This window comes from Littorina saxatilis, linkage group LG1 (genome assembly GCF_037325665.1).
Source record: "Littorina saxatilis isolate snail1 linkage group LG1, US_GU_Lsax_2.0, whole genome shotgun sequence".
Taxonomy (NCBI): domain Eukaryota; kingdom Metazoa; phylum Mollusca; class Gastropoda; order Littorinimorpha; family Littorinidae; genus Littorina; species Littorina saxatilis.
This window is the reverse complement of record NC_090245.1, coordinates 39,455,382-39,514,998: the sequence shown is the minus strand read 5'-3', so window position 1 is coordinate 39,514,998 and position 59,617 is coordinate 39,455,382. Positions and strand designations below refer to the sequence as shown.

General features: G+C 41.3%; 2 protein-coding genes across 3 annotated transcripts in view; both read left to right on the top strand.

The window, feature by feature from the left end:
* The first annotated feature begins 1,541 nt into the window (after positions 1-1,541).
* On the top strand, positions 1,542-27,162 carry LOC138969197 (sodium-coupled monocarboxylate transporter 1-like). Of its 2 annotated transcripts, none has more exons than XM_070341942.1 (15): positions 1,542-2,356; positions 7,726-8,084; positions 8,415-8,480; positions 8,809-8,860; positions 9,361-9,428; positions 10,064-10,221; positions 11,837-11,977; positions 13,672-13,801; positions 14,410-14,498; positions 16,000-16,127; positions 17,322-17,479; positions 18,495-18,721; positions 19,405-19,508; positions 21,105-21,190; positions 22,896-27,162. In XM_070341942.1, the coding sequence occupies exons 2-15, from the start codon at positions 7,731-7,733 to the stop codon at positions 22,956-22,958; spliced, it is 1,824 nt and encodes a 607-aa protein (XP_070198043.1). In that variant the 5' UTR covers positions 1,542-2,356; positions 7,726-7,730; the 3' UTR covers positions 22,959-27,162. The 2 variants fall into 2 exon arrangements, with proteins under 2 accessions (XP_070198043.1, XP_070198035.1); XM_070341934.1 differs by having other exon boundaries at positions 1,543-1,879.
* A 16,235-nt stretch (positions 27,163-43,397) lies between these two features.
* The window catches only part of LOC138969152 (hemocyte protein-glutamine gamma-glutamyltransferase-like), a 55,539-nt gene continuing 39,319 nt past the window's right edge, over positions 43,398-59,617 (top strand). The window contains exon 1 of the mRNA XM_070341877.1: positions 43,398-43,757. Coding sequence (XP_070197978.1) covers positions 43,702-43,757 — 56 coding nt within the window. The 5' untranslated portion in view covers positions 43,398-43,701. The remainder of the gene's footprint in view (positions 43,758-59,617) is intronic.

The window sequence follows — 59,617 nt, the reverse complement described above, 5'->3', positions numbered from 1 at the left end:
ATTCAGGTAGACCCCGGACACAACCTGGTCGATGAGAATTTACAACACGTGCTCTCAGCGCGCAGCGTTGAACCGATTTTGGTTTTTCTGTTCATCTTCCCAGATTCATTCCCACTAACTCTTCCTTATCTTCTCCAGTGTTTTGCGTTTATCTCCCTTCCTTCGTGTGGCGTCAATCCATATTCCCGTTACTACGTTACTATTTTTAGAATGTCACTGCACTGTCCAGAACGCTTTCCTTGCACCCGTAAGTTGTCCTCACTGTAAAAGTGCAAAGGTCGAATCAATTTATAGCCACGCGAAAAATACACTGTCATCTATCTCTATCCGTCGCGCTATAACCTTCGTGGTTGAAAACGACGTTAAACACCAAATAAAGAAAGAAAGATCTATCTCTATATATTTATAGATATACATATATATATATATATATACGGCTTCTGTGTGTGTGTGTGTGTGTGTGTGTGTGTGTGTGTGTGTGTGTGTGTGTGTGTGGGCAACACCTGTGGATTGTAGAGTTCTGTTTGTGATGTGGTCTGGCGGCTTTGGCGGTGTGTCTGTATGTTCGGGCCTTCCTTTGAGAAGCCATAACAGTTATTATAGGGCTTAGAAATAAGCTCTAAAATTCTCAATCCCGTTTGAGTGGACTTCGCCTTCAAAGGCCGGTGATTGTGGTGTTTCGGCACTCGGTTACATTTGGCGTCCGATCGTCGACAGGGATGGGACTCGACATGAAATGTTCAGGCCACTGAATCATTTTCGTGCTGTTCCCATTCCACCAACCTGGGAGGGACCTAAGCTTGGCGAGTCCATGGTTCGGAACTTTGGGGACAAAGTTCATTCAAAGGGGGTCGAGTGTGACAGGGAGACTACCGTCGCCCCGCCTTCACAGCAGACTCTGCAGAGTTGTTCGCCGTTAGAAGTTGTGAGCTATTTATAGCTAGCTCGCCAGGCAACACCTGTGGATTGTAGAGTTCTGTTTGTGATGGGGTCTGGCGGCTTTTGTCTCTCTGTATGTTCTTGCCTTCCTTTGAGTGGGCACAAACTGGTGGATGAAAATCACACGTGCTCTAAGACGGCGAACCGCCGCGGCACTGACGCTCAGTCAGACGGTCTGTCCGAGTCTGTCTCGCGATTCACCCAGCAAAGCCGGGTATTCCTCAGTATAAATGAAGACAATTGAACTGATTTCAGTATTTTCTCTTCCTCCCTGTGTCTCTTTGCAGATCATGGATTTCGCGGCTTGCGCGCATAAGGGTGTGTGCGTGCGTGTCACGTGCGCGGTGTGTGTGTCACAGCCGGTCAGTGTGTGCCGTGCCGGTACGCGTGTGTCAGAGTCAGTCACGGTGTGTGTGTGTGCCACTCGGCACACACACGCACACACACACATACGCACACACACACACACACACGTACACACACACGGCTGTGACGCACGGCACTCGACGCACACTCTCTCTCTCTCTCTCTCTCTCTCTCTCTCTCTCTCTCTCTCTCTCTCTCTCTCTCTTTCAAAAAAAGCTTCAGATTCTGTAACAGAGCGTCTTTTTCAACTTCTCTCAATTTTAGCTAACAAGAGTCCTAAGTCTCCATTTTCTGTTCATTTTGTCGTTATTTGTATGTCCGTCCACGTCAAATACCCGGATCGGAAATACTGAATCGATCTGAATCGTTCAATCAATGAGCAAAAGCAATGCAAGGGAGGTGACTTTCTATGAACACGACAAGAGTAAGAAATCGGAGTTGACTCCCTTTACCACCCGTCCTTCACTAACAAACATGGCGCTCGAGTGCAGACGACCTTTGTATGTATACAGTTCTTGACGACTGTATAGACAACGAACACGTTTACAGTGTTAAAAACAAGCTCCAAATACAGGTGAGGACTTTTAAAACGTGTTTACTTCCAAGAAACAGGCACACTCATTCAACGATTACAACTAGTGATCCAAACACGATCTTTGGACTCGGAACACTCGTCGCCATTACTGTTTGAGCTAGAACACCACGTGAGCCGCTTGTGCCAATCCCACCTCGTTGCTTTTCCTGGCGATCAGCAATTCGCACTAAACAAAACGATGACATGTTCTTTCGTCGCACTTTGAACTCTTTCCGTCGTCTATAAAGCCTCGAACGCCAGTCAGTCGGGGTGCTAGTGAACAGTGCGACGGTCGCAGACAGTTTACCACAGGGCATTCGTCTACTGGTTGTTTTTGCCAAGTATTCGACGCACGCCTCGCCGCCGTCGAGTTCTGTCGCACGTGTATGGAAAGCGATTCCTAACAACTCTGGTGGGCACAGAGCCCAGAGCACGACGGCAAGGAGCGTTTATTTTTAATCTATGTGTTCAAATCAGGTAAAACATGGTTATTTGACTATATATTATAGTCTGTCAGTGTCATTGAGACAGTGTCACATTCGGTGAAACCACTGTTTTGCATGCTTTGCAAAAACACAATACAGGCTCCAGACCTTTATTAAATTCATCAACAGTTTTGCAGCGGCCAGGTTAGAGTTGGCTGCAGCCTGCTTGTTGACAAGGACTAATTGTGTGAATGGTGTTTTTGTGTGCCTGTGCAGCATGTTGTTTTGATGATGATGCAACTGGTTCATCATGTGGTAAACTAAGGTGCCTGAATTAACAATCAAAACTGAATTTTTTTCTGAGGCTTCAAGGTTTGCATGGAGTGTTAAGTGGCAGCAGGTATGTTTATGTGTATAAGGGGGCATTTTTTTGTGCAAAAATATTTTTGGTCAGAATCTGACCAAAGGTACTTTTGCAGTATCATACTACATTCTATATAACTGCAGCATCACGTTTTCACACAGCCATTCAGACCGGTATGTGTAGTAGTACGCGGCAAGTAGGATTTTGAACAGGCTTTACCTGCCAAGTAAGTTATATTTTTTCTGTTTTTTGGGTATTCTTTCCATTGCTCAAAAAAGAGGAAGAAAAGATAAAGCTGTATAATTAAGCTGCTTAGCTGTGTGTAAAAAGTTTCGGTAGCGGAGACATAGACAAAAAAGAGAGGACCATTAATACTATTAGCGGTTTAATTGGCAAGATCCTAATCCTATTTTTGCCACTTATCCTGAGCTGAGCTTATAAAGTTATATATATTATCAAATTACATATCTTTTTACAAGCAAAAGAGAAGCCACGTCCGCGGCCGCCAGACCAGAAACAACAGGAGCGGAAGCCGCTTTAGCCGGCTTAGCATCATGAGCGGCCTTATCCAAAGGCTTCGCCGGCAAAATGGAGGCAGAAGGCATGTCCACCAAAACATCAACAGTTAGAGGTCGGTTCTACCACCGACACGACAGTTTGTTTAGATTTTCTAGGCGTCTTTCTCGGAGGGGAGGACTCAGAAGCCACCTGCTTAGAACCCTGCCTCTTCTTAACATTATTAGCCATAGCAAGCAAGACTTCAACGAAAAATTTCAGAAAATATTTTTCGGAAAATTTCACAAGTCAACAATGGCCAAACAACGCCTTTACATCAAGTAAAAAACAAGGAACAATCTCACCTCAATACAGCAGCAAGGTAAGACGACGAAAGAATACCAAGGAGAAGAAACCAAGTCAATCAGACAAAGTAACATCGGCTGAACAACAGCCAGAGCGTACATAAATGCGACCAGCCAGGCTGAGCGCTGAGTTTGGAATGATAAGATGGCGGCGTATGCGCACGCATACGAAAGTCAGACTGGTTGTTAGTCTGGCCTTATGGGATAGGTCACTCTTTTTTAGAGTGGTCTCCCTTGTTACCAAGGGGACGCGTACAGCGTTACCAGCACTGAACTAGGGTTAATTGCTATATATGTGAGTTGGGTAAGTATATTAATCAAATGAAAATTTATTACTAAAATTTTTGATTATAGTTTGATTTTGTGTGCAGATTATTTTGTTGATTGGAGTGGGTTTTTGTGTGTGTATAGTTCTGACACCAGTAATCGAGCTGCAAGGCTTGGTAATTATTTAAGGATTACGGTTTGATGGTTTTGAGGAGTCTTAAAATGGGATTTAATTAACAGAGGTTATATGAAGAGACGTACAATCTGAGAGAACTGCATGGGTCTTAAAAGGAGGGAGTCTTTAAATCAGAGGTCTTAAGCTTGTTTGGGGGGTTACACTGTGCAATACTGTGGAACTGAAGTCTGATGAAACTACAGTCGAACCCCGTATTGAGGCCTCTAGAATCTGAAAAAAAACCCAGGTCTAAATAACAAAGATTAAGGAACAGAAAATCTTCTTCTTCTGCATTCAATGTTTCAGACAGAAAATCTGAAAGTAAAAGGGGAAGTCTTAAATAGTTGGATCTTACACTTTTACAGATGGGTTGCTCTGTATTCTGAGCTTTTGCTGCTGTGAAGCACCCTAGGGTACCTATATTGACATGTGGCACCTAGGTGATGTGGACAAATTGCGTTTTGCCTGCAGCTTTGTTCCTGTGTATAGTCTATGCACATGCTGTTTTTGTACAGCTGTCAGCTTTCTCTGTTTGTTTTAATTCACGGCCCTTATTTATGCCTTGCTTGTCAGTTTTATGGTACAGCAATCTATTCTGGGTGCATTCATGTCTGCATGGGTGTATAATGTTGATGAAATTACAAGTTCATTTGCAAAATTGTATTAGAAACTAATTAAGTGCCCATTTGCAGTGTAAAACTTGTTTAATATTGAAGACTGCTCATGAAAAAAGCAGGTACATGTGTGCCTTTGTGTCTCCGTCAAATCCCTGGATAAAAATGAGTTGAACAGGCTCTAAGTCTAGCCCTTTTGACTACTGATTTAATGCAGACCGAACCCTCCAGGGCCGCTAATAGAGTGTCTGTATCCTGGTTCACTTTTTCTGAAACGTTTGAAAGGCAGATGGAAGGGGAGCTTTGATTTAAAGACTGTTCTAATTACATTGCATATTCTGATGTACTGATAAACTGCCAAACATCATTTCACCTTCAAGTACTCCCTTCTTCTTCTTCTTCTTCGTCGTTCACAAGATGGCAAGTACTCCCTGATCCTGGAGAGAAAAAAAAAAAAAAAAAAAAAAAAAATGTGATATGAAAAACTGGTTGCAAAATGTGCTAGTATTAGTAATAATCTGAATTGGGATCAAATACGTAAGCAGATGCTAATTACATATAATGGATGTCATTGCAACAGGTATAGAGATGGAAGTGCAGTGTTTTTAAGTAAAATTTAAAGTTTTAAAAAGTCCATCTCTACAATCCCTTGCATGTTGATGATGCCAACTTTGTGCTCTTTAAAAATGAGTTTCAAAACAACAGCATTGTTCAGCATTGTTCATAACTGTTGTACATTGTTAAAATTTCTGTTTTTGTTTAGGTGTTGTGTTGAAGCACATTATGCTCATTTCAGTCAGGAACATTTTTTGTATTCAGGATTGTGTTTATGATCATTTATGACCTTTTTTTTTTTAGTGTTATTATTAAATATTAACTTGCTTAAACACAAACATACAGTCATACTGTATGTTTGTGTTCGAGCAAGTTAATATAAACATACAGTATGACGGTATGTTTGTGTTCGAGCAAGTTAATATTTAATAATAACACTACAGTCATACTTTCCCCCGCGGGTTAGGGGGAGTCCCATATTGGTTGGGACGAGAAAGAATTTACCCGATGCTCCCCAGCATGTCGTAAGAGGCGACTAACGGATTCTGTTTCTCCTTTTACCCTTGTTAAGTGTTTCTTGTATAGAATATAGTCAATTTTTGTAAAGATTTTAGTCGAGCAGTATGTAAGAAATGTTAAGTTTTTTGTACTGGAAACTTGCATTCTCCCAGTAAGGTCATACACTCTTCAAAAAAAGTTAAGGATCACTTTTTTACAAGCACGCCACACAAAACAGACAAGACCGAATTCTTTCATTTTTTTAAAATTATGTAATTGAACAACCAAGGAGTAATGACAAACAAAGCAAAGATCGAACGCGGCAGCGACAATTTAGCTAGAGTGTGTCAAACGTGACAACCCTCGAAAATGGAATTCACAACAATGTGAATCAGTGTCAATAACGCGTGTGCCCTCCGTTGTGTGCCAGGCATTCAACACGTCGTTGGCGCATGGAGTGGATCAGGTTGCATATGAATGCTCTGGGAACTCCATTCCACTCCTGCTGGAGCCGTTGCAGCAGTTGACCAAGATTGGCAGGAGGAGGGTGCACCCCGTGATGTTGCTGTACCCGACGACAAAGCTCGTCCCACATGTGCTCTATGGGGTTCAGGTCCGGGCTGTTGGCTGGCCACAGCATCCTATTGACCCTGGCCTGCTGGATGAAGGTGTTTACAGCTGCAGAGCGATGGGGAGGTGTGTTGTCATCCTGAAGAATCGCACGAGGGCCGATCGCTTGGAGGGCTGGAACGACTAGGGGTTGCAGGATCTCATTCTGGTAGCGGACACAGGTCAAGTTGCCCACTACATGGTACAGAGGTGTCCTTAGACGTGTGCTAATCCCTCCCCAGACCATCACAGAGCCTCTGCCAAAACGCTGTCGTTCCAGAACAGCGCCTTCTGCGAAGCGCTCTCCGCGACGCCTCCACACTCGGATGCGACCATCAGCAGGTTCCAAGCAAAAGCGGGACTCATCTGTAAACAACACCTGAGCCCACTGCTGACGTTGCCACCTCACATGTTGAGTGCACCAGGCTCGGCGAGCTGCTCGGTGATTAGCAGTCAGGGTTGTTCCTCGGACTGGACGCCTTGCACGCAAGCCAAAGTTGTGTAAGCGGTTTCGGATCGTCTGACCACTAACAACAGTGTTGGTGGTAGCTTGTAGGCGTTGCCTAATGTTGTTTGCCGTAGCCATTCTTTGTTGCATGGCCTTCTCTTTGTGTGGTGACTCTGGGCCGACCAGAACGTTGTCGCTCCTGCACTCTTCCAGTTGCTTGGAATCTCTGTTTTAGTCTGATGATGACAGAGGGAGCCACTGCAAGCCTCTGGGCCACTTGCCTGGCAGCAACACCGTCTTGTAGCCATCCTATTGCCCTTCCTCTATCCAAATCGCTCAGTTTTCTTCGTGGGGGAATGTTGCTACTGTGCATAATTGTGTCAGCGTGTCAACCTTTAAACACAAGCTGGTGAGCAATGTTCATAGCCAGGACCCTGTTGTAGCACGTGCATCACAACCTTTTGCCCTGGCATGCGTTCCGCAAATTTCATGGGGCTATAAAAAACACCCTTTTTCTTCCAAAATGCAGAAGCTTTTGAGAAGTCCCACAAAGGGAAATAACTCTGCCTGCCAAACAAAATTCTAGGTCAAGACTCATTGTTCATTTGTTAATTCAAACACATTGAATCTTTTAATTATTATGTCGATGTTTAATTATTTGGCAATTTTTTATAATTAGATCCGTTTTTTCAACCGATCCTTAACTTTTTTTGAAGAGTGTATATTGTACTACGTAAAATGCAAGCCCCTGGAGCAAATTTTTGATTAGTGCTTTTGTGCACAAAAAACAATTGACAAGTGGCTCTATCCCATCTCCCCCCTTTCCCCGTCGCGATATAACCTTCGTGGTTGAAAACGACGTTAAACACCAAATATAGAAAGAAAAGAAAGACACCGTCGACAATAATACAGCGAAAATTCCACTGGGCTGACTTAAAATTGTCATCTTCATGAGTGCCATTTTGTTTTTCTCCAGGCTTCCATTCGTCATATTTTCTTTCATTGAATTATAAATTCTTTTATGCTTTCAGACACCATGACATCAACAACAACAACGATGCAACGGGAGTTCCACTGGGCTGACTATGTGGTCTTCAGTAGCGTTCTCTTTGTCTCCGCTGCCATCGGCCTCTTTTCTGCTGTCAAACACAGAAAAGCCACTCCGGAACAACTTCTCACGGGCAACAGGAAGTTGCCGCTGCTTCCAGTGGCTCTGTCATTGGCCGCCAGCTTCATGTCAGCCATTTTTGTTTTGGGGGTTCCGGCAGAAGCTTACATCAACAGTGCAGAGTACTGGTTGATTGGTCTTGGCTACATACCTGCAGAGATCATTACCTGCTTCGTCATTATGCCTGTGTTTTATAAACTGAAGCTTACAAGTGCATATGAGGTGAGAACATACAACACATTCTAATGATCTTTTTTTTTTTTTTTTTTGTGGAATACAAACTCTGTGAAACAAAATGTATGCAAATCATTTCTTAATAAAGAGGAAGTCTTAAAATGCAGATAAATTAACAGATTTTATGTGAGAAAACAGGATTTTAAAAGGGGATGGATGGAGGGGGGGGGGGGGGGGGGTGGGGGTAGTCTTAAATCAATTATTTAAAATATATACCAACGTTTTGCTACCTGAATGTGTAATTAAAGTGCACATTTTTACCCAGACTGTGTTAATTATTACCCTAACTAATATAGATCTAACATCATGATTTTTCAGTATCTTGAGCTACGATTCAACAGGCTGATCCGGATCTTGGGGTCTTTAACATTTACTTTGGAAATGGTGAGTGAAGTAGCAATTGTACATTAAAGTTAATGAAATATGCACATAATTGAAAACCCCCCCAACTTTTTTCACCGTTTTTCTTATTTGTCACCCTTTCCCTCTTCTGAAGATAAAGAGTTGGTTTAGGGCTATGTTGTAATGTTCAGATATAGTAGGGGTTGTGAAAATAACACAGTCAGTGAATCATGTTGGAGATATGCAAATTGATAAGAAAATTATCCTGGTAGCAGTGCTCTAGGAAAGCAAAGGGGACAGTTTTTGGGAGAAAAAACAAGAAATGGTAAGACGCTGTCATTACTATTGTGTTTTTACATTCTTATCACAGCTCCTGTACATGGCAGTTGTGATGTATGCCCCAGCACTGGCGCTCAGTCAAGGTAATTAAGAAGATAATTACTAGCAGATGCCTGCATGTACCTACAGTCTATTATGAATTTAGAGGACAGCATGCTTGTATGTACGATTAACACACTCTGTGTTGGGAAATGGAAACGAAGCCTCTGTTTGATCAAAGTTGGAAGCTATGATTTCTTCTGAGAGAGTGGCAACATTTGGTTTGACAGTATTCAAGTAAAACATGGGCAGATATCTAAAGCAAGAGCATTATACACAAACACGCACAAAACACATAAATATACACACCAAATGCACACTCACACCCATACATATCACTTTGTTGCAAAATTAAAATGCCACTCATTTGACTCACTGACTGCAATTTACACGCTTGTTGTTTTGGACCACATTGCAGATTGAGGAAACAATTGTATGCTGGCGTATTTGACTGACTTTTATTTGTGTTTACTTGTTGATCATTTGGCTGTTTTTGCTGATTGTTAATATAATGATTTAACACCGCTCTTTTCTGCATTTGCAGTAACAAATTTATCCATGGAGGTCTCAATTTTAGCAACTGGCCTGGTCTGCACATTCTATACAGCTTTGGTAAGTTGCGTTTTGCCCTGTACACATGTCTGAAACAGCTATAGTGTGTTATTAATTGTCATATATATGTGTGTGTGTTTAAGACTGTGAATGCACGGTAAATATTGTAATTTTGTCCCCCCGCGGGTTAGGGGGAAGAATTTACCCGATGCTCCCCAGCATGTCGTAAGAGGCGACTAACGGATTCTGTTTCTCTTTTTACCCTTGTTAAGTGTTTCTTGTATAGAATGTGGTCAGTTTTTGTAAGTATTTTGGTCAAGCAGTGTGTAGGAAATGTTGGGTCCTTTGTACTGGAAACTTGCATTCTCCCAGTAGGGTAATATATATTGTACTACGTTGCAGGCCCCTGGAGCAAGTTTTTGATTGGTGCTTTTGTGAACAAGAAACAATTGACAAGTGGCTCTATCCCATCTTTCCCCGTCGCGATATAACTCTTCGTGGTTGAAAACGACGTTAAATACCAAATAAAGAAAGAAATTGTAATTTTGTTTTCTCCAAATGATTGTCCAGTGCTCTGAGCAGGGTTTAACCCTGGATATGTGCTCTATAAATAGTATGTATTACATGTATTACTATTAGAGCTTTGACCGTTTGATTTGAAGAGCGCTCATTTTCGTAACTGGTGTGTGTGACAGGGTGGGATTAAGGCGGTGGTGTGGACGGACGCTTTCCAGATGCTGGTCATCCTGGCGGGCTTTCTGACGCTGACCATACGCGGTGCCAGCAATGTTGGGGGCTGGGACATTGTCATGCAAAGGGCTTTCGAAGGACAGCGATTCACATGGAGTCTAGAGTGAGTGTAGAAGAAAAAGAACAAGAATTTATTTTGCCATATAGCATACATTTAATTTTCAGAGCTTGTTTTTAATCCGAATATAACATATTTATATGTTTTTGGAATCAGCAAATGATGGAGAATAAGATAAACGTAAATTTGGATCGTTTTATAAATTTTTATTTTTTTTTACAATTTTCCGATTTTTAATGACCAAAGTCATTAATTAATTTTTAAGCCACCAAGCTGAAATGCAATACCAAACTCCGGGCTTCGTCGAAGATTACTTGACCAAAATTTCAACCAATTTGGTTGAAAAATGAGGGCGTGACAGTGCCGCCTCAACTTTCACGAAAAGCCGGATATGACGTCATCAAAGACATTTATCAAAAAAATGAAAAAAACGTTCGGGGATTTCATACCCAGGAACTCTCATGTCAAATTTCATAAAGATCGGTCCAGTAGTTTAGTCTGAATCGCTCTACACACACACACACACACACACAGACACACACACAGACACACGCACATACACCACGACCCTCGTTTCGATTCCCCCTCGATGTTAAAATATTTAGTCAAAACTTGACTAAATATAAAAACCAGTAACACCCCAATTTAGAGCTCATGCATGCACGCTTGCCTGTTCATTCAAACACACAGGCATACACACACTCTCTCTCTGTTTCTCTCACTCTCTCATTTTTTGTTCATCCGTTCAGCAGTCAGCATTATTGGAGCCACCAAAGTGAAATACTGAGGTACCTGTGCTGAGTGGACACCCTTAGCACAAGCCAAAAGTGTCCCCACATTGCTGATAGCATTTGATGGGAAGGAGTACAGTGGAACCCTCTTTTAAGACCGTGTTTTCTCAGACATTTTGTTCATAACCTCTGTAAATTCATCCCCTTTTTGAGACATGATTTTCTCAGATTAATTGTTTTAGGTCTTAAAAGGGGGGCTCCACTGTACTTCGATTTAATTAATGAATAGGGAGACAACAGTAGGTAACCCTCTATAAGAAGTGTCGTCTCATTAGAGGTCTCTGACTTTACAGATACAATGTGCAGTGGCACCCCCTTTGAAGACCACACCTTTTTGAGTTTTAAGACGGTGTGCTATTTTTGGCTCACGAAGTGTAGCCTATGCGATCGTAACTTTGTCTGTCTGTGCGTGCGTATGTGCGTGCGTGTGTATGTTTGTGGTAGAAACTTTAACATTTCGTCATTTGAAGACGTCACATTATGGCGTAAGAGGGTTAGACGTCACGCGAAGGAATGTCTCGGTCATTGTTATTTTGAGCGGGCCGAGACTAGTTGGCAGTCGTGTCTGTAAGTAGGCTACATGCAAACAGACAGATCTAGATCTAGTGTCAAGCTTTCTTGCACAGTGTCACCTATGCTTACTGTGTCTGTGTGTGTATGTGTGGGAGTGATTGAGTTTGTGTTACTGTTTGTCGATTTCTTACGTGAGCCTTGAAGGCTTCGCCTCTTGTTTTTATGGCTTCCATTTATTTACCTCCATTTTAAGATCCCCTCCCTTTTAATTTTTCTGAGGTCTTACGAGAGCGGGCCCACTGTACAATTGTGTCATTGTTCGCTGCTAAGAGTAACGGTGTGTCTGTGCATTGCAGTGTGGACCCAAACCCTTTTGTTCGTCACACAGTCTGGACACTGTTCATCGGCGGTACCGTGACGTCTTTGACTGTGTATGCTGCCAACCAGGCCTTGTTACAACGCTACCTCAGCATGCGAAGTGTTACCTCTGCAAAATGGTGAGATATGTATACACATCTGCCTACCCCTATGCTTCGGGTGAATTATTATCTTCTCTGAAACGCCATGTGTACAATATGATTTTAAATTTAAACAAAAACTCCCAACAACTTTTCTTCCAACCTTCTCTCAGAAATGAATATTGACTCTAGTGGATATATTATTGTTGCACTAGGTTTCTTTATTGTGCTATAGGTGCAGTTCCACACAACATTTTCAAATTTACCGCACTTTTTTTTTTTTTGGGGGGGGGGGGGGGGGTAGTACTTTAAAGCTATTGTATCATGTCATATTTTTGCCAACTATAAATGATCATGTATGAATGGAAAGTTGTATGTATTGAGGGATACATACATGTATATGAATTAAAAGCCCCACAATGATGTGCATGCCAAAATTCAAAATTAGGTGTATTCAGGTCTGGAATGAAGGTTCTTTATATGCACTGATTTCATTGTCTTTTGAAAATGTGACACGGCAGTGTTTCTTTGGAAAAAATTAAACAAATGCAACAACTTTATAAATTAAAAAGCAACAAATACAGCTCTTAATACTGTTGTAACATAATATTGTTTTTTAGATTTTTAATCCAAGTTGAGTCCGCACTAGTGTCTATATGATGAATATTCAGTGAAATTTGTAAATACAATTGGTGTACACAAAGGAAAGTATATTTGTATTCATGGTGGCTGTTGACATCATCTCACTCCATGGGTGGCCGAGTGGTAACGCACTTGCGACCGGAAGCGAGAGGTTGCGAGTTCGACCCTGGGTCGGGGCGTTAGCAATTTTCTCCCCCCTTTCCTAACCTAGGTGGTGGGTTCAAGTGCTAGTCTTTCGGATGAGACGAAAAACCGAGGTCCCTTCGTGTACACTACATTGGGGTGTGCACGTTAAAGATCCCACGATTGACAAAAGGGTCTTTCCTGGCAAAATTGTATAGGCATAGATAAATGTCCACCAAAATACCCGTGTGACTTGAAATAATAGGCCGTGAAAAGTAGGATATGCGCCGAAATGGCTGCGATCTGCTGGTCGATGTGAATGCGTGATGTATTGTGTAAAAAATTCCATCTCACACGGCATAAATAGATCCCTGCGCCTTGAGTTCGAGTCTGGAGATAGGCGCGCGATATAAGACTTCATATATATAATTATATCGGCTCCAATAGCTAATTCAAATGGTCATTTTTCATAAAGATTGGTTAATTTATAAAATAAATGTGATAAGAGTCTGTTTGTTCTATGGCTGTATTTTAAATGCAGTGGCCGGTATATTGGCAGCCTGTCAATGACCAGCAGATGTATTGTTCCAAATACTGTAGTTGTCTTACTCAAAGGTTTTCTTTAGCCTCACATTTGTAGGTTTTAGTTGCATAGTTCTCCTATTCATTTGGTTATTTATATATTCAATGAATTCATTCTTTTTTTCTGAATCTTTTCTATTTTTCTCTTTTTTTATTTCCTTTGATTCTTTCTTTCTTGTAATTCTTCATGGCTTGATTCCTAATTGTTTTTCCTTCTCTTTATGCCATTTTTTTTGGTCCTCCCTCCCTGCTAGCCTTACTTGCGTGCTTCCTTTCTTCCTACTCCTTGCCTCCTCTTCTCCTCTCCATCTGCTGTTTGTGTGTTATTTTCATGTGTGTGTGTGTGCATGGATCATTTTAATTTATTCCTTTTTTTTCTCTCTCAGGGCTATCATGCTCCACTTGCCGATCTCAGAATTCTTCCTGGCCCTAGCGATGATGTCTGGGTTGGTCATGTACGCCTTTTACTACAACTGTGATCCTATGAAACGGGGGCTGGTTGCCAAACCTGACCAGGTACATTTGGGTATTTTACAGACATTATGATCCGAAAATCTCACAAAGCAAATTAAGTTTGAACAGGTGAAACAAATTAAAATGTGTGTCTCTCTCTAAGGCCAAGAAAAAAGTTCAATGCTTGCGATTCCTCGATTAACCCATTTTTTTGCTCCTGACCCAAGAACTTTTTTAGACCCTTCCGATCAAAAAGAATTGAAAATGATACAACTCTTCTTTTGCAGACTTTGCAAGGAGCGTTACTCTTCTCTGACATGTAGGGGACACAGCTCGAGCGATCTCCGACCAATAAAAAATCCCATGCAACAAAATTTCAATCAAAATAAAAAAGTAACCGACCCACCAACCCTAATTTCTTTGGCCATATATGTCATCGGAAACAAAAAAATGTGTGTGCCAAATAGTTGGTTTCCACTGTATAACTTTTACTGCGGCGTTAATGTTACATACCTTGCTTGATTGGCTACCACAACTAACCAGCCAATTTCTTTGGGAGTCGATCATGCAAGCTTAGTGCCTGTAATTAATATCCAAATTTTAAAATGGCTAGCAGTGCCAATGTTAAATAGCTCTAATGTTTGACTGTTAAAATTGTTGTCATGTTTCAGTTGATGCCGTATTTCATGATGGAGACTTTGGGAGACTTCCCTGGGCTGCCTGGACTTTTTGTTGCCTGTATCTACAGTGCTGCCCTCAGGTATGGACAATGTTGCTTACTCAAGTTACTGCGTGAATGAGAGCTTCTGCTGAAGTTGCCACCCTTAATTAGCTCATTTTGCAAGATGGCGTCAGTGATAATGACCACTGGGGCATAATTAATGCAGTGCTGTCAGGGGGCCGGGTAGCACAGGTGGTAGAGCACTGGACTTGTGATCTTAGGGTCACGGGTTCGAATCCAGGCAGGGACGGACAGTTAACTTTATGTGCAGACTCGGAGACGGTATCCATGTCCCACCCGCATGTCACCTGGTCATTCTGCCATAAGTGCAAGGGGCTGATACCACCTAAACACACACACAACTGGGTATCTCATCTAAAGTCAGGTTAACGCCCTGGAACATGCTCCTAATGGTTTCACTGTGAGGGCGTAAAACAACAGTTATCGAATTGCAGTGCTGTCCGAGACGCGAATGCAAAGCATACTCAGTAGCAAGCGTTAAAAGCTCGTTAAGTTACATATTCTTACCCCAATTCTCATAAATGCATTGACTTCAATCTCACATGCTAGATGTCGAAAAACTACTCAAATTACCTGCCCTTGCAAGGGTGGTAACCAAGCTAAAAACAGACGCCATAGCCGTTGCTATGCCCTGTCCCACCTGGTTACCCATAACCCACCGCGCACCACGTGAGCGCCGGCATCCGAAATAATCATTCGAGACTTCTCAAAAACCCGTAGGAAATTAAGTAGCGGGGATGGATGGGAAGGTATTAACTATGAGAATTGGGTAAGTATATTAATCAAATGAAAATTTACTATTGAAATTTTCCATTAAATTACATATTCTTACCCCACTTCTCATAAATGCAGATTGCTCCTAAAGGCGGAGGGAACTTACTTATGTCCCTGAGAGAACCTGTCCTGCAGAAACTAACGAGGGCAAGAAAATGGCCCCATCAAGTTAAGAGCAGGAGATGTCCAGGAGGTAAACAAAAAAAATAAAAAAAATAAAAAATCAATGAACATGTCATCAGACCTCCAAAGAGCTGTTGGCAAAACTTTGCATAGGCGAAAAGAACACCACCAGCGAGAGAATCCCAGGCTCTGGACTCCTGAACACCTGTAAAGGAACAGAGGGAGGACTGAACGCCCTCCCCCTGTGTTCAATAAGCTACCACTCATAGGACTGTCCTAAGAAAGTAGCAACACCTCTTGTGAGCGTCAATTAAGAGAAGACTCTTTCACCTATAGTGTAAAGAGATAAGAACAAGAGCTTTTGGCTCTTAGTTCCAATTGACTGAGCGCAAATTAAAAAGGATTTTAAATTAAGTATATTAATCAAATGAAAATTTACTATTGAAATTTTCCAGTTACTTTTACTAGTGACTGGTACCTTGGTGAGCTCTATCACCTGTGCCTTCTAACAGGGGTGGTGGTGGGGGGGGGGGGGGGGGGGGGTGAAGGTCTTTAAAGGGGGGTTCCACTGTTTTCACTTTTAGGTATTGAAAGTACAATATGAAACACTTTTCATTTTCAGCACGGTGTCATCAGGGGTGAATTCTCTGGCAGCAGTAACGCTGGAGGATTTCCTCAAATCCTGGCTAAAGAAGCTGACTGAAGGGAAGGCCTCTAATCGCCTCTTCACCATTGTTACTGTGGCGTCAGGTAAACCACCAACCTTTTTACATTTAGTCAAGTTTTGACTAAATGTTTTAACATAGAGAGGGGAATCGAGAAGAGGGTCGTGGTGTGTGTGTGTGTGTGTAGAGCGATTCAGAGTAAACTACTGGACCAATCTTTATGAAATTTTTCATGAGAGTTCCTGGGTATGATATCCCCAGACGTTTTTTTCTTTTTTTCGATAAATGTCTTTGATGATGTCATATCCGGCATTTTGTAAAAGTTGAGGCAGCACTGTCACACCCTCATTTTTCAATAAAATTGATTAAAATTTTGGCCAAGCAATCTTTGACGAAGGCCGGACTTTGGTATTGCATTTCAGCTTGGAGGCTTAAAAATAAATTAATGACTTTGGTCATTAAAAATCTGAAAATTGTAATTAAAATTATTTTTTTTATAAAACGATTCAAAATTACGTTTATCGTATTATTCATCATTTTCTGATTCCAAAAACATATATGTTATATTCGGATTAAAAACAAGCTCTGAAAATTAAAAATATAAAAATTATGATTAAAATTAAATTTCCTAAATCGATTTAAAAACAATTTCATCTTATTCCTTGTCGGTTCCTGATTCCAAAAACATATAGATATGATATGGTTGGATTAAAAACACGTTCAGAGAGTTAAAAAGAATAGAGATATAGAAAAGCGTGCTATCCTCCTTAGCGCAACCGCTACCGCGCTTTTCTGGATTGTTAATTTAGTGGACAGACGATGCAACGAGTGTACGGTCTAGCGGAAAAAATGCAATGCGTTCAGTTTCATTCTGTGATTTTGACTGAGCTTGACTAAATGTTGTATTTTCGCCTTACGCGACTTGTTCTTTTTATGTTAAAGCACATGCATACATACATTCAAACAAAGATGAGAAAAGGGGGTAATTAAGTCAAAATGTTCCCAAGCAGGTATGTGTGCATGCAGAAAAATCATATTTTTTCTAAAAAGACAAGCAGAGTTATTATACATTGTCCATAATTATGGTCTTGGATGGAAAATGCTGTCTATAGTGGAGACACTGCTACAACATGTGATGTTCAAGACATGGCCTATCATTTACATGTATTTTGCTAAACTTTTTCAGCTATATTCTATGGTATCTTCATGTATTTTGGGGGGGCTTGTTTGCAGCTATATTCTATGGTATTTTCATGTATTTTTCTTTGCTTGTTTTCAGCTATTTTCTATGGGCTGGTGACCATCGGTCTGGCGTACCTGGCAGGAGTGATGGGCAAGCAGGTGCTACAGATAGCCCTCAGTATTTTTGGGATGGTGGGGGGACCTCTGCTTGGCCTCATCCTCGTTGGGATGTTTTTCCCCTGTGTCAATTCATGGGTGAGTTTGTGTGAGTGTCTTTGTGAGTGAGAGGGTGATTTGCTGGGTCAGGATGAGATTTGAACAGAGTTGTGTTTGACCGTGTTGTTGAACGACACTTATGGTTGTGTGGAGATTGAGTTTTTTCTTTACAATAGCCCTTCCTGCCCCGGAGATTGAGTTTTTTCTTTACAATAGCCCTTTGTTATACCTGCCCCTTCTGATTATGCTTGTGTTGTTTTGTACGTGTAGTGTGTTTTCATTCTTGTGTGTGTTCGTGCAGGTGTGTGTTGTTTGTGTCTGTGAGTGTGGCTTGATACAATTTACAAAAACACTTTGCTTTTCTCTCACATGTCCCCTACTTCAGACAAACATGCAACACGAAACAAAAGAAACAGAGCTGAAACATAAAAACTGAGTCAAAGCATTTTAGACAAACATGCAACACGAAACAAAAGAAACAGAGCTGAAACATAAAAACTGAGTCAAAGCATTTTAGACAAACATGCAACACGAAACAAAAGAAACAGAGCTGAAACATAAAAACTGAGTCAAAGCATTTTAGACAAACATGCAACACGAAACAAAAGAAACAGAGCTGAAACATAAAAACTGAGTCAAAGCATTTTAGACAAACATGCAACACGAAACAAAAGAAACAGAACTGAAACATAAAAACTGAGTCAAAGCATTTTAGACAAACATGCAACACGAAACAAAAGAAACAGAGCTGAAACATAAAAACTGAGTCAAAGCATTTTAGACAAACATGCAACACGAAACAAAAGAAACAGAGCTGAAACATAAAAACTGAGTCAAAGCATTTTAGACAAACATGCAACACGAAACAAAAGAAACAGAGCTGAAACATAAAAACTGAGTCAAAGCATTTTAGACAAACATGCAACACGAAACAAAAGAAACAGAGCTGAAACATAAAAACTGAGTCAAAGCATTTTAGACAAACATGCAACACGAAACAAACGAAACATACCTGTAACAAAAAACTGAATCAAGGCATTTTCTGTTTTGACAGGGAGCAGGGGTGGGGCTAGCAGTCAGTCTCGTCATATCTTTCTGGGTGGGGCTGGGGGCCATCTTTAATCCCAGGCCGTCCGTTTCATTGCTCCCCGCCCTCAACACTCGACTGTGCAACATCAGCAACAGTGATTTAAACATGACGTTTCTGACAACGATGGCTACGTCACAGTCTTCCTTTTATATCAACTCAACGATGGAGAGTACAACACTTCCACCTGAAAGGTAAGTATTAAAACAGTGCTGGTTGTGCAACTATATTTATTCTTTAATGGGAAAAAAGTCTGAAGACCATTAGGTCGATGTACTCATGAAAGATTTGTTTTGTCAAAAAGTAAACATTCCAGTAACTTAAATCTTTCTTTTTTGTTTTTAAATTATATAGTGTTATTTATTCTTTTTAAGTGGGGATCTTTTTTCCCAATCTTCTGTTGTCAAGATCATGCTTATTTTATCTGACCCTCTCTTGAGTTTCTGTACATTTTATTAAATCAAAAATATAAAGTTTGATAATTGATAATTGTTGGAAACGTTTGAAGCTTAGATTTGGAAATAAAGTTTTGATATCAAGGCTGGGTTGTAGGCTGCAGCAAAACATAAGTTTTCTTGCCTTTGAGAGACTCATTCTCCCCCTTCTACCTCAACTCACTTTCCTGGAGGCTAGACTCTCCCTACAAACTCACAGACCAGTGTTAATTTTTGTTTAAACCCACAGACATAAACCCATGGAGATATTCTGAATAGAAAACTGGTTGTTTTTCGAGAAAACTGGATGTTTAGGTGTGACAAATTTTAATATTAATTATAAGATCATGAAATGTCTTTAGTACTTTTGAGAAAGAAACCATTTGCTGTGCATGACTATTTAAAACGGTTTGTTGACTCATTTGTTTTCCATTTTGTTCCAGTGGAGGTCTAGCAGACACGTGGTATCGTCTGTCCTATCAGCATTATGGTACACTGGCTGTCATCATCTCCGTCGTTGTAGGCATTATCGTTTCAGCCATCACCGGTAATTTGTTTTTCAACTAAATGTTATTTTCATTTGGGAAAATTGGTGTTGAGTTTGCGTTCGTTGCTGTCTTACATCTTATTGAGCATAATTAATGTAGCTAATGCAGTGCTAGCTATGCGCTGTCTCTGTAACCTTATGAGAGAGATGAAGCAGAGAGTGGTTATTCCCCTTGATACAGACTCGATAAAGTCTGAGCAGCTCAGTTCGCATGTAGTGTATTGTGATTAGTTATTGGAGTCGTTGGTCGATGATTTTTTCATTGCAGAGACATAAAAGGGTGTTCATGTTAGAATAGATTGATATGATCATATAAAAGCAGCAGTGCAGAAGCATGAAACTAACATAAGGATATCAGATGAACCTTCATTTTGTTTATAACCATGGTCTATTTATTAACTAATGTTCTAAGGAATCCAAAACAGATAGGCTGCTAATGTTTCAAAATCAAGAAAAAGTTAAAAGAACATTTAATTATAGACAAAACGAAACATTCAGAAGAACTTCAGCCTATCAGTCTTTAAAATAGACGAACAAGGTCACAAAGAGACAAAAATTGATGGTAACTAGTAAAGTGACTAGTAAAGTGACTTAATTTATTTCTTAAATGTTGTCAATTGTTGTTAATGTTTGTTGTTTCTATGTTTAACCATTTCATAAACTTAACCTTCCTTGGTTTTTTGACTCACATGCGAAGCAAAAGTGAGTCTATGTACTCACCCGAGTCGTCCGTCCGTCCGTCCGTCCGTCCGGACGTCCGTCCGTCCGGCCGTCCGGAAAACTTTAACGTTGGATATTTCTTGGACACTATTCAGTCTATCAGTACCAAATTTGGCAAGATGGTGTATGATGACAAGGCCCCAAAAAACATACATAGCATCTTGACCTTGCTTCAAGGTCAAGGTCGCAGGGGCCATAAATGTTGCCTAAAAAACAGCTATTGTTCACATTTTCCCCATTTTCTCTGAAGTTTTTGAGATTGAATACCTCACCTATATATGATATATAGATCAAAGTAAGCCCCATCTTTTGATACCAGTTTGGTTTACCTTGCTTCAAGGTCAAGGTCACAGGAGCTCTTCAAAGTTGGATTGTATACATATTTTGAAGTGACCTTGACCCTGAACTATGGAAGATAACTGTTTCAAACTTAAAAATTATGTGGGGCACATGTTATGTTTTCATCATGAGACACATTTGGTCACATATGATCAAGGTCAAGGTCACTTTGACCCTTATGAAATGTGACCAAAATAAGGTAGTGAACCACTAAAAGTGACCATATCTCATGGTAGAAAGAGCCAATAAGCACCATTGTACTTCCTATGTCTTGAATGAACAGCTTTGTGTTGCATGACCTTGGATGACCTTCACCTTGGGTCAAGGTCACATTGTATTTTGGTAGGAAAAATGTCTAAAGCAGTTCTTAGTGTATGATGTCATTACTAGGTTTAGTTATTTGACCTTGACCCTGAAGGTCAAGGTCATGTAAAGGTCAAGGTCAAGCATGTGAGTCGTATGGGCTTTGCCCTTCTTGTTTATAAGTGTTTTATAGGCTGCTTGAATTTCAAATGAGGATTTTCCTTATGACTTCAGGTTTCAACAAGAACAGGGAACTAGACAGAAGAACTTACTATGACATACTTGGACTGTGTAAGCCCAAGGCGCCCCAAAGGGTACCGGTAAGTTCATTTTGGCAATCTAATTAGCGTCTTTAAGCCTCTGGTTTATGAAAACAATGTATGAATTAATTTTGTTTAATTCTTTCTTCATAGAAACCTTTTTATCCCAGAAACCCTTTTCTGTTTGTTTTTGTTTGGTACCGTATTTGACGGATTACAAGACGCACCGTTTTATAAGCCGCACCCCCCGACTTTTAAACAAAAAATTGGGACGAGCCACGTATAGGCGGCGTCACTATATTAGCCGCCGTCGAAAAAAATATAATCAGATCGTCAATCAATCAATCAATATGAGGCTTATATCGCGCGTATTCCGTGGGTACAGTTCTAAGCGCTGGGATTTTTTATTTAAATTTTTTTTTTATGCAATTTATATCGCGCACATATTCAAGGCGCAGGGATTTTATTTATGCCGTGTGAGATGGAATTATTTTACACAATACATCACGCATTCACATCGGCCAGCAGATCGCAGCCATTTCGGCGCATATCCTACTTTTCATGGCCTATTATTCCAAGTCACACGGGTATTTTGGTGGACATTTTTATCTATGCCAATACAATTTTGCCAGGAAAGACCCTTTTGTCAATCGTGGGATCTTTAACGTGAAAACCCCAATGTAGTGTACACGAAGGGACCTCGTTTTTTTGTCTCATCCGAAAGACTACGCACTTGAACCCACCACCTAGGTTAGGAAAGGGGGGGAGAAAATTGCTAACGCCCTGACCCAGGGTCGAACTCGCAACCTCTCGCTTCCGAGCGCAAGTGCGTTACCACTCGGCCACCCAGATCGTGTCAATCAATCAAAACAACCAGGCAAAGGAAAGTACGGTATTTGGCGAAATCGGCTCCGAGAATAAACAAATGAAACAAAGAAAAAAAGTGAAAAAGTTTGAAGAAAAATATCATACACACAATTTGTAACCAACACACACACATGTATTCCCGCCTGGAATAAGCTTTTTTGGGATGATTTACGACTTTTGCGCACATTTTGAGCAGATGAAAACACAACATGGCGGCTCTCGCTCCTCCAACTATCGCGAGACACAAAAAAACGAAATCTCGCGCGCGCGAGATCCTGATACATCCGGTGTTTCTCTGTACGCTATCTTGTCACGACGACTTGTTGACAAACGAAGATTCGCGAAAGAAAGAGAAAAGCGCTGAGTCTTGAGTAGAGAGCTAATAAAGTACCGGTAATCGCTAATCGAGCGAAATGAAAATACGCGGCGACTTCCATTAGGTGAATGCTATTCAAGTTTAGGTAACGTTTTAGCCGCATCTTTTTATAAGCCGCAATGCGATTTTTTTGGGAAAAAAGTCGCGTCTTGTAGTCCGTCAAATACGTTAAAAATGTCCTTGTTGCAAGCTGGATATCAGATCTGAGAATATTTTCCACTGAGAAGATCTGTATGAATGGTAAATTGCAAAAGCACTAGTTCAGTGCGCAAGTTTTAGGGGTAAGTTAATTTGTTGTTGTTGTACAGTGCCGTGACACAACAAACGCAGTCCGTCTTTCCTTTATTCTTGCTGGAGGGTGAAGTTTTCTTCTTTGCACAGTGTTTGTATTTTGTAAAGTGATTTGAATTGTTATTTTTGCCAGGTATCGTACGTACGTTCTGTTTTGATAGCACGATCTTTTGTTGTGTATTTTTGGGTTTGCTTTCCTGAGTTTGATTTATTGTTTTCTTTCCTTTTCAGGAACAGCAAGCAGGTCTCATGGATGACGCAGGCAATGAACACTTTGAAAATACAAGATTATAGTATTTGACTCTTTGAGTTAAATTTCCAACGACAATCTTCTCATATGTTTTGGTTTTACAAGCAACGATGACGTGTGTGTGTAAATTGGAAAAGCAGCTAATGAGCCTATGGTGTAATGACGTCTACTTTTTAGTACAGCTGACTCTTGATTAAAATTGTCCTTTTGAAGCATGATAAGACATTGAATATGACATTGAATATGACTGTGTAGTGTGTGTTTTGTTGTGTGTTTTTGGGGGTGAGTTTTTTTTTAAATATGGGTAGATGGTAATTATTGTTGAGATTTATATATGTATGGTTTATATATAATTTATGGATGTGATTGTGAAACAACTATTGTTTTGGAGATTTGAACATGAATGTTTTAAAGTTAAAGCGTTGATGCAAATCACAATAACTGAATCTCATGTAGCTGATGTGTTTTATTTTTGTCCTCATGCCTGTATGATTTGTATTTAAGAAGTAAATCACTAAGTCAGATGCAACTCATAAACAATTTGGAGGTCATTGCATTGTAAGAGAGTTGACATATATTGTTCAAAATTAGATGGTGAACGACGAGTGACCATTCCAAAATATCTCATAAAGTTGAGCTGTTTGTTGAGAGATGCAAATGATCAAACCCGGAGGATGTCTGATTGTCTTTTTTTTATGTTTGTTAATTTGTTCATAATGCCGTTATAAGATGATCTCGGATAAAATGCAGTCAAAATTCTATTGTATGTGACTTGTTGCGATGTGGTTTTGTCTTGTTTCTTGACTATCTTTGGAAATAGTCCCATGTCAAATACTGTAAGAAGAGTTAAAATTTTGAGATTTATTTAGTGTGGAGGTGCATGCAGGCATCATCATCAGAGCCTCATATAGGGCTAAATTATGAAATTGTCTGTTTTACTTATTCATTTATTTGCTAATTTTGTTCGAAAATAGCATTAGATTCCTAGGAAAATATCTGATGCTACCTTTAGGCATTTCCATGTCACCACTTACAAGTTTACATAGCCTTTTGGCAACTTATGTTTGATTGGCAGCTTCCATTACACATTGCCCAACTTTGACCTAAATCAGGTTGCTTATTTCAGAAATGACAAACGCAGGTGCATAGTACTTTTATTCCACATATCACTAAGATCATATGTCAGCACAGTGAATCAAAAGATGCATGTAAACCATTTTTATTTTGAATGAAATTAGAAAGGAATGAGTGCATGTGTATTAATTACGACAAAGTGATTGATATATATCTGTCAGTGCAACTATTTTTTTTCTGAATGATTTTAATTTTAATCGTGCATGAACATGTTACTAGGACAGCAATAAATTGTCCCAGATTTAAAGTGGATAATGCAAATCTAAAGTTAAAATTGCTATTGCTGACACAAGTCTACAGTGTTATTTTGCTATGCAAAGCAATTAGTGCAAAAAGATCTGATTGATACAAGTTTGAGTTAATTGTGTTTACCTTTTTTGTGATATGAATTGCTACAGCTGACCAGCTTTACTGGGAAGATGCAAGAATTTGTATCTTACAGAAGAAAGGCGTTGTTTTTCTCATATGCGCTTTCATATGTTTATGTGAGTTTTGTTTCTTTTTTCTTTTAATTTTGCAGTGAGCATTTGGTATAGAAAGACTGTTGCAAAGTTGATCTCGGGGAATGATGATGAATTCCACCTTCACCAGACAAAACTATTAGCTTTAGAACTTGCCTGTCTTTTTGCACAAGTGTTTTTAGAAAACAAAGGGCATTATCCTTGTTAATTGTTTTTTTTATATCAATCTCCCCCAGGATCTCAGTTTTTTGTTCTTGAATGTTCTTGTATTTTACATCAAATCATACATTTGTTACTTCTTAGATCTAATTGGTGACGATTGCATTCAAGAGCCAGCAAATGTGCCTTAGTCCATCATTTTATCAGCTTGTTATATGCTCTGATGGTTATGTTGTTTTAAATGAATAGTTAATAGCTTACTTCAACAGTATTTCGGCCCCCCGCGGGTTAGGGGGAGTCCCATATTGGTTGGGACGAGAAAGAATTTACCCGATGCTCGCCAGCATGTCGTAAGAGGCGACTAACGGATTCTGTTTCTCCTTTTACCCTTGTTAAGTGTTTCTTGTATAGAATATAGTCAATGTTTGTATAGATTTTAGTCAAGCAGTATGTAAGAAATGTTAAGTCCTTTGTACTGGAAACTTGCATTCTCCCAGTAAGGTAATATATTTTACTACGTTGCAAGCCCCTGGAGCAAATTTTTGATTAGTGCTTTTGTGAACAAGAAACAATTGACAAGTGGCTCTATCCCATCTTCCCCCTTTCCCCGTCGCGATATAACCCTTCGTGGTTGAAAACGACGTTAAACACCAAATAAAGAAAGAAAGAACAGTATTTCGCTTGCCGAAATAGCACTACAGTGGTACCTGCGATGTGAGGCTCTACTGATGATAGGACACTTTCCAATAAAGGACACGTACACTTTTGTTGTCCCTTTCAGTGTTGTTCCAAGGCCTCAGTCTTCAGTCATTTACATATACTTTTTTTTTTATATGAGGCATTGTTCTGACCCCATGCCAGTAAAATGTCCCATAACTTTAACACGTAGGGTGTCTTCTGAAACAACTTTTTTGTTGGCGACCAGGACATTTTGACCTATATGCATTTTGAATTCACATCCAACTGACCTAATTGTCTGCTTTGTATTGGAACAATACTTCCCTTTGTCTATCATCTTTGCCAAATACACCTGTCAGGACAGGACACCTGCAGTGTAGGGACATTTTTGGATGGTCTTTAGGGTGTCCTTTCATCACAGGTACCACTGTACTTTATTCCAGTATTGTAGGTGTGATGATGTGAGGAAATCTTGGACCAAACTCGTTTTGTCATTTATCAGTTAACAACTGTTGGACATGGTCAAATGTTAACATAAAATAGTCCCTTCTTACATGCTGGACCAACCTTTTGAAAAGCAGAACATGTGCATGTCCATTCTAATAATTTGGTTACTTCCATGACTCGTTTGATCTTGACCCTATGAGGAGAGGCCCCTCTCTGATCAAACTTCATAAACCTATAGCTTTACAAGAAGCTTTAAAACAGGGCTTGTTGCTCTATCATAAGTGTTTCATTTCTCTGGCTGATATGACAAGGGGGAAACTCAAGGAAAAGTGTAAATCCGTTTCTGTAAAACCTTGGACAAAGTTGACTTCGCAAAATCTACTTCACAAAGCTCGCTGCATGAAACATTGGCACTAAATTGTGGATAAAAAGACTTTGCGAAGTCAACTTCGGGCTCAATTAATGACAGCCCTAATAACCTCCCCTATTATTAGCACATGAGTCTTCTTTGACTGCCATTTCCATAATTTTTTGACTGTGTTTCTGTGCTGGTTTAACAGCTGAAGAAAGATATGTGAGATGTACAAAGGTATTTTTTATTGCATATCAAAATCGAGATATGGTGGTTTTGTGTGAAAGTACATTTATATGAATGATGCAGTTGATATTTGGTTATTGAATGCTGTGAGTGTGTAGTTCCCTGTGGGTTTTCATGCTTGGAAAACAAGTTTGACTGAAGGGGGTGATCGACGTACTGAACCTATAGGGAACGATGTTTTTGTTTGTTCTAGCTGTTTTTGTTGCCATCGGAAGAAAAAATTGTGTTTTATCCCCAACAAGATTTGTGTTTGTCGATGTATGTGTCAGTGTGTATGTATGTCATTGTGTCCCCGCAGTGGGGCACTGCGGTTATGAAATTAAAGGCCCCTCCTGTTTTTGGAACCGCAGGAGCTTTCTAGTTTGCTGTTAGGTAGATTTTTGGTTCCTCTTTCCTGTCATGCTCTCTTTTTCTTCATGAATTCTTTTCTTTTTTCTGCCTTCTTGCTCATTCACCTGTATTTTTTCCAAAAATCTCTTCTCTTGCCGCTTGTCTCGCGATTCATGTATAGTTTAATCCGTTAGTGTTCTGATGTAAGTCCAGCAGTAGATAGGTTAAGCCTATTTTAACATACTGGAAACTGGTAATCTTCCAGTAGGTATTAATTTAGTTTTACTAAAGCCTGCTGGGACACAAGTAATGGGTTAGTGCATTTGTAAACAGGAATCGCTTGACAAGTGGCCCCCTTCATCCCCCCCTTCCTCGTCCTGATATGGCTCTGCGTAGTCGGCTGGACGTTAAGCAACAAATAAACAAACAAACAAAATGTCATTGTGTGTGTGTGTGTATGCAACCTGATGGCCTAAATATAGCATGTTCTTTCATCCTCTAACATTGATAGCTCTTTAGGCTTTTCCTCTGACCAAGATAGGCTGCCAGCACACTCATAATCAACTGCTTGATAATTATTACGCTATGGGAGTTGAGCCACATTGCACTACAGGCGCTTGGTGCCTATAAGTTTTTACATTTAGTCAAGTTTTGACTAAATGTTTTAACATAGAGGGGGGAATCGAGACGAGGGTCGTGGTGTGTGTGTGTGTGTGTGTGTGTGTGTGTGTGTGTGTTTGTAAGCATATGATCACCATTCAGGACTTGCAACTGTTGCACACCTTCAAATTAAGGACCTAAACCAAAATGGGGACCCAAAACTGGGTCCTCATTTGTTTTATTGATCTAACGTCTTCAGAAGCTCCAAAACAAGTTTTTGGCGCCAAAAGATTAAATTTTTTGATGGATCATTTTGCATCAAACCTTTGAAAAAAAAAAAAACCTTTTTTTTTCCAAAGGTTTGCGGCAAAATGAGCCATCAAATCTTTTGGCGCCAAAAACTTGTTTTGGAGCTTCTGAAGACGTTAAACTCTGTTTCTTCTTTGGTCCCCGATAGGTATGTGCCTTCTCAAAGTCCGCGTTTGTGACCATATGCACGTATGTGTGTATTAGAAAGTCCTCGCTTGTGACCATATGCTTGTGTGTGTGTGTGTGTGTGTGTAGAGCGATTCAGAGTAAACTACTGGACCGATCTGTATGAAATTTTTCATGAGAGTTCCTGGGTATGATATCCCCAGACGTTTTTTTCATTTTTTCGATGAATATCTTTAATGACGTCATAACCGGCATTTTGTGAAAGTTGAGGCGGCACTGTCACACCCTCATTTTTCAATAAAATTGATTGAAATTTTGGCCAAGCAATCTTCGACAAAGACCGGACTTTGGTATTGCATTTCAGCTTGGAGGCTTAAAATTTAATTAATGACTTTGGTCATTAAAAATCTGAAAATTGTAATTAAAATTATTTTTTATAAAATGATTCAAAATTACGTTTATCGTACTCTTCATCATTTTCTGATTCCAAAAACATATAATTATGTTATATTCGGATTAAAAACAAGCTCTGAAAATTAAAAATTAAACAATTATGATTAAAATTAAATTTCCAAAATCGATTTAAAAACAATTTCATCTTATTCCTTGTCCGTTCCTGATTCCAAAAAACATATAGATATATGTTTGGATTAAAAACACGTTCAGAGAGTTAAAAAGAATAGAGATATAGAAAAGCGGGCTATCCTCCTCAGCGCAACCGCTACCGCGCTTTTCTGTACAGTAGTACCTGCCATATCCGGTCACCCATTAGTCATTGCAAAGGTGACCGCAAATATCAGGTGGCCGTTCATTACAGGCCCCCTCCTCCTCCAAAAAACCCAAAAAAACACGATCAAGTTTTCATGAAGAAAAGAAAGCGATCATCCACGAGCCGCCGATTCATTGTCTCTGTTAGTTTTGCTTTCGTTTATACATCTTAATTATTTGCGTGTTTAACTCGATCGTCCTGGCTAAGCTATTGTTTCGTATGTTTCTATGTGTGTTGTTTGGATTATTATATATGTATTTGAGTGTCAGATAAACAAGTGTTTCAAACTCACATCAGCTGTGATCGATCCGGAAGTGACTGCCGTAAATGTACATGTATGCGCATGTCTGTATTTACAGTTTGCGCATGCGTAAGTATTCATGTCGTCTGCTCGTGCTGTGCCGTCTGTGCACACAACACACACACACACACACCACAGGCGCTCGCCCGCGAAAGTGACAAGTGGCCGTTAAGTGGCCGCTCCTGTCGAGTAAGAGGGGCACCTTAGGGCAAAAATCAGTGACCGTTGACCGCGTCAGACAGGTTAACGGCCATTAAGAGTCAATTATAGAAGGAAAACTCATTAGTCATGGGAAAGCTGGCCGCTCCGGGTAGGTTCACGCCCACGAAAGGGCCGGAAATGGAAGGGACTACTGTATTGTTATTTTCACTGCATTTGCCACGAGCGGTGGACTGACGAAACTACGAGTATGCGGTCTTGGTGAAAAAAATGCAGTGCGTTCCGTTTTATTCTGTGAGTTCGACAGCTTGACTAAATGTAGTAATTTCGCCTTACGCGACTTGTTTAAGGCTTGTAATTAAGAAATGCGTGCTATTTATTTCATAAGATCTTGACCACAGTGAGTCGGTCATTCCTGAAATTGTGAAAAGCTTCCAGCGTCTTTATAATACCAATTGCTATACTATGGACATTTTGAATACGCACAGACCGTGGGGAACTATGCAGACAATGAGATGTTGTCTGCGGGGAGAAGCCTTCTAGTACCCCACCCACCCCAGAAAAAGAATAAACTTAAAGATGATTTTTTACAACCATCTGTTAACTCCGGATTCCCCCGCCCCCTTGCCCCCTTGCCCAGCGTTAGCCATGCCTTCCACTAACAACAAACAATGCCTACAGCTTTCAATTCGCAAACTTTCTTTGTCAGTGCAGACTGTGTACATCATGAGCCTATGCCTATTTTTATGATTGTTTTTTTTATCCCGCCACAGGAGGCCCAGATGCCAACCGATTATTACAGAGAAGTTCCAGACAGCTCGTCTATCTTTCTACGAAGCCATTATCTCTTGTGCTCCACTATAAACCTTTCACTAGACCGCCCCTAACCTTACTGCGCTGCTCTTGCTGCTGTATATGCGCAAATCCGGAGGCACGCGTCATTGCACGTTACCACAGGGGCCTGGAGTAGAATGCTAGAAGATAGAATTTGGATTTTTGTCGTTTGTTGAATTTTGTTTTCTTCTCACGATTTGAGGAAATAGTTGAGAGAAAAAAGTCTCCTTAATTGGTTGTATTTAAAAGCGTTTTATGTCACACAGTTCCCGCAGTGGGGCACTGCGGTTATGAAATTAAAAGCCCCTCCTGTTTTTGGAACCGCAGGAGCTTTCTAGTTTGCTGTTAGGTAGATTTTTGGTTCCTCTTTCCTGTCATGCTCTCTTTTTCTTCATGAATTCTTTTCTTTTTTCTGCCTTCTTGCTCATTCACCTGTATTTTTTCCAAAAATCTCTTCTCTTGCCGCTTGTCTCGCGATTCATGTATAGTTTAATCTGTTAGTGTTCTGATGTAAGTCCAGCAGTAGATAGGTTAAGCCTATTTTAACATACTGGAAACTGGTAATCTTCCAGTAGGTATTAATTTAGTTTTACTAAAGCCTGCTGGGACACAAGTAATGGGTTAGTGCATTTGTAAACAGGAATCGCTTGACAAGTGGCCCCCTTCATCCCCCCCTTCCTCGTCCTGATATGGCTCTGCGTAGTCGGCTGGACGTTAAGCAACAAATAAACAAACAATGTCACACAGTTACGTGTGTTTCATGGCAGGGCGCGAAGAATTTCCGCGGCTTGTCGCATCAGATTCATGATAGCTTGTCGCCAGCACTGTCATTTGCTGCGAGAGGGTCCCGTTGTCACAGTTTGTCGAAAAATCCGCTTGTCGTGTCTGTGGTGCTAAGGCCAACAACAAAAAAAGTCTGTTTACGGTAACATAAGCAACAAAAAAATAGGGTCGGTAGGTCGGGATTTTTTTAAAATATTTTTTTTTCTCCTCAAAAAAACCATATTTTTAAGTTATTTTGCCAAAAAACAGACTTTTTTTTTCCCCAAATGCCAAAAAAAAGTCTAGGGTCGCGCGAAAAAATAGGGTCGGTCGGGATACCGTAAACAGACTTTTTTGGGGGAGGGGCCTAACATACTGGTGACACACATGCACACACGCATACACGAAAAGATAGAGAGACACGCACACACACACACACACACACACACACACACACACCCTGGCACACACACACACACACACACACACACTCATAGATACAAACACACACACACACACACATATACTGACTGACACACACACACACACAGCGCGGCCAAGTTTGCTGGTCTTCGCCCGCAGACTTTGCTGACTGAGACAGCTCATCCCGTCACGGTTTAGCTGTAGAACAAGTTTAGTAGTCTTGATGATGCGAGAATTTTGGTTTGCGGTATCGAACTTTTAGTTTCATGCCGACAGATTGACTAAATGTATTCATTTCGTTTTACCCGACTTGTTTCTTCATCTTCGGGTTTTGCGGTTTTTTTAGAAGTGCAAAACTGTAATAGTTTATAATTATATTATTGAAAAGAAATAATACTCGGTGTACAGACTGCAAAAACGTGTGTGTTGAGGTATTTTTCCGTTTTGGTCGCTGCCCCATACGGCTTGATTGTTTGTAGAAGGAAGGTTCCTTTTATTTGAGATATCGCTACACCCGTAAAGGAGCATAGCAATTTACAAACAACTCCTACGCACAATATCACTGTAAACAAACCACTTTACAATGCTATCCTGCGGTGATATCATCTGAAAACATGGCCCTCGTGGCTGATTACCAGACAAGCAGAACGTACGCTCTAAGTAAACACGAAATCCCCTCAGATGTCACACGATTACTGGCATTTCTTGATATTTTCCCAGAGCATGTCTTGACTTTTTAACAATGAGCCATCAGAGGATCGTCTTTTTCTTCTTTTTTAAGTTATTACATTTAGTCAAGTTTTGACTAAATGTTTTAACGTAGAGGGAGGGGGGGGGGGGGGGGGGGGGGGGGGGGGCAATCGAGACGAGGGTCGTGGTGTGTGTGTGTGTGTGTGTAGAGCGATTCAGAGAAAACTACTTGACCGATCTTCATGAAACTTGACATGAGAGATCCTGAGTATGGTATCTCCAGATGTTTTTTTTCATTTTTTTGATAAATAGCTTTGATGACGTCATACCCGGCTTTTCGTGAAAGTTGAGGCGGTACTGTCACGCTCTCATTTTTCAACCAAATTGGTTGAAATTTTGGTCAAGTAATCTTCGACGAAGCCCGGACTTTGGTATTGCATTTCAGCTTGGAGGCTTAAAAATTAATTAATGAGTTTGCTCATTAAAGTTGTCATTAAAATCGATTTTTCGCAAACAGATTTAAAATTGATTGCATCATATTCTGAATCTAAAAATATATACATATGTCATGTTTACTCTTAAAATGTGATCACAATTAACGAAAATAGATTAATTAGTCTTACGATAAAAATTTAAGAAATCGATCCAAAAATGATTTTCATCTTATTCTTTATCATTTCCTGATTCCAAAAACATATAGATATGATAGGTTGTATTCAAAACAAGCTCAGAAAGTTAACAAGAATACAGAAAAGCGCGCTTTGCTGCTTAGCACAATACGCTACCGCGCTATTCTGGCGTGTTAATTTCACTGCGTTTTGCACGTGGAAGGTGAGCGATTTCCTTCTCGCGGGGATTGACGAAGCTGTACTCACTGCCCTGACTCTCTTCCCACACTGTGTTAAGAAAATTTTCTTCCCGACGCTTCCGTCATCTGCTTCAGGGGAAATTCAAAGAGGTTGGTGAAGCTATTTATCTCTATAAATGAAGTATTACGAAGTGTTGCACATCGAGATAGGTCAGGTTAGTTCTGTTAGTGTCTATACTTAATGCCAATGGGTTTTTCGGGTTTGTATTTCGCGTATTTTACCCGTGAATCGGCCGAATGACGGACCCGTCGCTGCACAGCTGCAAAGTTTGTCGCTTCGAGCGCAAAATCGTGAGGAAAACGCGTCTTGTAAGTAATGCTAATACATTCTACCAAAACCTAAACATGTCTGCACCAATCCTGCCAAGTGTCGTAGTTGTAGTCCCCCGCAAACAGCTGTAATCGTAAGAAGAATGTGATCATTCCTGCAGATTTGTGTGTCGTGCACCCGATTTGACCGAATTTTAGCGTGTCGTACACCCGCTGTGACGTTTTTCACGTCGTGACGTCCACCCGATGCTCACGTTCTGTGTCGTCTCTCCGATCGTGCACTTACCTTTTGCACATGACCTTTCTCACTTGTTACATTGTGTCATCCCCCATACATAAACACGAATTACATGTATAGCTTTGTTCTTTTGTATTCTGACTGGCATGGAGTCATTTTCAGACACAGTCATGGAGATGACAATAGCCGGATATCTTACCACCAATGTGGATAAAGACACCTTGGTAAGTACTCTTAGTCTCGCTTACCTTTCAACCATTGCAAAGGGGTGTTGGGGCAGGAATAAAGTTATCTTCCATCCAGGCCCCACAGTTGGGTTGACATGACAGTCTAGGGTAGATACACTGCACTGTGCGATGCAGGTAGCTGGTATGCCCCTGTCCAAATGGATCTTTAAACATCTTACAGAAGTTACACTGATTATAAACAAAGAGATTTTTGACTCACATGCGAAGCAAAAGTGAGTCTATGTACTCAGCCTAGTCGTCCGTCCCTCCGTCCGGCCGTCTGTCCCAAAAACTTAAACGTTGGATTTTTTTCTCAGCCGCTATGAAGTCTATCAGCGCCAAATGTGGCATGATGGTGTATGATGACAAGACCTTAAAAAAACATACATAGTGACTTGACCTTGCTTCAAGGTCAAGGTCACGGGCCTTTAAAAACAGTTATGCTTTGAGGGGTACAAGCTTTTAGGACTTGCATAAGATCTGCCGCATGAATCACATGAATAAGGCTTAATCTTGTCATGCTTCACGTTGCGGTGTGACGTCAGATCAATTTTTTGTGTGAACTTTTTGTCACATATGGTGCATTCATGATTTGTTTTTCCTTCACCATGATCAAAGCGCTGATGAGCCCACAAGGTGCGGTAATGCTTGTAAGTTTTACCACACTCGTGGCACTGGTGCACTGACTTGTCAGCCGAGGCCTCCATCTTCTTCTTCATGGGTGTCTTCTTCTTCTTGGGGGACTTTGGCTTCTCTGTCGAAGGCCCAGCACCATCGTCAGCAGCTGTCCACATACAACAAGATACAAAAAGCTTGTGTTCGTCTAACCAGATCGAATGTATATAAACATTATTCTGGTACAATAGTCCGTTGTTGCATTGTAAAACTATAACTATAACATGATCAGTACGCTTTCATATTATCATAATCAAGCGTTGCCAATACCTGCACATGGACAACAGCTACAGTCAACTGGTGGTAATGGATGGCTCACACGTTAATCCTTATTGTCAAAAAACGATAACAATGTTGTAGCTATAACCTATTGACATGAGGTGCAGCCAATCGCTGCTTTCAGCTGTCAGTTCAATAGGTTTACAGCTGCATCATTGTTGTCGCTAAACCTGAATTTTGACAAGAATCGACGTGTGCAAGAATCCACGTGTGAGCGGCCCATAAACATGATCCTGCACAGGCTTACATAATAATAAAATATAACTTACATGTCGATTTCTCTTTGGGTGTCGATGTTTCTTTGGGTGTCACCTTTGCCTCCTTTTCTGGAGTTTGGACTATGTCCAGGTAACTATCCATAAATTCAGCGGATAACTCCGCTTCTTCTTCTTCCACAACTTCCATGACCTGATCCATGTTGTCCCTGAAAAATCACTCCAAGACGATCAGAATACAAACAAACAAGGTCATGTGCAAAAGGTAAGTGCACGATCGGAGAGACGACACAGAACGTGAGCATCGGGTGGACGTCACGACGTGAAAAACGTCACAGCGGGTGTACGACACGCTAAAATTCGGTCAAATCGGGTGCACGACACACAAATCTGCAGGAATGATCACATTCTTCTTACGATTACAGCTGTTTGCGGGGGACTACAACTACGACACTTGGCAGGATTGGTGCAGACATGTTTAGGTTTTGGTAGAATGTATTAGCATTACTTACAAGACGCGTTTTCCTCACGATTTTGCGCTCGAAGCGACAAACTTTGCAGCTGTGCAGCGACGGGTCCGTCATTCGGCCGATTCACGGGTAAAATATGCGAAATACAAACCCGAAAAACCCATTGGCATTAAGTATAGACACTAACAGAACTAACCTGACCTATCTCGATGTGCAACACTTCGTAATACTTCATTTATAGAGATAAATAGCTTCACCAACCTCTTTGAATTTCCCCTGAAGCAGATGACGGAAGCGTCGGGAAGAAAATTTTCTTAACACAGTGTGGGAAGAGAGTCAGGGTAGTGGTACTGTCTCGGTGAAAAACTACAGTGCGTTCAGTTTCATTCCGTGAGTTCGACAGCTTGACTAAATGTAGTAATTTCGCCTTACGCGACTTGTTGCTATTTTGTATTGGTGTTTATTTATTCATTTGTAAAATGCCTGTTTTTTTCTCTCTGTGTGTGCTGGCGACTGTTGCTTGTTTATTTATTTATTCATGTGTTTGTTTGTTTATTCGATCGATCGATCGTTCATTCATTCATTCTTTCATTCATTCATTCATTCATCCATTCATTTATTTGTTATTCCATTTGTTAAACCAAGGACTTACCAGAAAGCTTTTTGACTCACATGCGAAGCAAAAGTGAGTCTATGTACTCACCCGAGTCGTCCGTCCGTCCGTCCGGCCGGCCGGCCGGCCGTCCGGAAAACTTTAACGTTGGATATTTCTTGGATACTATTCAGTCTATCAGTACCAAATTTGGCAAGATGGTGTATGATGACAAGGCCCCAAAAAACATACATAGCATCTTGACCTTGCTTCAAGGTCAAGGTCGCATCGGCCATAAATGTTGTCTAAAAAACAGCTATTTTTCACATTTTCCCCATTTTCTCTGAAGTTTTTGAGATTGAATACCTCACCTATATATGATATATAGGGCAAAGTAAGCCCCATCTTTTGATACCAGTTTGGTTTACCTTGCTTCAAGGTCAAGGTCACAGGAGCTCTTCAAAGTTGGATTGTATACATATTTTGAAGTGACCTTGACCCTGAACTATGGAAGATAACTGTTTCAAACTTAAAAATTATGTGGGGCACATGTTATGCTTTCATCATGAGACACATTTGGTCACATATGATCAAGGTCAAGGTCACTTTGACCCTTATGAAATGTGACCAAAATAAGGTAGTGAACCACTAAAAGTGACCATATCTCATGGTAGAAAGGGCCAATAAGCACCATTGTACTTCCTATGTCTTGAATTAACAGCTTTGTGTTGCATGACCTTGGATGACCTTGACCTTGGGTAGGAAAAATGTTTAAAGCAGTTCTTAGTGTATGATGTCATTGCTAGGTTTAGTTATTTGAGGTCAAGCATGTGAGTCGTATGGGCTTTGCCCTTCTTGTTTGTTGATGTGTTCAGTTTCATTCTTTTAAGCCGACAGATTGACTAAATGTTTGATATCGCTTTACGTGACTTTTCTGTTGTGCATTTTATAAATCACGTGAGTGGAGTGCTCAATATCAGAGACATATCTATGTCTCTGTCAATATAAAGCACGTTCTTAAATACAAAAAAATTATTTTTTTCCAATATGATTACACGAATTGCACGAGCTTGTGCTCCCACTATTGCAATGCCAAACGCCTACTCGCGCGCGCGTACACACACTTGGACACACTTGCATACACGCAAACACTGTGGTATAAGAACATTACACACACACACACGCACGCACGCATGCACACACACACACACTGACACACACACGCACACACACACACTGACACACACACACACACACACACATTGTTTACAAGACTTGACGCCTGAACACACTTCCACACACCCCTCACACTCACACTCCACCAACATTCCAGCTTTCTATCTCAATTGATATAATTGTCACTAACGCAATTTTGCATGACAGCAGTCGCGAGTTGAGTTTCCTTGCCACTAATTCCGGATGCTGCGAGCCAAGTGCAACGCCACTCTGCATTTGGAACATAATTTTTACCGTTTAGCATAGTTTGGCTGCGTTTTAAAGTGCAGTTTCCTTTCCGATTAAAATACAATATCCGTTTGCCACAATATCACCCCCCCCCCCCTCCAAGAAAGAAAGAAAGAAAGAAAAGATAAAGAAAGAAAGAAAGAAACAAACAAACAAACAAACAAGCAAACGAACAAACTAAAAGGAAGCACTAACCTGTGGCTCTGACTATATATTACATTTCTAGCGTTTTCAGACTTATAATGGTAACACAGAGTGAATTTCAGCTCAAAACCGTTTGCATTAATGGATTTATGGGTCAAATCATAAAACTAATCAAGCAAAGAAAGAAAGAAACAAACGAACAACAACAACAACAACAACAAACAACAACAACAAACAACAACAAACAACAAACAACAACAACAACAACAACAAAAAACAACAACAACAAACAACAACAACAAACAACAAACAACAACAACAAACAACAACAAACAACCAACAACAACAAACAACAACAAACAACAACAACAAACAGCAACAAACAACAACAACAACAAACACAAACAACAACAAACAACAACCAACAACAACAACAACAACAACCAACAACAACAACAAAAACAACAACCAACAACAACCAACAACAACCAACAACAACAAACAACAACAAACAACAACAAACAACAACAACAAACAACAACAAACAACAACAAACAACAACAACAAACAACAACAACAAACAACAACAACAAACAACAAACAACAACAACGATGCTTTGCACCTGCAAAAGCCTGAGTATAGATACAGGGTGAGAAATCCCTGAAGCATCCTGAAAAACCTGGCTATATCTATATACGCAATAAGAGATAAACTGACATCGGATATGAAAATCGTCCCCCTACGTCAGATCAAATTTAAATGTAATGTCTATAGTGTCTGCAGTGTAAATAAGAAATCCAAAAACATGCAGATAGTCTGCTAACGTTCCATAATCCAGAATCAAGACAGACACACACACACACACACACACACACACGGGCCGTGACACACACACACACACACACACCGTCAACAGAACGCATACATGCTGTGGAGTTCTGGTATGTGACCAAGTGGAAGGATGGTTGCTTTTTACATACACGCCCGGAAAAGTATGATGATTTCCTTTGTCGTTTACATGGGAAGGACGGTATCCTAGCACATGAAAAACACAAAACAATGACCAAAGTCAAATAGATAAACCCATATTTGGCATTAGCGGTCGCCATCAAGTGGTGCTGAGGTTTGAAAGTATCTCTGTTTCCTACACAGCAAACAGCCATTCGTGAAAAATGCGTTGCAGAGTGTAATACAGTCAAACCTTTCCTTGCCGCGACCACCTCTCGACAGCGGCCATCCGCTCACAACGACTCACCATTCAGAACAATACCAGACGCGTTTGTCTTTTAATTCAACTCAATTTCCATAGCGACTGCCTGCCTATAACGAACACTTTTGGTCGGTCATTTCGGTGATCGTTATAGGCAGGTTAGCCTGTACAAGAGGCTGTGTAGTGTGACTTGAGATTGTCACAGTAGTGTCTTCGAATTTAGGCGACGCCTGCGGAATTTCCGTTCCATCTGCGGTCACCGGAACAGCAACGATGCATCCATTGTATCAGTTTTCCTTGTTGAGACGATCCGACTGAATCAGTGTGTTGCGCTAATCCCTCCAACCGAAGGAATAAGTATACTGTCAGTTTTGTTGGGTAAGGTGACGTTGAGTAATACTTGGTTTGTTCGTTGGTTAGTTTTGATTTAGTTATTATTCATTTTGTTTCGGGACAACTTTCATTCATGGTATGTGTGTGTGTGTGTGTGTGTGTGTGTGTGTGTGTGTGTGTGTGTGTGTGTGTGTAGTGACGGTGTGTACGTATGTATTTTTTATTTTTATTCTCTTTATTTATATAGCGCCTTATCCGAAGTTCAAAGCGCTTTATGCCGTGTGAGATGGAATTTTTTACACAATATATCACGCATTCACATCGACCAGCAAACCTCAAGCCTGTTAGGCGAATGTTCACCTTTCGCGGCCTTTATTCCAAGTCACACGGGTATTTGATGGACATTTTTATCTATGCCTATACAATTTTGCCAGGAAAGACCCTTTTGTCAATCGTGGGATCTTTAACGTGCACACCCCAATATAGTGTACACGAAGTACACAGCCTGTGTGTGTGTGTGTGTGTGTGTCTATGACGTTACGGTGTGCACGCGTGCGCGGTTGCGCCACCGACTGCAAAAAGAACATGGCTTTGTAAATGCAGGAAGAGTTTATTTGGTCAGAACTTTCATTTCTTGTTTATTTCTTTTTTTTCCCTTCACTCACTGAACTCAGCTTAGACCCAGCCGCAACACTGAGCACATACACACAGGCCCCTAAAAGACTACACGCACACCTCCGCCACAGGTGAATTATATATTTTGGGGGAAACGTGTAGATAGATAATCTGGCCGCATGACGTCGTTTGCTATCGAGCACGACTGGGGCAGAAGAATTAAGAAGAAGAAGAGGAAGAAGCCAAAGTGAGGCAGGAGGATCGAGGCTGTTTCCTCGCCAGCATCTGTTAACGCGAGAAGTGTTTTGCTGTCAGTTCGTCCGTCGTTGGCACCACAGATCAGAGAAACACGGAGAGGGGTTGGGGTAGGGGTAGGGGTAGGGGGAAGGGGTGGGGGGTGCTGAGGAGGGGTTGGGGCAGGGTAGGGGGAAGGGTAGGGGTTGGGGCAGGGTAGGGGGAGCTGAGCAGGGGTTGGTTGCAGACCAAGGATAGCAGAGAGCCTGAGAGAGAGGGAGGTTGGGGTATGGTGGGGATAGGGGTGTTGTTGGGGAGAACGGAAAGAAAAGAGAGGGAGAGAGAGAGAGAGAGAGTGACTAGGAGAGAGAGAGAGAGAGAGTGACTAGGAGAGAGAGAGAGTGACTAGGAGAGAGAGAGAGAGAGAGAGAGAGATCTTCGCGGAAGTCTGTTGTGAAGGGGGTATGCAGAGAGTGAGTGAGAGAAAGATAGACTCGACTGAGTGGGAAGAACTGACTGAAGTCTACTACTTCGCTCTGTCTTCTTCGTGCAAGCCTAGGTAAAAGGGCTAGATCGTGCGGGTTGGGGGGCGAGACAGACTGAGAGGGGGTAAAAGTCGGAAACTCTAAAGAATCAGCCATTTCTTTATCTCGTCAGTGTAGAATAATTGGTCGCGTCTGAGCCAGAGATGGTGCCACGGCGTGTCAGTGTACCGGTGCAATTCTTTGTACGCTAGATGAACTATCAAAAAAATAAACATACCAAGAAGAGAGAGAGAGACTGCACCACTGAGAAAGATTCAGAAGTGTTTTAACCTTGTTGCTCCCCAATCCTGCGTGTGGTGTGAAGAAGTGAACCGAAGAGGTCACAGCATCTTTATTTAATGTGTCAGTGTCCGGAAAAGTCGGTATAAGTCGCAAACACACTTTCCGATTACGCGCTGAAAATTGGAGAGGTGTACATTGATGATCAGTGGATTTTGAAGGTTTTGGAAACAACAGGGTCCAGTCTATACAGATACCACAAGTCTTCTGTACGAACCTACTGGTGCTTTCAATTTTGAAGCTCGATATTTCCAAACTATGAAAGACTGACTAGAAAGAATCTGCATGGCGCATGTTGTTCCCCATCCTTTGCACTAGTACATTTCCTTAAAACTCATATTGTTAAAGCCAAAGAAGTCAAAGAAAGAAAAAAAGAAAAAAAGAAGAAAATTGCAATATACCGGATTTTCTTGTGCGCTGTCCCGTTTTGTCTTTGGATGATGGCCAAGAAACGGCCTCTAGCAGAAAGCAGCATGGACAAAAGCGAACTCCGTGGGATTCTATGTGAGTTAGCAGCAGCAGGAACAGCCGCTGGCATATATTTTGCCAACGACTGACAAGGACTCGGTTGTGGTTCAATGCGTTTTGTTTATGGGTGCTACTAATTGCATACCAGAGATGCTCTACCGCCTCTTCTGACGTGAAAACGGTAGAATAATTATCTGTGCCGTGCATACTGTACTTTACGGAGGCCGCAGTGCACTATCTTTGTGCATTTTGTACATTGGCTGTGCGACAGTACACTATCTTTGTGCATTCTGTTCTTTGGCAGTGCGGTGGTACATTATCTTTGTGCGTGTACCGCTGGCGGAGGAGGAGTATTTTCCGAAGAACGCGTGACGAGTGGAATGCTTTTTGTGTGTGCCAGTAACAACGACTGTTTCTGTTCCGCCGGCCCCGAAGTTCACGTGCAAGGCCTTGTCACAGCTGGCATAGCGTGTCAGTATCCGCGTGGGTGTTTTTGTTGACCTACATTCTTCCTGTGTGATTTGTAAGAATTGAAATTAGTCTTCCTTTGCTGCAGGATCTTAAATGTTTCTGTTGAATGCTTGTTCATGCTGCAGGGGGTAGCTAAAGTTGAAGGAGCTAAAGTTGTTTCCTTTGGGATAGGAGCTGACTGTTTCTTTCCTATTGTGTGAGGTAAACTGAACTTTTTGAGGGTTTTCAGGAGTTGAATTTGTCTTTTTCACTGTTATTCCAGGTAAAACTTTTGAGCAAGATTGAAAGATAGACTCAACTTCACACGAGCAACTCCAGATAGGATGAGTGCATTTTATCCGAGTATGTTCAGATATAGTTCTTGTTTTACTTTGTTGTTGTTGCGTTTTTAACAAAACTACTGCTCGCAATAAGTTAACTTGCTTGAGCACACGGCACAGATGTCCTTGTCTTGATTGTAGGTACAAGACGACTGACGTCAAGGCCTTGCCTCACGCGTTGCGGCCCTTCAGCAAACTGTCAGTGAATGGGTATATTATATAATTATGGCAGTGATTGTGTTGAGTGTTTTGAAAACCGGAAACTCTATAAATACAATCCCCAACGTCCTTACACAAATCTGTTTTTGAGTGAGGGAATGATAACATATAAACCGGCTGACCGCGTAACTGAGGCTTATTCTCAGTGAAACTGAATTTAGGCAGTAGGGAAAACATGCCAAGTGCAAGAACGACAACAACAAAACTACAACAAAACCCACACAACAAAACCCACACATCAAAACAAAACAAACAGTGTATCTATTTTTGTTGTTGTGCCAATGATCAAAACAATTGCCGAGCCTTCTCACGACGCATTCTGTTGGTGGTACGTATTCGTCAACTAATGAAAATTTATGCTTGAACTTAGGACGGAGCAAAAGGTTCACAGTGTCTGTGTCAGTTCAGACGATAAAAAAGAGCACATTAACAAACCGGCTTTCATTTCTTTTGCTATGGCTGCCTAAATGGCGGGGTAGTAAAAACGGTCATACACGTAAAATTCCACTCGTGCTAGATACGAGTGTACGTGGGAGTCTAAGCCCATGAACGAAGAAGAAGAAGAAGAAGATTTCTTTTGCTCAGTTTTTGGGATTGCTTCGCTTTGCTTTGTGAAGATAGTTTGGACTTGGAAAGTACAGCAATACAGCATGTACAAACGAAACAGCTGGGTGGCGTTTTCAGCACATTTGTACCCTTTTTAACGTGTGCCAGAAATGAGAGGAGCCGGTGTGAGGCTAACCGGAAAGTCAACCCGAGAGAGAGAGACTGAGAGCTAGAGAGAGAGACGCGGCTGAGAGAGAGGGTGCACAGTGAGAGAGAGCTAGAGAGAGAGGGAGAGAGAGAGAGGGTGCACCGAGAGAGAGAGAGAGAGAGAGAGAGAGAGAGAGAGAGGGGGAGAGAGGGGGAGAGAGAGAGAGGGTGCACCGAGAGAGAGAGAGAGAGAGAGCGAGAGAGAGAGAGAGAGAGAGCGAGAGAGAGGGAGAAAGAGAGGGAGAGAGAGAGAGAGCGAGAGAGGGAGGGAGAGAGAGAGAGAGAGAGAGAGAGAGAGAGAGAGAGAGAGAGAGAGAGAGAGAGAGAGAGAGAGAGAGAGTTGTACATGCCACACAACGTAACGGAAAACAAGAAATACCTCTGCATTAAAAAAAAAAATTCTTCTCTTTGTGCTGGTGCAGTGACTCGAGTTTTTATCTGGGAAGACTAACATCGTTGCAACAACAGAGAAACCAGCATCATTCTGAAGAACTCTAGCTGGCACTGGCAAGAATGGTATATGTGATTTGAGGTTCCGCTGACTTACCATTCTTCACTTTGAGTCAGACAGACTGCAATATTATAAAGTCTGAAAGTGGACACAGTTGAAACAAAACAGCATCTGTATCTGTGTGAAATTTCGCTTCGCTAGTAGTTTTCCTCTTCGAAACTCAACAGACATCGTACGTTTCAGAACTGAAACGAAAAGTCGTTCATCATAATTTACCTTTTTCCCCTTTTGCATCAAAACAGGTTTAATAGATATATATTCTGCACCTCCTCGAAACACCGACAGCCCACACTAAACATTGCATTAGACGGAAGGGAGTCTCGAGAACATCGGAGACTATTTTGCTTTTACTTCAGTGTTTATTTTCTGTTCTTTGGTGAACCTGTTCCCCTTTGAAACACAGCACACAGTGCCGATAAAGACAAAAAGGAGCAAAATATCGTAGATGACATTTTTCTTTGTGTCAAGAAGGAATTCATCTGTTTCTTTGAAACAAACACTTGACAGTGAAAAACTGCAAAAGAGTTAAGCGTGCACCCCAGAGTGATAACTCAGTTCAGTGGAGTGAACACAATCTGATTGGCGTGTGTGTCAGCCAAAGCAACAATGCCAAACATGCATCGTCACAGCGAGAAATACGACATACAGCCGGAGGGGCAAAGGTAAGTTGACCTATGCTTTCACAGTGATTTCTAACTTTGTCTGTCTCTGTCTCAGTGTCTGTGTATCTGTCTGTATTTCTATCTCTGCCTACCTACCTGCCTCTCTGGCTGTCTGTCATCACCTCCACCATCCATCATCACCATCATCCTCATCATCCTCATCATCCTCATCATCATCATCATCATCATCATCATCATCATTGTCTATGACTTTGTCATCATAATAATTTATTGTAAACGACGTCATAACGGTCCTATTTGAGTATACAATAACTAACACCTTGGTTACCTAAACACCGCCCCCCCTCCCCCCCCCCCCCCAATGAAACTAAGAAAAAGAGAAAAATATGTGTCAAATCTGTACTGTTCGTGCTTCTTCGAGTGAAAATTCTGATAATATTCCCTCGCTTAAAGAGAATGACCTTCACGTCAGTTCGAGGTCATGGCAGCGAGACATAGCCATTCCAACGTTCCAACGACTTGACAACCACTGAGACGGGGCAAATTTAACTGCCTAATGGACCGTCAGTCTGAATTTGTCTTGAAACGGGGACTTCCCACCCACACAAGTACACGAGTCTGCACTTCCCTTGATTTCCGAGAGTGTGCTGAAATGTAGGGTACGAGGGTTGGGAAAAAAGTTGTTGGCATCCGTAGGACGGGGGTGGGTTAATTTCTTGAACGTGATGTGCGCAAATTCGTCTCTGTGGCGTCATCAGTTATTACGTCAGACTATCGTTCTGACTATGGAGACGCCATGATGTCTAATTTTGAATCTGATGCAGACTTTCTCAGAGTGAAACTATCAAATCGACCGTAAAACATGTTACTGTGAAGCAGGAAAGACTGTGTCAGTGGAGATCACATCGACCAAATGTTTTTTTTTTTTTTAATTGTGGACAGACAAACGAACAGTTAATATGAGATAAACAAAGCTTATCATTATCACACACTGTTTGTCGATGTCTTGCAAGGCAGTGCTGTCGCCGAAAAGGAATGACGAAAAAAATGCACAAACCTGTAAAGTATAAAGTCTTCGATTTTTGCCATCCATCCCTCGTATAGCCTACTTTCCCACTCTTGCAAGCCCAAAGACTGTGTATGTAATCAGTAAAAGCTTTTAGATATCTCTCAATTACCGACGCTAAAAAGCAATGATGGAACAAGGGGGAGGAGGAGGGGGGGGGGGGGGTTGAGATGGAGGGGGAGGGGGAGGAATGGAGAGGCAGGAGGTGTTGTTTTTATGGGGGTGAGAACACAGTAGGGTGAATGATCTAAGCATCGCATGTGATGCATCTTTACGCACACGCACTCCCGCAGTGGGGCACTGCGGTTATGAAATTAAAGGCCCCTCCTGTTTTTGGAACCGCAGGAGCTTTCTAGTTTGCTGTTAGGTAGATTTTTGGTTCCTCTTTCCTGTCATGCTCTCTTTTTCTTCATGAATTCTTTTCTTTTTTCTGCCTTCTTGCTCATTCACCTGTATTTTTTCCAAAAATCTCTTCTCTTGCCGCTTGTCTCGCGATTCATGTATAGTTTAATCTGTTAGTGTTCTGATGTAAGTCCAGCAGTAGATAGGTTAAGCCTATTTTAACATACTGGAAACTGGTAATCTTCCAGTAGGTATTAATTTAGTTTTACTAAAGCCTGCTGGGACACAAGTAATGGGTTAGTGCATTTGTAAACAGGAATCGCTTGACAAGTGGCCCCCTTCATCCCCCCCCTTCCTCGTCCTGATATGGCTCTGCGTAGTCGGCTGGACGTTAAGCAACAAATAAACAAACAAACAAACAAACAAACGCACACGCACGTTTGTCAGTTACGGCCGTTAACTGCAGGTCGCTCGAATGACTAAGTACGCCCACACAACTGGCAACTGCTCGAATGAATTACTGCCAAACATCTTCCCTGACCGTGGACCCAGGTAATGAGAAAGTGTCCGTGGAAGAAAACATCATCAAAATACACACCAAACAGAATAGCAATACAAACGCCAGAACGAGCGATCGGCACAACTGAGGTTCGGAGGTCGAAGGGAGAGGGTATACTTGCAAAATGCCAGAACTGAGAACGAGTGATTGGAACATGCGTTTTTGTCGTTGTTGTTGTTGTTGTTGTTGTTGCTCTTGCTGCTGTTGTTGTTATTTCTGCATGTCTGGTTGTTGTTGTTGTTGTTGTTGTTGTTGTTGTTGTTGTTGTTGTTGTTGTTGTTGTTGTTGTTGTTGTTGTTGTTGTTGTTGTTCTTCTTGTTCTTCTTGTTCTTCTTGTTCTTCTTGTTGTTCTTCTTCTTCTTCTTCTTCTTCTTCTTCTTCTTCTTCTTCTTCTTCTTCTTCTTCTTTTTTTTCTTCTTCTTTTTCTTCTTTTTCTTCTTTTTCTTCTTTTTCTTCTTCTTTTTCTTCTTTTTCTTCTTCTTCTTCTTCTTCTTCTTCTTTTTCTTTTTCTTCTTCTTCTTCTTTTTCTTCTTCTTCTTCTTCTTTTCTTCTTCTTATGTTGTTGTGGGTTGTCATTTGTTTTTGTGGTTGTTGTAGCTCTTGGTGTTGCTCGTGTTGTTAATCTTGCTGTTATCATCGTTGCTTGTTTTTAGTCTTGTTTTTTACAATTAGTCAAGTTGTGACTAAATGTTTTAACATAGAGGGGGGAATCGAGACGAGGGTCGTGGTGTATGTGTGTGTGTGTGTGTGTGTGTGTGTGTGTGTGTGTGTGTGTGTGTGTGTGTGTGTGCGTGCGTGCGTGTAGAGCGGGAGATGGAAGCTTGCTGTATGTTATGTAATGTATATATTGTGTGTGATACGTGGAAATGTGATACTATTTATTTGCATGTATGATACAGGTACAAATGTGATAATTGTAGGCTTATACTAGTGATTACTGTGTGTGATACATGAAATGTGATATGAATGCTGTTTTTATATGTTATACTCTTACTTTCTCCCAAGCGCAAGACAAATTCTTCTATGAAAATTGAAGCCAATAAAATTTGAGTTGAGTTGAGTTGAGTTGAGTTGAGTTAAAAAAAAAATATTAAAACAAAAATTAAAACAAACAAACAATAGGGAAAGGTATAACAAAATAAAAATTAAAAATTCAAAAGTGTGCTTGTTAATGGAAGCATACTATACACTTTCTCTTTTACACATCCTCACACACACTCGCACAAAGTGTACACCGACTTAGTCGTTAGAGAGGTGCTTTCGGAGCTGTCTTTTAAAAGAAGATAATGACAGACATGACTTGATATTTACAGGTAGTGAATTCCAAAGGAACGCACCAGAATAAGAAAAACTAGTTTTAAACAAATCGATGCGGGGCCTTGACAAGGCAAGGTTATTTCGAGTGTTTGAATAATATGACGGAGATGAATTGAAGAGGTTTTTTTTTCTCCAAAATTTTAATCAATCAATAAACACGTGATAACAAACATGGTAACTGTATGTTTTCTGTTTGTACACATAATTTCTCATTTACATGCTTTATCTTAAATCAGAGACAATCAACTATCCCCCAATCCAGTCTGTAGGGAAAAGAAGACACTCAGTTAACCATGCCAGGTTTATTTGCTAGAAGAGCTCGAGGCAGGCTTTCCAAAGTGGTTGTGGCATGTGCATAACTTGATAGCGCCAGATTCCTATCGCCTTGATTTCAGGCTGAGCAAGTCAGGTGTAAAGGGATTTAGTGTGAGCACATGCGTAGACAGACAGACAGACAGACAGATAGATAGATACACGTACAAGGAGACACACAGACAGATAGGCAGACACGTACGTACGCACGCACACAGACACACCGGCAAGCACGCAGGCACAAAACACACACACACATACATATATATATACACACACACACACATTGTGACATTGACACACACACACACACACATACACACATACACACACACACACACACACACCGGCACACACACACACATAATTATACTCAGATGCCAACACACACACACACACACACACAACTCTCAGACCCCCAACCCCCAAAACGACACATTCACGCACACATACCCATTCCCAACCAGCTGCTGTCCGTAATATCGTTGTCTGTTGTATCGGTACCTCTTTCAATATTCCGAGGGGAAACAACTGCAGGCAAAGTAGTAGCCCTGTCATGCATGAGTTTTTCTGGAGTTGTCTCGCATCGCACAGAAAGACGCTCCAAGATGCCAACGACGGTGGTGCATCAGTGTATGCATTCAGAGACTCAATTTATTTGTTGCGCCGTTCTGCTTTGTCTTTTGCTCAACATTGCTCAGCAGTAATGCGATGGGCACCAGTTACGTGTGCGTCTTCGTCTCTCTCCCTGCCCTGTTCGGTTTTGTTGGTCAGTCAGTGTATGATTGTCTCTGCAGTCTATATATCTCTACCCTGTTGAATTTTGTGGTGACGTCTGATTTGCATTTTGTGGGTACATCATTATAATCTGTCCAGAATGTGTTTTTGTATACTTGTTTTCTGTCTATGATTGACTGTTTTTTTAGTGTTTTTTTTAAGCTATATCTTCCTCGTTTTTAGTAACTTGGGTCCTACGTTTAAGCAAGCAAAAACACACACACACACATACACACTCACACTCATACGCACACACATACACACACACACACACACACACACACACACACACACACACACACACACACACACACTCTGTTACACACACTGACACACACCTACACGTACACCCCCCCCCATCCCCTCCCTCGCTGCCGCCGGCACACACAAACACGCGCACGGCTTCCCAGACCCCATCATTGTTTCCTCATTCTCTCGTCGACTACTTGTCCAAACACGCATTACACAGGCACAAACAAACACGGTGATAGCGTTATAACAAAAACGCATTCTTGCCACTCAAAATATCCGCGGCGATGCACAATTTGGCGTTCCTTCAAAGACCAAGTTGCGTCTGTAAATTTACCGCTAGGATCTATTCACAGAAAAGTAGATCATGGCAACCGATTTCGGCAAAGCCGGCACGAAACAGTGTTTCATGTGGTGTGATGCCCCCCAACCCCCCCCCCCCCCCTCCTCCCCTCCCTCAGAGCCTCGGGAAGGTGAACCGAGAAGACCTCTCCCACATAAAAGACATCTTCTGATGCCCTTCTTAAAGCTCTTTATCAATGGACCCGAAGAAGACTTCGCGAAGTCATTTTTTTTTATCGGAAATCAGTGCCAAAGCTTCGTGCAACGAGCTGCATGAAGTAGACTTATCGAAGTTGACTTCGCCCAATTATACAGTTACTAGACTGTACTGCGCGCAATTGTCCCCCAAAAGTCAGAAAACACACTCACACACACACACACACACACACCCACACCCACCCACACACACACACACCCACACACACACGTTAACAAATCATGTTTTATTCCAATGCATTTCTTGGAAGGGCACTCTTTAAAATTGCACAAGTTCACAATTCAAGCAGTCAGTAAATTCTAAAGTATTGTGACTTTCCTGATTCCTGGCCAAGTAAATAGACCGAAACACGTATGGCTAGCACGAAACGAGACATCATAACGCCTACAATCACTTATTTCTCAAGCAATGTTATTCACACAGTTAAGTTTACTGGCTTAGTAAACAAGAACGTAGACACAGACGTCTTACTTTAGTCGTCTGCAATGTCCCATGTGTATACGTTGTTTTCCGCACATATATTTGGTTGGTTCAGCAAGCTTCCAGTCACGTTCTTCTGAAGCATCATGATCCACCGATAAGTAGCTCATTAAAACAATTAAAATAATCCAACCAACCAAACAAACAAACAACACGCTTCGATCGCCCATGAATTGTTCGGTTACAGCTAGCATTAAGCAACACGCACACACACCCATACACACACACACACACACACACACACACACTGACACCCCTACCCCAACACACACAACACCTCCACATACAAACACCTCCCCACACACAAACGTACATCACCCTCCCCCCCCCCTAAACCCATACACACACATACACAGACAGAGGCCAGTTGTAGCTGCCTTTCTAGTGTCAACGCCCGAAATGGAAGATGATCAGCTGAGACTGACACCTGGACGCAGTGTACCATAGCCAGTGGGTGTCCAAGTCAAGTCAAGTCAAGTCAAGTCAAGTCAAGTCAAGTATTTTATTGTTTTGGGCCCAGAGGGCTTTGAAACAAAGATATAACTTTAACAAAAAAAGGTAACAAATCAGACAGTTAATATATGTATACAAATTGAGCGGACAAATACAACAATACTATATACTTCCATACATACAAACAAAAAGAAAAGAAAAATAGGTTTAACAAAATCAGGTAAGAAATCAGACAGATAATATGTATACATTAAGCGGACAACGATAATATACAGCCGAAATAAATTGGCAATACCATTATGCCATGCATCTTTTGTAAAAACACAAAACAAAACAAAAGCATGTATTACATACATATACATACCAATAAAGAAACTAGATGTAACGCTAACATACTAAAATCATAACATGGGCTACAAATCTTGCTAGCTTCATTAGTTTTATCTTAGATTTACAATTATTAACTGTTCATATTTTAAACAATTTGGGTGAGATCGGTAATAAGGACTAATTAATTTTCTTCTTTCAGACACTATACTTTCGTCGGTACAAATGAACAAATAGTGAAACTCATCACCTAATTCATTTTTATCGCACATATCACACAATGTTAAGCGTAACTCCTAATTTTCTCAACCCTTCAGTCCTGCACTAACGTTCGTAGTGGCAATAAATTCAAATTGAGATATTATTTATTCTTATAACTCATATAATATACCGGGGGCCCGGTAGCTCAGTTGGTAGAGCACTGGACTTGTGATAGGAAGGTCGCAGGTTCGAATTCGGGCCGGGACGGACACGGGTCAACTTTATGTGCAGACCCAGAGACGGAAGCCATGTCCCACCCCCCGTGTCACCACAATGGCACGTAAAAGACCTTGGTCATTCTGCCATAAGTGCAGGTGGCTGAATACTCCTAAACACGCAGACACCTGGGTAGCGCGACTCCGTTGCTGCTAGCTTTCCACTGGGAGGAAGCGACCCGAATTTCCCAGCGATGGGACAAAAGAAATCGATGTTTAAATTGAACAAACAAGAAACACACTAGACAAATGATACTTTTAGGATGAACATTCAGCCTCAGTGTTGCTATCTTTCTCAAAAGGTGGCAGCTGTTGGAGCGGACTATTTTTGTATCAACCCCAAATTGAATGTCATTTGAAGAGTTGTATAGTTTTTGTCTTTCTATCAAAAGTAGTGCCAGTATGATAACAACATTGAGTGCCTGCAACATTGTATCACCAAGCTATACAAACCTAAGATTTAAATACCGTGTCTTCTTTACCAAGCATGTACAAAGAAACAATTGGGGGTATTATTTAATGAGGTAAGAAAAATCAAAACCCATACCAGTCATTATTTTCAGCTTCAGTAAAAAAAAAAAAAAATGTAATAACATATAATTAAACTTAGCCTTGAAAAACCTACTTGTAATTCTTTTAAGGAACGAAATATTATATAGCCACACCTTTTTAAATGTATGATCCTTCTTGTTTTCCAAGCAAAAAACCCCACCTATCCCATCAATGGCTATGTGAAAGTGATTTTTTCCTCGTTATCAACATTTCCCTCTTGATTTGAAATCATATTTTCTGGAAACAGCATTTACAGTTTATTCTGAACTCCATTTTTCTTGTATAGATGGACATTTAAACCACATTTACCTTGACTTCCAGATGGACATAGCCATGGAGGGAGTGTATGATTATTACGTCAAAGTCCCCTCTCTGTAGATCTTCCTCTGTCTTTGGAATGAACAACGGCCCTGTACTTTTTTCCTCCTGCAAATGCTGGTAGGCCTATTGTTTGTTCGCAAGAATGCACATGAGGTCCTTGCTGTTTTTAATCATTTTAAAAATAGTCTCCTCAACTCGCTTGACTGCTTCGTCAGCGCGAATATCACTAAGTCTGTCTTTTTCCAGTACGGGAAGCAGTAGCTCAGTAACAATGCCAGAACTCTGGTCTTCACAGGACGAGAGAGATCGGTTTCTAGAAAGTGGTCCACACCAGTCAGCCGTAAATGACCTCTGGGATTTGGTTTGCTGCGAAGAAACATTGTAGTGAGAGTTAGAGTTGTGGTGATCAAATACCAGGACAGACTAACGTAAGCATATGGACGTCCGCACGTGCGTGCATGCGTTCGTGAGTGTGTGTGTGTGTGTGTGTGTGTGCGTGTGTGTGAGTGTTTGTGTGTGTGTGTGTGTGTGTGTGTGTGTGTGTGTGTGTGTGTGTGTGTGTGTGTGTCTGCGTTTGTCTGTATTCGGTGTCCGACTGTGTGTCTGACTGTGAATCCTTCTGTCCATCTTTCTGTCAGCCTGTCTGTCTGTCTTTCTGTCTGTCTGCCTGTCTGTCTGTCTGTATAACTTGCTCATACTTACAGTAACATTCCCTTGTGACATTCCATGCCCATTAAGTTTGGCTTTTGAGGTAGCAGGGGTGTGAGTAGACTGGGTCTGAGCAATCGGTAAACAGATAAAGAAGATATGACTGTACCTATTGTTATGCAAGAGCTACAAGGAAACGTGAGGAGCTTGTTTTTGTCATTGTTGGTGTCAGTGTTGGTAATGGAGTTGGCGCGTCGCCTCCTATGCATGGTCGAAGGGAAGGTGGGCTGGGGGGAGAAACTTTTGTCCTTCTTTTGAGTTCCTGTGTGTTGTGCTTCCCATCATAAACCTGTTGCATGCTGATGCAATTACGTACCTTTAAAGGCTTCATATGTCTTTTTAAGGACCTTTTTGTCAGAGTCCAACGGTTGAGTGAATCCACATTCTGTACTTGTCAAGTCACAATGATATAATTCGTGTAATCTTCTCACTATTGAAACAGACAGCCTAAAAGGCGACAATATTGCTGGTATTATGTCGACAACTTCCACACAGCATGATTTAAGTCTCACACGCAACAGAAGTACGTGTATGTTTTTGTTCTGAATGATCTATCGATTCAACAGAAGAAATAAACATTCGTACCTGGTTTGTTTTCACGTTGGCAATACGACAATCCTCTGATATATGTCCATAAGCTTTACAGAAATAACCTTGAATTATTGGACATTTTCGCTTTTGATGCCCAAGATCTCCACAATTGTAACAACAGCTTTGTTTCCTTTTGAGAGAGTAAACCGACATTCGTTTTTCAGCCATTTTATGGGTTTATTTGAGCAGAACCGACAACAATTATTGAGCTTGTTTGGTAGACGAGTTGCTGTTCTTTTGTAGCTTCATTTGTACCAAAAGTGTCAAGCAATGCGCACAACACCGATAGTGTCCTGGCATTTTGCGCAGATACCTTTCCATATCTAAATGTATTTGTCTCAGAATCAGTTCCCTACGCTACGGTGGCCTTTATGCAGTTCCAGTTCTTTTCGCAAGCAATGCAACCTTTTGAAAACGACAAGCACAGTGGACTGATAACTGCAGGCACTGATTTGTCTCAAACTTAGTTTCTTGCTTTAACACCCTTTGTTTGCTCTTTTGCAGTCTTAGTTCTTATTACAAACAACGCAGGCTTTCAAATCGACAAGCACAACGAACAAATAACTGCAGACGCGGATTTGTGTCAGACGTATTCGTAGTTTTTTCCTTGAACATATTTCGTTTGCCTTTTTTGCAGCTCCAGTTTTTATCACAAGTAATGCAGGCATTTGAAGTCGACAAACGCAATGAAAAGATAACTGTGCACGAGTTTTACGCCAAAACAAATCCCTCCCGAACGGACAACTATTTTTCAACACATCTTGGCTTGTCATGAGTTGACACTGCACTGTAAACAGCTTACAGTTGGCAACCAAATGAAAAAATAAATGTATTCGTGCGTATCAGTGCGTAGATTCTTACTAGAACGTGCTCTGATTAGAACCAGCTCAAGTCCAAGGCGGTGCAGGGTTGAATATATGTGTCCGTTTAAACAGTAATACTGTATAAACAGATGTTATATCACTGCAAGGGGGAAAAAAAGGCCATTCGCAGGCGGTTGGCAGTCATAGCTAAAAACAAATATAAATTTATTGACTTAGTAAACGATAAATGTCGGGTGACCTGTGATTGTGGAAAATAAACAAAGCAAAATCACACACTCACACACACACAGAGATTCAGAATTCGATACTCAGTGCCTATTCTTCTGTATGTGGTTCTGTACTGCTATTGTTGTTGTTGTCGTTAGTCAGTTGTTGTCATTGTTAGTTTTTGTTTGATGTTTTTGGGTGTCAGAGTTTGAAACTGTGCGTGTGTGTGCGTGCGTGTGTGTGTGTGTGTGTGTGTGTGTGTATGTGTGTGTGTGTGTGTGTGTGTGAGTGTGTGTGTGTGTGTGTGTGTCTGAGTGTAGGTGTGTGTGTGTGTGTGTTTGTGTGTGTGTGTGTGTGTGTGTGTGTGTGCACGTACATTCGTGCGTGTGAGCGCCTGTGTCTGTTTGTGCGTGCTTTTTTCGCCTATGTCTAAGTGTATTTTGCTTCATGGTGCATCGTGTTGCCTGTTGGATCACTTAGCCTATATTTGTTTATGTCTATTCTCCTGCTGTGCCGAGTTGTCAACACATTCTTGTTCTATGGCTTAATGAGTGATTCGGATGAGCGGCATTCTTTCCTTTTCCTGTACTTGTTTCTTTCATTTTCAGGGGCGGACGAGGGGGGGGGGGGGGGGTGCACAGGGTGCAGGTGCACCCCCCCTCCAGCAAAAAATCAAAAAATAAAAAAATTTGGAAAGCTGATTCTATGACCATTTCTAAGTTCAAATGGCACCAGATGGCACCATTTTGCTTCTTAGGGCCAAACATTTTTCCGGGAGGGCATGCCCCCGGACCCCCCTAGCAATTTCGGGCGCTTCGCGCCCATCACATTCACTTTCAATTCAAAGTGCACCCCCCCTTACAAAGCAAGTGATCCGCCCCTGAAGGGTACATGTCCTGTAGCATGCGCTTCTTATCAAGAGACTTTTCTTTTTTAAGAGTCTCTTAACAGTAATTGAGCATTTTCTTGTCTCTTCGCATTAGATGGCTTGTTTTCATTATAACGAGCACTTAACAAAGGGAGGACAAAACGGTGTGCACGTGCGCATACCTAAAGCCAAGCGTGAGAACAAAAACAAAGCACGGTCGCGGTAAGGTTCTTTAGTGGTCTGGCTGCTTACAATATATTTCCGATGCTGTTCTTCTGAAAATAAAGATAGATTATCGTTGTTGCAGCGGGTGACAGTTTGTCTCATTTATCTTGCATGCGATGACGTCATTGCATGAATTGTATCTGTGATTGAAATGTTCCCATGTGCCGTCTTGATTGCGTTACAACAGTTTGTTTGCACCCTCAAAGACAGTGTACTGCTAGTTTGATGGTGGGTTATAGAAAAAAAATATCATCATCATCATCATCATCATCATCATCATCATCATCATCATCATCACCATCATCATCATCATCATCATCATCATCATCAAGATCGTCACCAAGAAGAAGAAGAAAAAGAAGAAGAAGAAGAACAACAACAACAACGGGTTTAAAAAATCATTGGTAAAAAGTAACATTTAAAGGCACAGTGAGCCTCCCGTAAACCATCACAGATACTGTTAGGCTTTTACACACAGTACAAACACCCTTTCATGTAAACACTCACCGCTTGAGAACATCCTAGGTGCCCTCCGTAAACGAGCAATTTTCAAAGAATTTATTTTTGCATGGTTTATCTTACCCTTGAGGCATCGTGAACCCGTGTGATCCAGTATTTCCCTTTTTCACAATGTTGTCGTCAGTTTGTAATTCGCTGTGAGCTTATCTGCAATAGCACGTTATTATGTACCTCTGACTGTGCACGAAACAAACGGCTGTGGTTCACAAGAACTCTAGCGATGGCTATTGACTGTTCAGAGGAACTGGCGATACTCGCATAAACCGTCGTCTGCTACGAGAACCACGACCTTGCGTGACCCTGCTTCCGGGCTTTTCTTTTTTCAAACTTTCAAAACTTCTTGTTCTGATCTTGTCTTGATGAAAAAAGAACTCTTTTATGATTTAAGAATGTTTGTGTAACAAGCTGTCAATTTATTATTTAGATTTTAAAAGTTAGGTCTAGAGCCAAAACGCACCACGGTCCGATTGCGCACTCTCCGCAAAATTAATTCTTTGAAAATTGCTCGCTCTTTACGTAGGGCACCTAGGATGTTCCCGTTCGGTGAGCGTTCAAATGGAAGAGTGTTTGTACTGTGTGTAAAAGCCTGACAGTATCTGTGATGGTTTACAGGAGGCTTACTGTGCCTTTAAGCCGACGAACGCAGAGGGAGAGGATTTCTTTCCAAAGATGCAGAAAACACTTGAGAGGGCATTTCATTGTCAGGTGAATTTCTATGCCAGACTTTTACACAATAGCCCATTGTTTATACTTGGCTAAACAAAAGCCGCACAGCAGATGGTGTCTTTCACCCAACCCATCGATCGCACGTGCGATAAGTTCAGAAAAAAATCGCCCCACCATTGAATGGCCTAGTTTCCAACCCACTGTTTGACGCGGTGCAAAGGCTCACACAAACACAGTTTGAACAGACACATATATATGTGATGTTACTTACATCTTGAGCTTACCCCTGAGAACAGGAAGTAGAATTAAAATAGGTCTTTTGCCCAATTGACTTGCCCCAAATTAAAAAAAAAAGATGGACAGCGCTGACACAAAACTGCAAAATTTCTTTTTAACAAAACGACAGAACAAAATCTCTGCGAAGAGCCACGCAAAAAATGCATGCGAAAAAAATCGTTTCCCTCGGTGAAACTGATAATATATAATCGAGAAAAAGAACAATCTGCACAGTCAGCAGCCAGGCACTTAATATTTCGCATCAATGATTTAAAACAAAAACTCTTAGCACATGCAAAAGCCAAGAAAGATCTATTATGGTTTACATGCTGGTAGTGACGCAGAAAGGAAGTGAAGGTCAACATCTTCGATCGTCATTTTGTGACTAAAAAAACAAAACAAATAAAAAATGACAGGAAGCAGACTGGCCGTAGAATCAGTGGTTGCATGAATCAAAGTAACACAAAACAAGTCGCGTAAGGCGAAATTACTGCATTTAGTCAAGCTGTGGAACTCACAGAATGAAACTGAACGCACTGCATTTTTTCACAATGACCGTAGTCCGCCGCTTGTGCAAAAGGCAGTGAAAGTGACGAGCCTGTTCACCGCGGTAGCGGTTGCGCTGTGCTGCATAGCACGCTTTACTGTACCTCTCTTCGTTTTAACTTTCTGAGCGTGTTTTTAATCCAAACATATCATATCTATATGTTTTTGGAATCAGGAACCGACAAGGAATAAGATGAAATTGTTTTTAAAACGATTTCGGAAATTTAATTTTAATCATAATTTTTATATTTTTAATTTTGAGAGCTTGTTTTTAATTCGAATATAACATATTTATATGTTTTTGGAATCAGAACGTGATGAAGAATAGAATATAAGTAATATTGGATCGTTTTATAAAAAAATAATTTTAATTACAATTTTCAGATTTTTAATGACAAAAGTCATTAATTAATTTGTAAGCCTCCATGCTGAAATGCAATACCGAAGTTTGGCCTTCGTCGAAGATTGCTTGGCCAAAATTTCAATCAATTTGATTGAAAAATGAAGGTGTGACAGTGCCGTCTCAACTTTTACAAAAAAGCCGGATATGACGTCATAAAAGACATTTATCGAAAAAATGAAAAAAATGTCTGGGAATTCATACGCAGGAACTCTCATGTAAAATTTCATAAAGATCGGTCCAGTAGTTTAGTCTGAATCGCTCTACACACACACACGCACAGACACACACACACACACACACACACACACACACACACACACACACACACACACACACACACACACACACACACACACACACACACACACACACTCACACACACACACACACACACACACTCACACACACACACACCACGACCCTCGTCTCAATTCCCCCCTCTATGTTAAAACATTTAGTCAAAACTTGACTAAATGTAAAAAGAAGAACAAAACTGTTATCGTATGTAAAATAATCTTCTTTTTCTGAATGACCGGGAATAAAGTTTCCTGACCGGCTGGCCATTCCGGGATCACTATCGCGCGCCACTTCAAAGACATGTTTGCATATATATTATATATAAAGAGAAGCCGGCTTGCAAAGTGGCCCTTGCCAGGACTACAGTCTGCTTCGGATTAATGATGGATCTACCAAATAAATAAATAAATGGAGGCAAGCGCTGTGAAAATAGGACCACATTGGAACCTCCCTTTTAGGACCCCTGATTTAAGACTCCCCCTTGTAAGACCCTGTTTTCTCATTGGATTTTCCATTTATTTCCTCTGTAAATTTACTCCCATTTTAAGACTCCCTCCGGGCGGGGATGTAGCTCAGTCGGCAGCGCGTTGGATTTGTATCCAGTTGGCCGCTGTCAGCGTGAGTTCGTCCCCACGTTCGGCGAGAGATTTATTTCTCAGAGTCAACTTTGTGTGCAGACTCTCCTCGGTGTCCGAACACCCCCGTGTGTACACGCAAGCACAAGACCAAGTGCGCACGAAAAAGATCCTGTAATCCATGTCAGAGTTCGGTGGGTTATAGAAACACGAAAATACCCAGCATGCTTCCTCCGAAAACGGCGTATGGCTGCCTAAATGGCGGGGTAAAAAACGGTCATACACGTAAAATTCCACTCGTGCAAAAAACACGAGTGTACGTGGGAGTTTCAGCCCACGAACGCAGAAGAAGAAGAAGAAAGACTCCCTCCGTTTCAAGACCTGCTTTTCTCGAATTTGTGGAGGTCTTAACGGGGGGGGGGGGGGGAGGGGGGGGGGGGGGGGGGGGGCTCTACTGTTCAGTAAGAGCTGAGAGTAACGCAAAACCATTTTCCTATCACGGTGAAAGGTACTTTCCTTTTGGTGTAACCCATTGTATATCTGCTGGCCGATGTGAATGCGTGATATATTGTGTAAAAAAAATTCCATCTCACACGGCATAAATAAATCCCTGCGCCTTGAATATGTGCGCGATATAAATTGCATAAAATTTTTTTTTTAAAAATGCCTGCGCTTAGAACTGTACCCACGGAATACGCGCGATATAAGCCTCATATTGATTGATTGATTGATACACCAGCGCAGGTCCGTCCAGGCGGCGTTACGTGGACTAAAGGCCAGGGTACCCTTTCATGTCACAAATTAGCAGTTTGGCTGCTTCCTGCTCACAGTGGGATTTTAGTCGGTTCTTCTTCTGATTTAATTTCGAAACTGACAACTATGTCGATCTGCAAAATGAGTTCATGATGAAAAAAAACCCAACTATGCACACAATATTGCCAGGCTGTGGATCTCTTGGCTGTGGTGCACAAAGCAAAACCGGGTTGCACCCAAATGGGAGGGAACAAGCCGCGGGGTCGGATTTGTTCAAATCACAACAGCTCTCATTTTCAACCAATCCGACACCGCCTCTGCGTACCGTCCATTTGGTGGCACCCAGTTCCGCTTAGTGCACTTCCGCCCTGGGCTGACGGGGTTCACGAAGCGTAGATGGGTGTCACCCAAACGGGTGAGAACAAACCGCGGGGTCTGATTCGTTGAAATCACAATAAATCTCAATTTCAACCAATCCAACAGCGGGGCTGGCTGCCACCGGGTTGGTATCGTTCTCGTGCACCTCGGCCCTGGTCTCTAAACACGTGGAAAGATGTTCTCATTCCATGTAGACCATGTATATATACGAATCTGGACAGATATGTGGTGGCTATGGTACTTTGAACCCTTCTTATTTCTCTATAAAAGGTG

What these genes read in the sequence shown, in the direction of transcription:
- LOC138969197 (XM_070341942.1), top strand. Translation starts at nt 7,731, where the DNA reads ATGACATCAACAACAACAACGATGCAACGGGAGTTCCACTGGGCTGAC. An exon ending in AGCTTACAAGTGCATATGAG is followed by an intron (nt 8,085 to 8,414) that starts GTGAGAACATAC and finishes ATGATTTTTCAG; the next exon opens with TATCTTGAGCTACGATTCAA. An exon ending in ATCTACAGTGCTGCCCTCAG is followed by an intron (nt 14,499 to 15,999) that starts GTATGGACAATG and finishes TTTCATTTTCAG; the next exon opens with CACGGTGTCATCAGGGGTGA.